This window comes from Myotis yumanensis, unplaced genomic scaffold (assembly GCF_028538775.1).
Source record: "Myotis yumanensis isolate MYYU_CA2020_CCGP unplaced genomic scaffold, mMyoYum1.0.hap1 SCAF_1, whole genome shotgun sequence".
Classification (NCBI taxonomy): Eukaryota; Metazoa; Chordata; class Mammalia; order Chiroptera; family Vespertilionidae; genus Myotis; species Myotis yumanensis.
This window is the reverse complement of record NW_027223752.1, coordinates 172,598,759-172,670,847: the sequence shown is the minus strand read 5'-3', so window position 1 is coordinate 172,670,847 and position 72,089 is coordinate 172,598,759. Positions and strand designations below refer to the sequence as shown.

The window sequence follows — 72,089 nt, the reverse complement described above, 5'->3', positions numbered from 1 at the left end:
CACCTTCGTGAATCCCTGTATGCTGCGGGCCGACTGTAGGTATATTTGAATTTTCTTTTGTGCAAAATGTCATCACTCCTCACCCCTGACACATTCAAGACATTTGCCCACTAGGTTCATCGCAGGATTATTTACCATAGCCAAGATATGGAAGCAACCTAAGTCTCCATCAATACATGAATGGACAAAGCAGGATCAACTCTATTTAGAGATAACAGGCTAATCCAAAAGTGACTCAGAATTGTTCTTAAAAGTATTCACTAACCGAGACAGCCGCGTCTCTTGGGACAGACACAGACCCTGACCAGGGTAAGGAGTTCCGCGGGTTTGCTGGCGCCAGGAGATTTGAGATTTGGATTTTGTGACTGCGGAGAACTGAGACTAAAGGGGGCATCCTGAGGAACTGATCAGACCATGCAGTGCCCATAAGAGAGGAGCGTTTCCCAGACCGCAGATCCAAGCAACAGCAGCCCCCTGAGCACCGCAGCCTCCTGATCACCACAGCCTCCTGATCACCACACCCTCTGTCTGTGGAACAGCAACTGTACGTGAAGCCTCCCCCCACCAGCCAGAAGAGCCAACACAGCTGTGAACAACACCCACCAGAGGAGCTGCTGCCAACTGGAAAGCAGCTGCTACCGCAATCATCTGAGCAGCAACCACAACCCAAGGAGCCCCTGCCACCCAGGGAGCAGCCACTGAACATCTCAACATCTACATATGTCAGCGAGATCAAACATGGGTAGGCAAAGAAACCCCCAAAGGAAAGAAAAGGAGGACTCGCCAGAAAAGCAGCTAAGTGAGACAGAGATATGCAACATGACGGAAAAAGAATTCAGAATAAGGTTCCTAGAATACATGCACCACATGTTCAAGAAGCAAGAAGAAACAGATGAAAAACTCAACTACTTATGCAAGAAGCTAGAAGAAACAGATGAAAAAATCAACAACTTAAGTAAGTCCCAAGAAGAAATGAAGAGTGACATAGCTTCAATAAAAAACTCCATTGAAAGTATCAACAGTAGACTGGGAGAAGCGGAGGACCGAATTAGTGAATTAGAAGACAAGGAAGCAAAACACACTCAAACTGTACGGCAAATGGAGAAAAAAATTAAAAGACAGGAGGAGAGCCTAAGGGAGCTTTGGGACAACATGAAACGAAACAACATACGAATAATAGGGGTGCCAGAACAACAGAAAGATGAACATGGATTAGAAAACCTATTCGAAGAAATAATATCAGAAAACTTCCCTGAGGTGGGGAAGAAAAAAGTCACACAAGCCCAGAGAGTTCCAAACAAGGTGAACCCGAAAAGACCCACACCAAGACACATCATAATTACCATGGCAAATGTTCAGGATAAAGAGAGAATCTTACAGGCTGCAAGAGAGAGACGGAAAGTAACATACAAGGGATCTCCCATTAGATTATCAAATGATTTCTCAACAGAAACACATCAGGCCAGAAAAGAATGGACGGAAATCTACAAAGTGATGCAAAGCAAAGGACTGAATCCAAGAATACTCTATCCAGCAAGGCTATCATTCAAAATTGAAGGGGAAATAAGAAGCTTCACAGACAAAAAAGGGCTAAGGGAGTTTATCACCACCAAGCCAGCCATGCAAGAAATGCTAAAGGAACTGGTCTAAACAGAAGAAATATCAAGCTCAGAAAGAAAACAGCCACATACACACACAAAAAAAAAGAAATGGCTACAAACAAATACCTTTCAATAATAACTTTAAATGTAAATGGACTAAATGCTCCAACCAAAAGACATCGAGTGGCTGAATGGATAAAAAAACATGACCCATACATCTGCTGTCTACAAGAGACCCACCTCATTAGAAGGGACTCACACAGACTGAAAGTGAAGGGATGGAAAAATATCTTTCACGCAAATGGAAAGGAAAAGAAAGCTGGGGTAGCAATACTTATATCTGACAAAATACATCTCAAAGTGAAGGCCATAACCAGAGATAAGGAAGGCCACTTCATAATACTAAAGGGATCAATACAACAAGAAGATATAACCCTGGTAAACATATATGCACCCAATGCAGGAGCACCCACATTCATAAGAAAACTTCTGGAAGATATCAGGGGAGAGATCGACAACAATACAATCATAGTAGGGGACTTTAATACACCACTGACATCACTGGATAAATCCGCTAGACAAAAACTCAGCAAAGAAACAGCAATCCTAAATGACTCACTAGATCAGATGGACTTAATTGACATCTTCAGAACACTTCACCCCACAGCTGCGGAATATACATTCCTCTCAGGTGCTCATGGGACATATTCAAAAATAGACCACATATTGGGTCACAAGCAAAGTCTCCACAAATTCAAGAAGATTGAAATCATAAAAAGCTTCTTCGCAGACCACGATGGCATAATGTTAGAAATAAACTACAATAAAAACAACCCAAAATACTCAAACACTTGGAAGCTGAATAGCATGTTATTAAATATTGATTGGGTTACCGATGACATCAAAGAAGAAATTAAAAACATCCTGGACACTAATGACAATGAAAACACAACAATCCAAAACCTCTGGGACACAATGAAAGCAGTCCTGAGAGGAAAGTTTATAGCTCTACAGGCCTATCTCAACAAACAAGAAAAAATGGTAGTCAATCATCTAACTCTACAACTCAAAGAATTAGAAAGAGAGCAACAAGAAAACCCCAGAGTGAGCAGAAGGAAGGAGATAATAAAGATTAGAGCAGAAATCAATGAAATAGAGACCAAAAAAACAATACAGAAAATCAATGAAACCAAGAGCTGGTTCTTTGAAAGGATAAACAAGATTGACAAACCCCTAGCCAGGCTCACCAAGAAGCAAAGAGAGAGGTCCCAAATAAACCAAATCAGAAATGATAGAGGCGAAATAACAACAGACCCCACAGAAATACAAATGATTGTTAAACAATACTACGAGCAACTCTACTCCAACAAACTAGACAACCTGGAGGAAATGGACAAATTCCTAGAAAAATACAACATTCCAAAACTCAATCAGGAAGAATCTAAAAACCTCAATAGGCCAATAACTATGGAAGAAATTGAAGCAGTCATCAGAAAGCTTCCAGCAAACAAAAGCCCAGGGCCAGACGGCTTCACAGGGGAGTTCTACCAAACATTCAAGGAAGAACTAAAACCCACCCTCCTCAGACTACTACAAAAAATTCAAGAGGAAGGAACGCTTCCAAGCTCATTCTATGAAGCCAGCATCACCCTAATACCAAAACCAGGTAAAGACATCACAATGAAAGAGAATTACAGGCCAATATCCCTCATGAACATAGATGCCAAAATCCTCAACAAAATCTTAGCAAATCGGATCCAGCAGTACATCAGAAGGATCATACACCATGACCAAGTAGGATTTATCCCAGAGATGCAAGGATGGTACAACATCCGTAAATCAATAAATGTGATACATCACATAAACAAATTGAAAGAAAAAAACCACATGGTCATATCAATTGATGCAGAAAAAGCATTCGACAAAATCCAACACCCATTTTTGATAAAAACTCTCAGAAAGGTGGGAATAGAAGGATCATACCTCAACATAATAAAAGCCATATATGACAGGCCCACAGCCAACATCATACTCAATGGACAAAAACTAACACCATTTCCCCTAAGAACAGGAACAAGACAGGGATGCCCACTCTCACCACTCCTGTTCAACATAGTCCTGGAAGTATTAGCCATTGCAATTAGGCAAGAAGAAGAAATAAAAGGCATCCAAATTGGAAAAGAGGAAGTAAAACTGTCCTTATTTGCAGATGACATGATATTATACATACAAAACCCTAGAGACTCCATCAAAAAGCTTCTAGACTTAATACATGAATTTGGCAATGTAGCAGGATACAAAATTAACGCCAAGAAATCTGAGGCATTTCTATACACCAATAGTGAACTTTCAGAAAGGGAGATCAGAAAAACAATCCCATTTACCATCGCACCAAAAAAATTAAGATACCTAGGAATAAACTTAACTAAAGAGGTTAAAGACCTCTACTCAGAAAACTACAGGACGTTGAAAAAAGAGATAGAGGAAGACATAAACAGATGGAAGAACATACCATGTTCTTGGATTGGTAGAATCAACATCATTAAAATGTCCATACTACCCAAAGCAATCTATACATTCAACGCACTTCCCATTAAAATACCAATGGCCTTCTTCACAGATCTAGAACGAACTCTCCAAAAATTCATCTGGAATAAAAAAAGACCCCGAATAGCTGCAACGATCCTGAGAAAGAACAAAGTAGGTGGGATCTCAATGCCAGATATCAAGCTGTATTACAAAGCCACTGTTCTCAAAACTGCCTGGTACTGGCACAAGAACAGGCATATAGATCAGTGGAATAGAATAGAGAGTCCAGAAATTAGCCCGAACCAATATGCTCAATTAATTTTTGACAAAGGAGGCATGAACATACAATGGAGCCAAGATAGTCTCTTCAATAAATGGTGTTGGGAAAATTGGACAGACATATGCAAGAAAATGAAACTAGACCACCAACTTACACCATACACAAGAATAAACTCAAAATGGATAAAGGACTTAAATGTACGACAGGAAACCATAAAAATTCTAGAAGAATACAAAGGCAACAAAATCTCAGACATATGCCAAAACAATTTCTTCACTGATACAGCTCCTAGGGCAGTTGAAACTAAAGAGAAACTGAACAAATGGGACTACATCAAAATAAAAAGCTTCTGCACAGCAAAAGAAACCATCAATAAAACAACAAGAAAACCCACCTCGTGGGAAAACATATTTGCCAACGTCATATCTGATAAGGGCTTAATCTCCAAAATTTATAGGGAACTCATACAACTTAACAAAAAGAAGATAAACAATCCAATCAAAAAATGGGCAAAGGATCTAAATAGACACCTTTCAAAAGAGGACATTCAGAAAGCCAAGAGACATATGAAAACATGCTCAAAGTCACTAATCATCCGAGAGATGCAAATCAAAACAACAATGAGGTACCATCTCACACCTGGCAGAATGGCCATCATCAACAAATCAACAAACGACAAGTGCTGGAGAGGATGTGGAGAAAAAGGAACACTTGTGCACTGCTGGTGGGAATGCAGACTGGTGCAGCCACTATGGAAGGCAGTATGGAGGTTCCTCAAAAAATTGGAAATGGAACTCCCATTTGACCCTGTGATCCCACTCCTAGGAATATATCCCAAGAAACCAGAAACACCAATCAGAAAGGATATATGCACCCAGATGTTCATAGCAGCACAATTCACCATAGCTAAGATCTGGAAACAGCCTAAGTGCCCATCAGTAGATGAATGGATTAGAAAACTGTGGTACATCTACACGATGGAATACTATGCTGCTGTTAAAAAGAAGGAACTCCTACCATTTGCAACATCATGGATGGAACTGGAGAGCATTATGCTAAGTGAAACAAGCCAGTCAATGAAGGAAAAATACCACATGATCTCACTCATTCATGGATAATAAAGACCATTACAAACTTTTGATCAATAATAGATACAGAGGCAGAGCTGCCTCAAACTGATTGTCAAACTGCAGTGGGAAGGCCAGAGAGAGTTGGGGGGCAGGAGGGAGGGGAGTAAGAGATCAACCGAAGGACTTGTATGCATGCATATAAGCATAACTAATGGACATAAGACACTGGGGGGTAAGGGAGGGTAGGGGTTTGTCAAGGGGGGGGGGGGAAAGGATACTTATGTAATACCCTTTGTAATACTTTAAGCGAAAAAAAAAAAAAAAAAAAAAAAAAAAAGTATTCACTAACCAAAGACTGGTCGACCATAAGTCTCCTTTTTATTACCTATGTATCTTTACCAATTCTCCTTTCATTATTACAACCCTGACATCGACTTCAGGTTTTGAGAAAATGTGTCTACCAAACATATTTTTAAATCAATTATTATTAATCAAATCCACACAATGCCACCCAGCTTCTGATGGCAGCATAAAATTCTGTGGTTACCACATGGAATTTGTGTACAGCCCAACCAAAAGAAAAAGTAATTTGACCATTTAACTCTCCTCTGCAGTCTTATCAAGAAAAAGACTCATGCTTGTTTGCTATCCAACTCTGTCTTTTTTCTTTGTTACTTACTTTTCAGAGCTTCAGGACCTCTATGATCAAGAACCAGTGGAGCAAGTCTTGAAATTTGATAGACTGGTATTCTGTAGCAGAGTTAAAACCAATATGAAACTTATAATTGACTTGTGACCACCAGGTCTCCTTTTATATGAATGTGTTATGTATTCACATATAAATTGATTTTTTTCAGATCTATAAAATAATGCACTGCTTCAAAGGAGATTGGTGTTTTGTCCTGGGACAAGAAGATCCATTTTCTCTATCATAGTGACCCACTAATTTCTGAAAACACATGGGTCTCTAAACATCTGGATACCCAACTTCTCAAGTCACCCCACTATTGGTTATATAGCTGGATCTGTCTTCTCGTTTCGTGCAACTTTTTCTCTCTGAGAGATGAGAAAGAAAAAACCTTGCTCCTTAAAAACAAAGGTTGGAATTTTATGTGTTCATGGCAATACTTGGTGTATCTGCTTCAGGATAACTCTTTTATGGAAGACACTTTTCAGATCCTGGGAAGATGTAAAAACCACATTCAGTTATCAGAGTGCTGCAGCTATTACAGGCTCAATGTTAGGTGACAAATTGAGTTTACAATCTATTTCAGATCTACTATTGGCTGGTTTTTCTGTTGAACTTTGCATCAACAATCCAGTTTTAGGGAGAATCAAGAACTAAGTATTTTCATTACTAGCCTCATACTATTAGTGGTCAATCTGTGTATAATGAGCTCAGCTTCCATTGACTCAAAGTTCAGGAATATGGTAGAAATCCTGAAGACACACGTTCAATTTTAACAAGCATTCCCCAAGTGAGGAACAAAGCCTGCCACTGGAGATCCTTTGGAAGAAAGGCCTTCCCTGAGGCTGAGTGTGGGCTGGGCAGTCATTTAAGAAAACCTTGTGCAGAACAGGAGTCATGCTGAATTTGGGGGGTAGTGAAAGGAGTATCCCAAAGTGGCACTGGTCTCAGGAGAGCCAGAGAGGTGCCTTTGTCTTGGTCACTGTGGGAAAGCAGTACCTGCTCATTGTACCTGGATGTAGGTGCCTCAGGCCCTTTCTGGCTTCAGCCCCGACCACATGGCAAAAAGGGGATGATAGAAATCTAAATGGGACCTTTTGGTTTTTCTTTTTTGTATGGACTTGTGTAAAATGAAAGAGCTGATCTCTTTTTCCTAGCTGGGAACATGGGCTTGGCTAAGTAAGGAGGAGTTTCTTGGGGATAAGGTGGCGATTGGGTGTGATTGTGGGTATGCCCTTCTGAAAACAGAGGGATGGGCATGCAATATGCATACAACTTCCTGTCAGGGAGAAGGACCCTTTCTACTGTCCTTTGAGTTTTTGGTGCTCTGACTTTGATGTCCTTGTGTAACAATGGGGAAAGAGGATGACTACCTACTGGTGTGTGTGCTGGAGAGTGTCTCAGTATTTCTGCAATGTCAAGTGAATGAAGTGAGTGTTGACCTATGCAGTCCTGGGAATTGATGCAGGGGAAGGTGGGAGAATATGGTGCTTTCAATCTCTAGGGAGTTAAATGAGAGTGATTCCTCATTTTAGTGCATGAGCCTGGTGCAATATATTCACCACTCCAGCTTATTTTACCCATTCACTGCCTACCAGATGTCCAATTGCACTAACAGTAATGGTAGGTCAAGTCCTAAAGGTCACATGGCTGTCTTGTTTATTTATATGCTTGGGATATAACCCATGCAGTACACAGCCATAAAGAAACCTTTTTGGGTGAATAAACATTTCAAAGTGTCTCTGCCCTAGTCATCTGTGAGTTATTCCTTGTCCCATTTCACACATCTTACTATATGGCTGGAGAATATACAGCAAGGGGAAAAGGTTTTTAGGTATGACAGGTCATCTCCTCCCACCCCCACAAGTTTCTCCCTGGAGTCATGAAGTAGAGGGATTTAGAATCTTCAAAATCATAGAAATTTATACAAGGAGTCCTCATAATACCTTGCTCTTGGCTGCCAGGCCCATGGGGTAACCCATTATCCCCCCACTTGCGGTCCTAGAGGCTACCTGACAAAAGGCCTGGGAACACCAGAATGAGAAGCTGCCCTGGCAGGTTAGTACAGTTCCCATTTCACCTCAGGATTTGCCTGGGGTTATTTCATAAGTGTGGTCTGGAGTGTAGTCTTGTCTGAAATTCCATCAGCCCAGATTTGAGCTTCTGTCATTAGCAACACTGAGGTTTCTGTGCACAGAATTTGGGGGATGGATGGGTCAGAAAGGACAGTAGAAACCCACTGGTGCCTACTCTTTGAAGGGTCCAAAAAGAAAAGAGGAAAGGTCCAAGTGATCATTTTCCTTAAGGGTGACAACAAGTGTCCTGTCTATAAAATGGGAATAACCCCATGTCCCATCTTTCTGCCAGGATGATGGTGGGACACAATAAAGTTAGAGAGGACAATCAGGCATCAGTGGACTCTGGATCCTATGGTCGGAATCAGACAGTGGTTCCATCAAGAGACTAAAGAGAACCACAGAGACATCATGAGGAACTCTGAGAAGGAGGAGGGTAGGATGGAGGTGTTAGACCAGTGGGGTCAGATTGCATCTTGGTTCAGCAACCTCAGTACTTGAGTTCTGGATAGGAAAGAATTCAGAGCCAAGACTCAAACTATAAAAGAAAGTTTATTTAGAAAGTCACTGAGGTAGAAAAAGTAAGTGGTAAAACACATGGGCTCAGAAAACAAGTTACAGAGGCAAAAGAAGGGCTCTTGGAGCTTAGGAGAGAGAATGGTAAAGGTAACAGGCCTAGGGTGGGAAGAAATGGGGGATGAGAAAATGCACAAACATAACTCCCCAAAGGGAGAGTATGCTGAGTCCTTCCTCCTCAGGGCTTTTAAGGGCAGGGATCTTAGGAGAAGTTCAAAGGGAGGATCTCAATAGAATAGTCATCAGATTTCCAGGTGTGTCCTTTCAGAGTCATGGCCTCCACTGGGCAGGGGGTCATTAGACAAGGCGGTTGGTTGGTCCTGATGTCAGCCATTGCATCGCTTGTCTGGTTTTGCTGCTTTTCTGGGACTAGAGTTGAAATGCAACTGAGGTCTAGATGTTATCCCTAAGGGTTAATGCTTAAGGGAGTGGTCGGGCAAAGGGCCCAAATAGAAGTCTCATGAGGCCACTCCTTGGCCCCTTGTTCCTCCGTGAAGGGTGTCTATCGCATGACTAGAGACATGCCAGGGGAGGAAAGGTCAGGGAAAGGTCTGAACCTCATGAGCAGTGATATGAAAGATCAGGGGCTCTGAGCCACAATATACTAGGAGAGAAAAGGTTACCTTGGGGGCAAGGTCCTTGTTTTCCCTGTTTTCGTTGCTAGGCACCCGGGGCCTTCACCCTGGTGACCTTCTGCACCTGGCCTATGGTCATTGCTCTGTTCATGTCTGTCTAGCTGTCAACCACAGAAGGTACTTTCATCTTTAGCTCTTCACCTACAGAGCCTGTGGTTTCATAGCCTCTTGAATAAAACTGTGGCCTGAACTCCAGGCTCGACTCCAGGTTGAGTCACCAGTAGTAAAATTGTTCTCATGCACATCCTGTGAGCTTAATCAAAGCCTTCCCAGGTGCTGTGTGAGAGGGGAAAAAGGAAATTAATGATCCTGACAGGACTGCTTGTCTGCACTGAGTCAGTTCTCACTATTGCTGTGTACATGAAAGTCTCTTTGTGAACTTGATTTATGTTAAAAGAAAATCTCTTTGTCATTCTTATTCTCTCATTTCTATGTCCCCTGACACCCCCAAATCACATCCCACTCATCCCACGCCTCCTCTGTGGCATCTTTTACATGCAAAACATGGAGCTCTTTGGTTTTTACATACAAAGGCTGAGGGATTACCCAACCAATAGACAATAAACCAAACCCAGCAGCACTGGAATGCACAGATTTTTATGAGAAGGAAAGCTGAAGTGATAATATGTAGTGAGTAGAAGGCAGCTACTTTAAAAAAAAAACATGAGAGAATGATAGGTTGTGAAAGCTAGAAATGGCCTTAAATTTCTTCAAATTGAACCTCCTGATTTTATAGGTGAGGAGTGTGGAGAATAAAGATGCACAGCTGGTTGATTCAAAAATAGGAACAGAGAGAGGAACCATGAGCTTTTTCTTCCTAGTGTTGTTTCTTCTGCTCCTTCCCAGCAGCTGGTGTGTGTTTCCATTATTAAGCTTTAGAACAGAAGGGTCTGTTCTCTGCTGCTTGCAGTGAAAAGGTCAGGGAACTATGTGCCTCCACCAACAGCCAGAAGTTTCTAAATGCCAGTTGGAAAAGCTGTAGAAGTCAACTCCTGGGACCACCCCTCCCATCTGGTGTTGAACTTCTCTCTTGACTGTGATTTAATTTCTGCTGGAATTATATAATCTGCAGCCCAAGGCTACCCAAGTGTTTCACTGCTCGACAGCCAGCCTAGGGAAGTTGGTCATCAGTCCGGCTGAACTGCCTCTCTCTCACTCCTGCCACATAGCCCCTAGAAAATGGGTCTGATCTTTTCTCCATGTGCCTGCCCTTCTTCAGAGAGTAAACTATCTCCTCACTTTCATCCCAATCTCTTCCTGTCCAGAGTAAATGGCCCAATTTCATCAACGACTTCTTCACTCTGAACAAGCCGAGAAGTTGCAAAGACAGCAAAACATCCCAGCACTGCCTTTGGGGTCTAGCAAAGACCATGTCCTGTGAGGCCTCCTGCTGTTTCAAATGAATATGCATCTAGAAATAAGCAAAATATTATGCAATTTTAATTTATTATAGGTTTAAATTTTTTTCATAAAGCATTGTAATGATTTCCTAGCTACAAGGGAACTGAATAGGTCCTTCTATTTTGTATTTTTTCCAATAACTAGCTAACCATACTGAGTCTGAATTCCCTCATTTTTGAAATGTTAATAATACCTTGTGGGCTATTAACGATTATAAGTGAAAAGTGCTGAGCAGAGGGCCTGTCACAAAGCAGGCACTTCTTGTGTGGCAGAGATTGTCACAACCTGTCGAAGTAGTACTTGTGCTGCCTTCCTCTCTGCTGGCTCCTCATCTCTCCTCCCTTTCCTTTCTACAGAGCTAGAGCTCCCTGTTTCTTCACAACCCCTCCAGCTGCTTCTCTTTGAAGATTCCAATTAACATTTGTTTCTCCTCTCTCAAAGTTTCCACAAAATTGGCATCAGAGTTGTCACAGTCTCCAACTCTCATGTGTTTTAAGTTTCCTAATTCATTTCTTACACCCCCATGTGCTCTCCATTCTCAACCAACAGACAGAAGGATCCTGTTAAAATATGTCAGATCATTTTTATGTCTTGGAAAAAGTGTCTGTTCCGGTCCTTTGCCCATTCTGAATTGCATTGTTTGTTTGGTGTTGAGTTGTATAAGTTCCTTATATATTGCAAATATCTTCCCCCATTCGGTTGGCTGCCTCTCTGTTTTGTTGGCGGTTTCTTTTGCTGTGCAGAAACTTTTTAGTTTGATGGATCTTGAGAATATCATGCTAAGTCAGGCAGAAAAAGTTAAGAATCATATGATTTCACTCATATGTGGGACACAAAACTAAAAGCACCAAATGAACAAACAAGCAAAAACTCATAAAGACAACGGTATGGTGGTTACCAAAGGGAAGGGGTTTAGGGATAGGTTATAGTAAAGGGTACAGGGGGTCAAATATATGGTGATGGAAGAAGATTTGATTTTGGATGATGGGCACACAATGTGCCAATATCATAGAATTGTATGCTTGAGACCTATATAATTTTATTAACCAATGTCACTGCCATAATTTAGTTTAAAAATAAAAATTTAAAAATAATAAAATATGTCAGATCAGGGCATGTCTCTGCTCAGAACCTTCCTGTGGCTTTCTATCTCAATTAGAACAGAAGCTGGAATCTTCTTAGAATGGCCTCAACTTTGCTACCCATTGCTTCTGACCTTCCCGCTTCATCGTCATATTCACTATGCCCTGTCTACACAATTCTCTCACTGACCCTGGAGCCATCCAGACAGACTCTCACTTTTACTGGGCCCTTTGTGTGGAATGATCTTCCCTCAGACAGCTTGTTTCTGTCTCCCTCAGCTCTGTCAAGTCCATGGGAAATGGAATACTCTAAAAGAGGCCTTCCCTACCCCACCCTCATCCTCCCTGGCCCTCAGTGCAACCAGTGATCTTGTTTCTGTCATGACAGATTTTCTTTCTGCCTGAAGAATTTTCTTTAATATTTTTTGTACTGTAGGTATGATGGTATTGAATTATTTCAGCCTTTGTATGCTAAAAAAAGTATTTTTTGAAAGATATTTTCATTGGGTATAGAATCCTTGATTGAAAAGTGTTTTTTTTAATTTAATGTTTTAAAGATGTAGTTTCACTTTCTTCTGTCTTATGTTGTTTCCAACAACAATTCTGCTTTCTTGCTTATCTTTGTTCTTCTGAACATGACCAGTCTATTCTTTAGCTGTTTTAAGAAATTTTTATCACTGGTATTGAGCAATGTGACTATGATTTTCCTTGGTGTAATTTTCTCCATGTTTCTTGTGCTTGGGTTTTATTGAACCTCTTGGATCTATGGATTTAGAATTTTCATCAAATATGGAAAATTGTCAGCCATTATGTCTTCAAATATCATATCTTCCCCCTCGCTTTCATTTCTCCTGGGACTACTAGTATAATTACACACATATTATATCTTTTTTAGCTGTCTCACCTCTCACTATTTTCTTTTCTGTATTTAGTTTAGGATAGTTTCTATTTTTTTGAATTTATACATCTTTTCTTCTGCAACATCTAACCTGTTGTTAATCCTATCAAGTGTATTTTTCATTTAAAAATATGATTTATATATATTTTTTAATGTGGTAAAAAACACGTCATGAAATTTACCACCTTAACTATTTTTAAATGTACAGTTCAGTAGTGTTAAGTATATTTACATTGTTGTAAACAGATCTCCAGAACTTTTTCATCTTGCTAATCTGAAACCCTATACCCACTAAATAACAACTTCTTTTCCCCTGTTGGTAACCACCTTTATACTTTCAATTGCTATAAATTTAACTATTTTAGATATCTCATGTAAGTAGAATCAAACAGTATTTGTCCTTTTCTGACTGGCTTATTTCACTTAGCATGGTATCCTCAAGATTCATCTATGTTGTTGTATCTGATAGAATGTCCTTCCTTTTGAAGGGGACATAGTATTCCATTTGTTGTAGTAATATATAGAAATGTTTAAAAATGCTTTGAAAATGTCTAAGAAATGTTTTAAAATGTTTAGTTAACTTTCCTTGAAACTTAAAGTGTGATATTAAGGACACATTCCCCACTGCCCTGAAGCGTGTGTCCTTCATAGATAAAGATTTGAACTTCAGTAATTGACTCAGAGTGACTTGTCAAGATAACCATTTGAGTGAGTGATGTACTCTCCACATGTAGCCCCTTGCCCTGTTTGAGATTAACATATGTGCACTGACATAATTCATTGATAGCCACTTGAACTGCTGCGAGTGCAGGACAGGCTTTAAAAATGGGGGTCCTGATCAGCCAAGTGCTAGCCTGTCGAGACAGCCACAAAGGCACGTCCCCTTGTCAGTCCAGCAAGCGATGCCACTCCATGCTCCTCTCTCTGCCACAAGAACGGCCAGTACCTCCCTATTGAGACACCACTGAGCTCTCTGGTGAGGAATGCCAGGCCCCTGCATCCAGACTGGACCAGCCCAGCTGCCGGACCCCAGAGGACAGCACCACCGGGATCCCCAATAAGCCTGCACCCACAGCATCAGAAACTTGTGTGAGTAATAAAGTGCTGTGTGATTTGTAAATGCATATGTTTCATGTGGTGTAATTCCTCCGGCAGTAAATTGAATTATTTTGCATACACTTAAAATTAAAATTAAAGCTTCTGGTCTTTTCAGTCCTAGGCCTGCCCTTGGTCCTGCTTGCGTAGAGTAGCCTCTTTGCTAGCAGCTACTTGAATGTCCCACACCTACACGGTTAAAGTTTATCTCAAGGGATGCCTTAGATAAACACCCCAGATCCTTTCCCAGGATCTACTTGGGACACCATTGTAAGACATATACCACATTTTGTGTATCCATTCTGTCAATTTACATTTGTGTTGCTTCCACTTTTTGGCTATTGCAAATAGGTGCAATGAACATGGCTGTGCTTTCAGTTCTTCTAGATGTAAAAGAAAAGAGATTGTTGGATCATATGGTAGTTCTACTTTTAATTTTTTTAAATTGCCACATTGTTTTTCATGGCTGTTGTGCCATTTTACGGTCCCACGAACAGTGTACAAAGCTTCCAACTTCTCCATCTCCACCAACACTTATTTTTTAAATAGTAGCCATCCTAATTGATGGGAAGTGATATTTATTTGTGATTTTGTTTTGTATTTTTAAATGATTAGTCATGTCTCCTCCAGAGAATAGAAAAGTGGAGAACATTTCCCAACTCATGTTATGAAGTCTAGATAGTGTAATAATACCAAAATATGATCAAAACATCACAGAAAAAAAAGATTACAGACTAATATTTCTCACAAAATAGATGAAAATATTTGCAAATATAAATTAAAATGAACTTCCTTATTCTGATGAAGTTGTCTGTATATCAAAATACAGTGAATATTATACTTAATAATCAATTACTGACATTGACAATGAGGCAAGAATACTCATATAAACACACCTATCTGGAGGCTCTGGTCAACACAGGGAGGCAGGATGAAGAAATAAAATGTTTAAGAATTGGAAAGGAAAAAAAATAAAGCTTTCATTATTCCCAGATGCTGCATAAGTAGAAAATCTTTTAAAATATTCAAATTTTCAAATAATAAGTGATTTTAGAAAGATCACTGATGTAGTCAATATAAAATTTATTTCTGTATACCAGTGACAATCAGAAATGAAATAAAAAATAAAACTTTTGGTAATAGAAATACCACCCAGCATAAAATAATTAAGAAGTCCACAAATAGACCCAAACATTTTAATCAATGAAAAAAGAGCAGATAATTCAATAATTTGTATTGATATACTTATTCATATTTCTACTAAATTCCATAGATCTAAATAAGTGCCAGGGACAGTAGAGTTTATAGATATGTACCCCATTAGTAGTAGAAAATGTATGTCAAAGATGAAAAATAAAAGACCTAGAAAATTCTTAACTGCCAAGGACAACTTGAAAATTTTTTCAAGTTAAACATAAGAATTTAATATATTTTTGCAATGATATTTTTGCATATCAGTAAAAGAAAGACAAAAATCTCAAAGAAAAATAGAAAAAGAAAATGAGTAACAATCCATGGAAGAAAAATGAGTGGTCAATAAATACATTAAAAAATTGTCAGTAATTAAGAAAATGAAAACTAAACCAACCAAATAAACAAATATTTTAAAGACTTAAAATACTCAGTTTTGGCTTGAATATGGGAAACAAAGATTCTTACATATTGCTTATAAGTTATGGTATAGCCATATAATAAAATACTCTTCAGCAATTTAAAATGTCGTAGATTAACATTTGCCAACATGAAAATATTTTCACAACTATTGTGACATGAATTTAAGAAGTACTGAAGAGTATAAATCACACAAAATTGTGTATACAAAATATTCTAGCAGGAAATACATCTCAATGTGATTTATATTAATCTCTGGATAGATTTTGTTCTTTTTATTATCAGTATTTTATAATATTTCTACAATAAACATGTATTACTTTTCAATAAATTTAATGTCATATTAATAAAGGAAACTTTAACCTGTGTTTATAATTTCTATTAAGGATAAACTTTCCTGAGGAAATTATCTTTTTTAAATATTCTCCTTAGCAACTGTAGTTCATTGACATTAACAAAGAATATTATCATTGATACTGGTTTCACTGGAAATCTTATGTAGTGTACACATTTGCTTTAGATGTTTGGTTTTATTGTAATTCCTCGTGATAAGACAATTCTCACAAACAAATGATAAACTGTCTTCTTTTCTTTAGGTGTATTTTCCCTTAAACCATGACTGTTTATTTGCTTTGCTAAATAATTAACTTAATAGATGAGTACTTTTTTTGAATTAGTAGATAGTGCTATGGGCTAGACTAGATCAGTGGTTTTCAACCTTGGCTGCACATTAGAATCACCTGGGAATCTTTTTAAAATCCTGATTTCTGGGGCTCATCCTCCGGAAATTCTGTTTTGTTGTTACTAATGTTGTGGCCTCACCCCATAACAAAGAAACAGAACTTCCGGAGGATGAGGCCCAGAAATCAGGATTTTAAAAAGATTCCCAGGTGATTCTAATGTGCAGCCAAGGTTGAGAACCACTGGGCTAGGTGGTGTCCCTCCTCTCCCTCTTCCCCCTGCCCTAATTCATGCTGAATCCCTCACCCCTAAGTGACTATATTTGAAGTCAGGAAGTAAGGTCAAGTGGGATCATAAGATGGAACCCTGATTGACACGATTAGTGTTCTTAAAAGAGGAAACACCAGAGAGTTCCCTCTCTCTCTCCAACATGTGAGAACACAGTGAGAAGGTGGCCATCGACAAGCCAGAAAAAGGGCTCTCACCAGGCACCGAATTAGTTGGCACGTTGATCTTGGACTTCCCAGACTCCAGAACTGTGAGAAAGAACAATCTGTGGTAATTTGTTTTGGCAGCCCGAGTGGACTACGATACCCAGTGCAATATTTGCTTAGATAAGTATTTGGCTGATTCAACAGCTCCTTCACATGAAACAGTTTACTACAATACTCTTTTTGCTTTCTCTGTTCTTTTAAAAAATATATATGTGTATTTTTATTGTTGATAGTATTACAGATGCCTCCCATCCTTCCCCCCTTTACACTCCTCCTCCCAGCCCCCACTACAATAGTCTTTTCAATGAATGTTGCCCACATAGAGAAGACTAACACTTATTTGATTATTGAGGAGAAAATTAGCGTTGCTTATAAACTAACACCCACAGGAAACTATTGTATGCTCAAAATTCATTACTCTTAAAATTCCCTGTTCTTTCTGGCCATCTCGTAAGCCTGTTGCTAAAATAAACAAACAAACAAACAAACAAATAAATCCCCCTTTTGGAGAGAACCTCATTATTTTTAGTATTATAGAAATAACCTTTCAGTGAGGCAGATTTAGGTTTGACTCTCAGCTTTCCTTCTTTACAGCTATGTGATTTCAGGAAAGTTATTTAATCTAGCTGAGCCCCAGTTTATCTGCAGAGACCATAACTACTTTATTTTATTTTTTATTTTTTATTTTTAAATTAAATCTTTATTGTTCAGATTATTACATTAGTTACTCTTTTTTCCCACCATAACTCCCCTCCACTCAGTTCCCACCCCACCCTCCGCCCTCACTCTCCACCCACTGTCCTCATCCATAAGTGCACGATTATTGTCTAATCTCTTCACTCACCCCCACACCCCTTTCCCCCATCCCAAGAATAGTCAGTCCATTCCCATTCTATGTCCCTGATTCTATTACAATCACCAGTTCATACTGTTCATCAGATTATTTATTCACTTGATTTTTAGATTCACTTGTTGATAGATGTGTATTTGTTGTTCATAATTTGTATCTTTACCTTTTTCTTCTTCTTCCTCTTCTTAAAGGATACCTTTCAGCATTTCATATAATACTGGTTTGGTGGTGATGAACTTCTTTAGCTTTTTCTTATCTGTGAAGCTCTTCATCTGGCCTTCACTTCTGAATGATAGCTTTGCTGGATAAAGTAATCTTGGTTCTAGGTTCTTGGTATTCATCACTTTGAATATTTCTTGCCACTCCCTTCTGGCCTGCAAAGTTTCTGTTGAGAAATTAGCTGACAGTCGTATGGGTACTCCCTTGTAGGTAACTGATTTTCTTTCTCTTGCTGCTTTTAGAATTCTCTCTTTGTCTTTTGCTCTTGGCATTTTAATTATGATGTGTCTTGGTGTGGTCCTCTTTGGATTCCTTTTGTTTGGGGTTCTCTGCACTTCCTGGACTTGGAAGTCTATTCCTTTCACCAGGTAGGGGAAGTTTTCTGTCATTATTTCTTCAAATAGGTTTTCAATATCTTGCTCTCTCTCATCTTCTGGCACCCCTATAATTCGGATGTTGGTACGCTTGAAGCTGTCCTAGAGGCTCCTTACACTATCTTTGTATTTTTGGGGAACAATAGATGGAAGAGACAGCAACAATGCTGCTAATAGAGCTTTGATGGCAAGCTCCAAGGAGAGTCACTAGGACAAAAGAACCCACAAATTCAGTCACTTCGTGGCTCCTGCATTATCCTTGGTGATCATTAACGTTTTTAGACTCATAGGAGGAAACTGCCAACTTTGCCACATGGGCTACTTCACTGTTGCCTCCAGAGTTGAAGGCACTGACCCTTGAGCCGGTAACATCCTGTTGCTTTCTGGTTCTGCAGGAAAATTTTGTTACTCCTTAGATGTCAATCTTATATTTGACCTAAGACTTGACCTGACTCTTCCCATTGTTGTATTTTGCCATTTAAAAAATTTCCCCCACTATATTAATTTTAAAATATTATTTTAATATTGTTCATGAATATCCTTCTATCATTATCCTCCTCCCCCCACCCCCGCCAAAGGTGCTTTTGTTCACTCCCTGGTTTTCAGTGCGATGTGCCAATGCCTCCCAAATCCACAGCTCTAAGCCCAGGCCTCTCTCAGGAGCATCAGACACTTGGGTGTATTTGTCTATTGGGCACTTCCATTTGGATGTACATCAACAGCTTCAAAATTCACATGTCCAAATTGGAGCCATCACCTCCTTCCTCAACCCATTCTTACATCGGTGATCCCTCTGTAAGTGTCAAAGACCAGAGAACCGATCTACATTGCTGTCTCCACCTCTAACATCCAGCCAATCTTTAACTCCTGCCAATTTTATATCCTAAACATCTTTTTATAGACTTTGCCCCTATTAATTTAGCTCACCATTTCATTCAGGCTGTTATGCTCGCTCCTCGTGCTGCTACAATGGGCACCTACCTCATCTTTCATTCTGCAGCTTCAATCTCGCCTAATCCAGTCTTCATCACACAGACATAACACTGATCATTCTAAAATGCCAACATGATCACAAGTCTCTCTTCCCCATTGAAAAGAATCCAAAGCTTCTTCGCCACTCTAAGAACAGTGTTCCAAATCCTTAAATGTTCTTCTTGGAATTGCTTAGAAAATCCACTAAATGGAGCCCAAGGCTTTCTGGTAAAACTATATAATAATTTCTCGCCATACGGGAATAGATGGAATTAATAGTTTTAATTGTTTATTGTTTTTAAGCAAATTATGCCAAGGCCTGGACACTTTTCTGACTGACATTAAATGTTTGCAGTAAGAGAGGTAAACAAGTAATGAGCACATGTCTCTTTAAAATTCTCTTTTTGTTTAGAAAATCACACATATTTGCCTTATTATTTATACACTAGAGGCCCAGTGCATGAAATTCATGCACAGTAGGGTCCCTAGGCCTGGCTGGCTATCAGGGCTGATCAGGTTCTCCCCGCCTCCTGGCCTCCTTGCTTCCTCCTTCCCTCACTCCTTCAGCCCCCACCCCCCCATTGCCCTCCATGTTCTGTGCTGCTCCCTGGTGGTCAGCGCACGTCATAGCAAGCAATTGAACTCTTGGTCTCCCAATCAAACTCCCAAGGGGACAATTTGCATATTAGCCTTTTATTATATAGGATAAAAATTAGCAAAAAGCTTTTCCTTTGTATCCTAAACCAGAGCAGAAAAATATAATGATTATATGTCTCAATAGACCCACATTATTTGCCTTGAAGAAGTGATAAAAAGGAACCAAAAAAGTTTCCTCTTCCCTCCTTCCTGGGAAGGTCACTAAGTTCTCCCAAAGGCTGCGGGCAACATCCTTCAGTGGCCCTCTGATTAACAAGTGCACAATCTAGCACTGGTCTCCGTTTTCTAGGCAATCGAAGATTCTTACTTTCAGGGAGAGGTCTGGTCACAGCTCGGTACTACCTGAGTAGTAATTGGCCCCCACACTAGTGGTGGGAGAATATAATTTAAAACTATATAAATAAAACCCAATTGAATCAGTTTTGCCAACAGGCATGTGTATCTTGGCCTGTTCTTTCCACAAAGCTGTTATAGTTTTTCTTAATTTAAATATCTATAGTGTTTCTATTCAATAACTGCAGCTTTTACCTATGAATATAGAGGAGAGCATCATCTATTTTGGTATGTAGCTCTCTAAAAAGTCCACCACTTTAATTTTTTTCTTTGAAGCAATAACTGACTAGAGTTTTGGTTTGTTGGTTGGTTGATTTTAGCTTAAATCTATGTGATTAAATTTAATCTAGTTTTCAGGCTATATGACTTGTACAAGCTAATAGTTTTGTCTATAGCTTATTCGTGTATTTTGTAAGTTTTCCATAAATGTTTAAGTAAGAGGACAGTCTCTGTAAGTAGAATAAGTAGAACATAAAATTTTCTCTTATTGTTTTTATTATTCAAAATCTTCTTTACATATCAAGTATGCATGTGCATATGAGTGAGTAATGTACATTTGAATGGAATCACCCAAGATTCTTGTTAGAATGTAGATTCTGATTTAGTAATTGTGGGGTGGGACCTGAGATTCTGTACAGCTAACAAGCTCCATGGTGATGCCCATACTGCTGGTCTGTGAACCTCAGTTTGAGTAGCAAGAGCCTACGCCATTTTTCATTATTAGTTTGTAACTAACTTGGAGCTCAGACATTTTCATGGATAAAGTGGCCCAATTTGATTAGATTAGATAAGCACTTTTAAGTCCCCATTAACTGTTTGCTTCTCTTATTTTCTCTGTAATTCAAACTTTTAAAATATTACATTATTTATTGTTAGACTATTTTTTGACAATGCAGCTTTCCTTTTATCAATACAAAATGATCTTCTTCCTGAGGCCTCATTCTTTGCCTCAAATTCTATTCTGTATGATGTTCATGACACCGTCTTGATTTCTTTTTGTTTGAATTTGCCCAATATATGTCTAAAACGTAATAGATGCTCAGTAAAAATTAACTGAATAAATAAAATCATCAGCTCTTGTTTTTAACCTTTATCATTCTGTTTTAAGAAGTATCTTTTTTTTTTTTTAACCCACTCTAGGGTTTCTTGATCAGCATCTCAAATTTGTTTTTCAGATTTCTGATTTGATGTCAAGAATGTCAATTCTACTCTTTACAACTTTCATCTTGAGAGGATTTTAAAACTATTGCACTTGTAGTTTATTGTATTTGTTTCCCATTCATTTGGATATCACTCGACCCCTAGTCTTCACCTTAGTCTGATGGCCAAAACACTTATTTCATGGAGGCTATACCATTCATACCCTTAATGAAGACCAATGAAGCAATTTCTTTCTAAAATTATGTTTCTCATATAACTTTTTAAAAATATTTTGAGCACTGTTCCCTTCCCTTATGCTGCAGTACCTTTTATAATCTCATTTAAAATTTTTCTTATTTACTTTTTTTAAGTGACTTCTATCCAGATACTACATTTGTCAGAAGATAAAATGAGTGGGACAGTCTTCAGTTTCTATTCTGTTTACTTGAGAGGTCATTTTGCAGCTAAAGCTAAATATTCTAAAGTATATACACAGCTCTTAGCTCATTTGTCTAGTGTGCAATTGAACAGTATAACACATGGAACTAGACCTGCTCATGAATTGTTCCTATACTCTAACTTTATTCTCATTTGCAACAATTATTCTTAGGATGCCATATACATTCTCCAGACCACATTCAAGTAATGTATTGCATTCTCTTGAATGGAGAAAGGGAGGCAGTGATGATATAGAATGGCTAGGGAGAGTAACATAATTCTAACAGGCTAAAACAACTCTTCATAGTTTAGGACTGGGCAAATTTCACAATAGTCTATACAGCCCTTAAGCCTGAAAAAAAGCACGGAGAAAAGAGAGAAAGCAAAATACTTCTCTATTCCCTCTTTTAAGTTCTAATCTGGCTCAAAGGCTGAAGTATGTGACATTCATAAAAGAACATATTTCTTAATACAAATGGAAGAATCTACTCTGACAGTGGTCTTTTGAATGTTGTACTCTGAATGCCATCTTTTTATAGTCATTGTTAGTTTTGTTGTATGGAGATATAGCAGGCATGGCTACTCTCTTATCATGTTAACCTAATAATTGCACCTGAGGATGATATACCTAGAGAACTATGTCTATTTAAAAAATGATTCTTAATGAAAAATCTTCCCACAAAGTAAACTCTATTTCTAGCTGTCTCCACTGGTAAATTCTATAAAATACTTAAGGAGGAAATAACAAGTTTACTCAAATAACTCTAGAAAGTAGAGGAAGATGAACACTTCCCAACTCGTTTTATCAAGTTGTATTGCCTTGGTATCTAAGGTAGACACTTTAGAAAAAAACTATAGACTTCGTGAACAAACACAAAAATCCTTAACAAAATATTAGTAGAACAAATTCAACAATATATAAAAGTGATAATACATTATAATCAAGTAGGATTTATCCTAGAAATACATAGCTGGTTTAGCATTTAAATATCAATGCAATTCACCACAGAATACTTGTAAAAAAAGGAGAAAGGTTATATGATCATCTCAATAGATGCAAAACAATATTTATTAAAATACAACATCCCACATGATTAAAAATCTCTTCACGAATTATGAAAAATGTAAAGTTAGCAGCGAACTTAATGTTAAGGACTGAATGCTGATATTTGAGAGCAAGGTAAGGAATTCCACTCTCACCATTCAACATTGTACTAAAAAACAATAAAAACAATTTTTAAAAATCAAAATAGTGATGAAAAAATTGGACAGATGCATGCATAAAATGAAGTTAGACCACCTTCTTACACCATACACGAGAATAAACTCCAAATGGATGAAATGCTTAAATGTTAGATTAGAAACCATAAAACTCCTAAAAGAAAACACAGGCAGTGAAATCTCAGACATTTCTTGTAGCAATATTTTTATGATATCTCTTTGGGCCAGGGAAACCAAAGAAAAAAATAAACAAATGGGACTGCATCAAACTAAAAGGTTTCAGGCTCGATCCCCAGAAGAGGGTGTGCAGTAGGCAGCCCATCAATGATTCTCTCATCATTAATGTTTCTATCTCCCTATTCATTCCTCTCTCAGAAATCAATTAAAAAAACATATTTAAAAAAAACTGGAAGACGGAAAAATGGCGACCAGCAGGAAGGTAGGGAGGGAGAGAGTGTGAGAGCGCAAGGAAGTGATAGAGGAGTGTGTGGACGTGTGTGGTGTGTGTGTATGAGCTAGGGACAGTTAGATTCTGCAGGTCCTCTGAAGGGCTGCTAAACCCGGCAGTCTTAGGCGGCGGAGTCCCGCTCCCAGCGCGGACACTCCTGGGCGGCCAGCACAGGCACAGCGACCACGCCATCTTGGGAAACAGAGCTGCTTGAGACTAGGATCCTGGCCTCAGCACCACCCAGTCTGATCTTTGACACATACCAGGACCCTGCAGCCACTGGGGACAGAGACCTGTGACCACAGCTACAGACCTGCGGACACCAAAAGTTCAGAGATCCCCGAGGCAGATCCGTGAGTAACAGAGCCCATCCTCCCTTCCCGCAGGCTCGCTGGCAGTGCCAGAGTAACTAACTGATAGACTAACCCCTTGCCTCAGCGCTGCAGGAACTTTGGCCTAGAAGTGCGCGAGCACCTTGGAACTGATCCTTCGTGCACTGCCGGCTTCGGAGCCCTGGGCTGGGAGCAAACGTGCAAACGGGAATTTGTCCGCCTAGCACAGGCCCAGGGACCCCGTTTCTTGGGGCAGGAGGCAGCACCAAGCACCAGTGACTTGACTGTGTTTCTTATCACCTGCGCCTGAGATCCTGATTCCCTGTGCATTCATACTAAGAGCCAGTGAATCCAATTCCTGGTGCAAGGGCACACAGGGACCCTGATTCTCAAGGCGAGGTTGCGCGATCTTGGGGAACTCTGACTCCTGGCGCATGCTAGGGGGCTCTGGTTTTCAACACGGTGCAGGCAGGGTCCCTGATTCTAAGGGCACGTACGAGGCCACATTGAGCGCTGGCAACACTGACTCAGAGCGAGCCTGGTTCCCACCAACCAACAACAACCACTCATCTTAGTGTCAGAGCTCTTCAGCGACACTAGGGTGGTGGGAGGCTCCCACTGCACACAGCCCAGGCCCACGCAACTCGACGTTTGAACCATCAGGAGATAATCAGAATGAAGAGACGACACAACACTCAGAGGAAAGACAATGAGGAATCACCAAGAAAGGAAATTAATGAAGTTGAAGCGTGCAACACGACAGAAAAAGAATTCAGAATAATGGTTGTACAATTCATTCACCGGATGGATGAGAAAATCAACAACCTTTGCAAGAATCAGGAAGAAATGAAAAGTGATATAGCTACAATCAAAAACACCATGGAAAGTTTCAATAGCAGACTAGAAGAAGCAGAGGACCGAATTAGTGAGTTAGACGATAAGGCAGAGAAACAAGCTCAATCTGAACAGCAACTGGAGAAAAAAATTAAAAAACAGGAGGAGAGCCTAAGGGAGCTTTAGGACAACATGAAACAAAGTAACATACGCATAATAGGGCTGCAAGAAGGACAAGAAGAGCAGCAAGGATTAGAAAATCTATTTGAAGAAATAATGACAGAAAACTTCCCAGATATGGGGAAGAAAAAAGTTACACAAGTACAGAGAGTCCCAGGCAAGATGAACCCCAAAAGACCCACACCAAGACACATCATAATTACCATGGCAAATGTACAAGACAAAGAGAGAATCTTAAAGGCTGCAAGAGAGAAACAGAGAGTTACCTACAAAGGATCCCCCATCAGATTATCAAACGATTTCTCAACAGAAACACATCAGGCCAGAAAAGAATGGACAGAAATTTACAAAGTGATGCAAAGCAAAGGACTGAATCCAAGAATACTCTACCCAGCAAGGCTATCATTCAAAATTGAAGGGGAAATAAGAAGCTTCACAGACAAAAAAAGGGTAAGGGAGTTTATCACCACCAATCCAGCAATGCAAGAAATGCTAAAGGGACTGGTGTAAAAGAAGAAATAAAAAACCCAGAAAGAAAACAGCCACAAAAAAATAGAAATGGCTACAAACAAGTACCTTTCAATAATAACTTTAAACGTAAATGGACTAAATGGCCCAATCAAAAGACATCAAGTGGCTGAATGGATAAAAAAACATGACCCATACATTTGCTGTCTACCTCATTAGAAGGGACTCACAGACTGAAAGTGAAGGGATGGAAAAATATCTTTCAGGCAAATGAAAATGAAAAAAAAGCTGGGGTAGCAATACTTATATCGGACAAAATAGACCTCAAAGTGAAGGCCATAACAAGAGATAAGGAAGGCCACTTCATAATACTAAAGGGATCAATACAACAAGAGGATATAACCCTGATAAACATATATGCACCCAATGCAGGAGCACCCACATACATAAGAAAACTCCTGGAAGATATCAGGGGAGAGATCGACAACAATACAATCATAGTAGGGGACTTTAATACACCACTGACATCACTGGATAAATCCGCTAGACAAAAACTCAGCAAAGAAACAGCAATCCTAAATGACTCACTAGATCAGATGGACTTAATTGACATCTTCAGAACACTTCACCCCAAAGCCACAAAATATACGTTCTTCTCAAGTGCTCATGGGACATATTCAAAAATAGACCACATATTGGGTCACAAACAAAGTCTCCCCAAATTCAAGAAGATTGAAATCATACCAAGCATCTTCTCAGACCACAAAGGCATAATATTAGAAATAAACCACAATAAAAACAACTCAAAATACTCAAACACTTGGAAGCTGAACAGCATGTTATTAAATATTGATTGGGTTACCAATGAGATCAAAGAAGAAATTAAAAACATCCTGGAATCTAATGACAATGAAAACACAACGATCCAAAACCTCTGGGACACAATGAAAGCAGTCCTGAGAGGGAAGTTTATAGCTCTACAGGCCTACCTCAACAAACAAGAAAAAATGGTAGTAAATCATCTAAATCTACAGCTCAAAGAATTAGAAAGAGAGCAACAAGAAAACCCCAGAGTGAGCAGAAGGAAGGAGATAATAAAGATTAGAGCAGAAATAAATGACATAGAGACCAAAAAACAATACAGAAAATCAATGAAACCAAGAGCTGATTCTTTGAAAGGATAAACAAGATTGACAAACCCCTAGCCAGGCTCACCAAGAAGCAAAGAGAGAGGACCCAAATAAACCAAATCAGAAACGATAGAGGCGAAATAACAACAGACCACACAGAAATACAAATGACTGTGAAAAAATACTATGAACAACTTTATTCCAACAAACTAGACAACCTGGAGGAAATGGACATATTTCTAGAAAAATACAACATTCCAAAACTTAATCAGGAAGAATCAGAAATCTCAACAGACCAATAACTATGGAAGAAATTGAAGCAGTCATCAAAAAGCTTCCAGCAAACAAAAGCCCAGAACCAGATGGCTTCACAGGGGAGTTTTACCAAACATTCAAGGAAGAACTAAAACCTATCCTCCTCAGACTACTACAAAAAATTCAAGATGAAGGAATACTTCCATGCTCATTATATGAAGCCAGCATCACCCTAATACCAAAACCAGGTAAAGACAACACAATGAAAGAGAATTACAGGCCAATATCCCTCATGAACATAGATGCCAAAATCCTCAACAAAATCTTAGCAAATCGGATCCAGCAGTACATCAGAAAGATCATACACCATGACCAAGTAGGATTTATCCCAGTGATGCAAGGATGGTACAATATCCGCAAATCAATAAACATGATACATTACATAAACAAATTGAAGGAAAAAAACCACATGGTCATATCAATTGATGCAGAAAAAGCGTTTGACAAAATTCAACACCCATTTTTGATAAAAACTCTCAGCAAGGTGGGAATAGAAGGATCATACCTCAACATAATAAAAGCCACATATGACAAACCCACAGCCAACATCATACTCAATGGACATAAACTAACACCATTTCCCCTAAGAACAGGAACAAGACAGGGATGCCCACTCTCACCACTCCTGTTCGACATAGTACTGGAAGTATTAGCCATTGCAATTAGAGAAGAAGAAGAAATAAAAGGCATCCAAATTGGAAAAGAAGAATAAAACTGTCCTTATTTGCAGATGACATGATATTATACTTAAAAAACCCTAAAGACTCCATCAAAAAACTATTAGACTTAATAAAAGAATTCGGCAATGTAGCAGGATACAGAATTAATGCCAAGAAATCTATGGCATTTCTATACACCAATAGTGAACTTGCAGAAAGAGAGATTATAAAAACAATCCCATTTACCATCGCACCAAAAAAATTAAGCTCCCTAAGAATAAACTTAACTAAAGAGGTAAAAGATCTCTACTCAGAAAACTATAGGACGTTGAAAAAAGAGATAGAGGGAGACATAAAGAGATGGAAGAACATGCCATGTTCTTGGATTGGTAGAATCAACATCATTAAAATGTCCATACTGCCCAAAGCAATCTATAAATTCAACGCACTTCCCATTAAAATACCAACGGCATATTTCACAGACCTAGAACGAACTCTCCAAAAATTCATCTGGAATAAAAAACGACCCCGAATAGCTGCAGCGATCCTGAGAAAGAACAAAGTAGGTGGGATCTCAATACCAGATATCAAGCTGTATTACAAAGCCACTGTTCTCAAAACTGCCTGGTACTGGCACAAGAACAGACATATAGATCAATGGAATAGAATAGAGAGCCCAGAAATCAGCCCCAACCAATACACTCAATTAATATTTGACAAAGTAGGCAAGAACATACAATGGAGTCAAGATAGTCTCTTCAATAAATGGTGTTGGGAAAATTGGACAGATAAATGCAAGAACATGAAACTAGACCACCAACTTACACCATACACAAAAATAAACTCAAAATGGATAAAGGACTTAAATATATGACGGGAAACCATAAAAATACTAGAAGAATCCAAAGGCAACAAAATCTCAGACATATGCCGAAGCAATTTCTTCACCGATACTGATCCTAGGGCATTGGAAACTAAAGAGAAAATAAACAAATGGGACTTCATCAAAATAAAGAGTTTCTGCACAGCAAAAGAAACCTTCAACAAAACAACAAGAAAGCCCACTACATGGGAGAACATATTTGCCAACATTATATCTGATAAGGGCCTAATCTCCAACATTTATAGGGAACTCATACAACTTAACAAAAGGAAGATAAACAATCCAATCAAAAAATGGGCAAAGGACCTAAATAGACACCTTTTAAAAGAGGACATTCAGAAAGCCAAGAAACATATGAAAACATGCTCAAAGTCGCTAATCATCCGAGAGATGCAAATCAAAACAACAATGAGGTACCATCTCACACCTGTCAGAATGGCTATCATCAATAAATCAGAAGCAACAAGTGTTGGCCAGAATGTGGAAAAAGGGGAACCCCTTGTGCACTGTTGGAATACAGATTGGTGCAGCCACTATGGAAAACAGTATGGAGGTTCCTCAAAAAATTAAAAATGAAACTGCCTTATGACTCAGCTATTTCACTTCTGTGTATTTATCAGAGGAAACCCAAACACTAATTGGAAAGAATATGTACACGCCTGTGTTAATTGTAGCATTATTTACAATAGCCAAGCTATGGAAGCTGCCAAAGTGCCCATCAGTAGATGAGTGGATACTAAAAGTCGAGGTGGCCCTAGCTGGTTTTGTTCAGTGAATAGTGTTGCCCTGGGGACTGAAGGGTCCCAGGTTCGATTCTGGTCAAGGGCACATGCCAAGGCCTAAATTTAGATTCAAGAAAAATACTTATTCCTGAAATGATTCTTCTTATCCTTTGCTTTTCCTATCTGAAACTCAGATCCCAGGCAAGGCAACCCAGGAGGATTATGACTTTGGACATTAAACTAAATAAAATAAACATTAATCTCTTTTAAGACTATAGTGGTTTGCCTTAAGGCAACTGGGTATAACCAAGCTTACTGCAATTTCTGGAGTTCCGGGTGAATAGTAGGGCAGAAACATAATGATTACGTAAGAATGATCTTGCTTTTCCCCTGATTTGTTTTCATTGAAAAGAAAATTTCTTAACATTTGTTAGCATGATAAATACCTTAAATAACTTGCCTGGCATTCTTTCACACAACTGTGCAAACAAGGATTTGAAAATTTTCCACTTAGCATACAGTTCAAACTAATAAACAAGTTCTGGTTTTGTTTGATGTTTGTGCTAGCAGCACACAGAATGTCTTCTGGATTATAAATAAAAAATATTGAAGTCCATATATATGACTATTAATCTCTTCTAATACTAATTTTATTAAAGTTATAGTGTAACTATTGTACTCTTCACTCATTCTCATTCCGATAATTTTATCTGTTCTTATGCAATAGCTCATTTCCAGTTTACTGCAAGTTTTATACAAATAAAATTTGACCTACTTCAATACAATTACCACTTTCAAATCTTTAGTGAACATTTAACTGAGGTTTTATAATAATAATTTCCTAAAAGAATTAGATATTTAAATACTACGTAGTTATAGAACATAAACTTTGATCCATTCTAACGTAGCTTCTAATTTTCTTGAGTCTATCAAAATGTTTAAGTTACATTAGACTTTGCTCTTTCTAATCTTAGACTAACTTGTATGATTCATAAAGAAGTAAAGGTTAGTTAAGTGTTATTCTGTTAATTAATACAGAATTTTGTATATTTAATTATTACAATAATGCCGAAATAGGTCACTACCACAAGAGCTATTGGTTAAATAATTAACATGAAGTTGTAACTCTCAAAACTTTAAAGTTTTCTTTATTCCAAGGGGGCCTTTTGCTGCTGACTAACTCTAAGTTTCATCCAGGTGTCCTCATGCCCAGGCCTAGTTCACATGCAGGTACAGTAGGGTGATCACATAATTAATCATCTGAACTAGAACACTTTGAAAGTAAAAAGTGAGCTAATAATAATTCCTTTGGGACAACAGCTATTGTATCTGGCAAGCCCAGATGTGTTTTATCCATCTGTAACTGTTTGCACAGGTCTTAAGTGAACCATGAACTTATCAATCATCATATGAATAGAAGAGGCCCGGTGCACGACATTCATACACTGGGCGGGGGTGGGGTTCCCTCAGCTGGCCTGCATCTTCTCCCAGTCCCGGACCCTTTGGGGGACATCCCCCGAGGGGTCCTTTGTGCTGCTGCCACCACCGCTGCCAGCTGTGAGCCTGGCTTCTGGCTGAGTGGCACTCCCTCTGTGGGAGCACACTAACCACAAGGGAGCAGCTCCTGCGTTGAGCGTCTGACCGCTGGTGGTCAGTGCGCATCATAGCAACCAGCTGTTCTGCCTTTCGGTCGATTTGCATATTAGGGTTTTATTATGTAGGATCATTCATAATAGGTCAGGGGACTAGCATGGTAAACAAAATATCAGGGCCTGGTTCTCATGAATATAAGATATGTGAATTCACAGGGTGACAGTTTAAAGGGACACTAATAAAAATTAGAAGTTCTTAGCATTAGAAATATTAATTGGTAGAAATATTTTGTTGATAGAAGCCAGCCGGGCACTCTGAGCTGGTGCACTATTGCATGACATATAGGCTTTAATTCCAACCCACCTCCTTCCCCGTCACTGAACTAAAGAGGAAGTGCCAGTGCTAGCCCTGGAGGTCCCTGTAGACTCTAGATCAGCTGTGGGCAAACTACAGCCCGCGGGCCGGATCCGGCCTGTTTGAAATGAATAAAACTAAAAAAAAAAAAAAAAAAAAAAGACCGTACCCTTTTATGTAATGATGTTTACTTTGAATTTATATTAGTTCACACAAACACTCCATCCATGCTTTTGTTCCAGCCCTCCGGTCCAGTTTAAGAACCCATTGTGGCCCTCAAGTCAAAAAGTTTGCCCACCCCTGCTCTAGAGGATTGTACCATGCTTGCAAACCTTGACTATGCCACCTGTGTCTTCATTTATCAAAGGGATTTGAAGCTGGAGGGAGTGAAAACACAATGAGGGAAATAAAGGAGAAAGGGACAGGAGGAGAGAAAATGAGAGTACCAAATCAAGAAACTCAATATCTGAGTAGTAGGAGTTCTAGAATGAAAGACCAGATAAAGCAGGGTGGGAGGGTTGGAGAGGGGAGAGCATTAATGCAACAATTTCAGTAAGTTTTCTAGAACTGAAGGAAGCAGATCTTCACATTTTTAGAAAAGCCACAGGCTACCATAGATAAAAATAGACCCACCAGAACAAATCATTGTAAAATTCCAGACTACTAGGGATAAGCAGAACATTCTACAAGCTTCCAAACACAATATAAAGAAGGAGGAGGAAGAAAAGAAGCAGAGAGGAAGGAGGAGGTTGGAGTGTGTGGCCACCAGCCAGGGGATGCAACAACACCAGAGCCTAGAAAAGGCAAGGACAGATTCTCTCCTAGAACTTCTGGTAGGAGCATGGCTCAGCCAACACCTGGATCTCAGCCCAGCGATACTGACTTGAGACCATTGACCTCTAAAACTGGGAGAAATAAACCTCTTGTTTAAGCCACCCAGTTTTGGGTAATTTGTTACAGCAGCCACAGGAAACCAACACAGTGAATAGGGCCAGATGTTGAGCATACCCAGGCCATTTGGAGCAAGTCAGACTCCCGGAAATATTTCTTTGCAAAGCAAAATTGATGGTACACAATACATCTCTAAGTCTTGAGTGAGGAATTAGACAACTGGCAATTGAATTATGGGAATTGAATTTATTGTAAGTATAAAGACAACACCAAGGTAAAGAGAAATAAAAGCATTGCAAACTACATGGCTCATTTGTAAGTAGCACTTATATAGTCATCCTATATAATAAAAGCCTAACGGTCCAGTCGGCTGTTCAACCAATCAAAGCATAATATGCTAATAATATGCTAAGGCCGCTCAACCACTCACTATGACTTGCACTGACCACCAGGGGCAGACGCTCCAACTGGTATGGTTAGCTTGCTGTTTCTGTCTGGCCAATCAGGACTAAGCAAGACGGGCCTGGAGTCCTCCCGCAGTCCCTCCCTGGCTGGCCAACCTTCCGAGTCCTTCCCTGGCCCCGATCGTGCACTGGGGGACCGGATGGGCGGGGGTCCCTTGTCCTAGCCTGCGCCCTCTCCCAATCTGAGACCCCTTGGAGGATGTTGGAGAGCCGGTTTCGACCTGATCCCGCAGGCCAGGCCAAGGGACCCCATTGGTGCACGAATCTGTGCACCGGGCCTCTAGTAATAATATAAATTATTCTATTATTCTATTGGGAAACAGGGGAGAAGTAGGGTCTTTTTGTGGTAATGGCCACTCCAATTTTTCATCTTCCCAAATGGGAAGTCAACAAAAATGCCCAAAGAAAAACCAGGTTAGGAACATATGCATCCTACATAGAGATGTGGAGATTAAGCAAAATAAGTTGCAGAATTTGAAAGCAGTGGCTTCTAGAGAGGAATACGTGAAGGAGAAGGGAGAAAGCACAGACTGCTGTTTTTCTTAAGAGACTTTATAGGAAGAAATCTGCACATGTATATATGCATGTCTAATTTTGGAAAACATGAAAATTAAAAATCAAACCTGGAAAAATGTGAAGACAACAAAAGAGTTGATTACATTCTAGGATTCAAAAATTAAAACTGAATGAAATTTTAAAAACAAATTTTATAGCATTGTGAAAAAGGTACATATGTGGCTGAGCAGGACATTTTCAGTGACTAAATCATGTAAGGAGTAAGAAAAACCTCTATTTCAAACTGGTGGAGGTGCTCTGGAAAACTTGTACTAAGGAAGGGCACAGGGAGGGTATGATAAACCTAGCAGGTGTCCTGTGTCAAATCTATGATGGAAAAGATCAACTAGTCTCTCTATTTGCTCCTTCTTTGTTGACCATTCTGAATCTTTTTCTTTCTTCGTAAGTCCCTTCAACATTTTCATTTCAGTGCTTTCTATTTCAGCAAATTATGATCACTAAAAATACATTAATGAGGAAACCAAGATGGCGGCATAGGTTAACACCGGAGTTTGCTGCCTCGAACAACCACTTCAAAAATACAACTAAAAGATGGAACGGACATCATTCAGAACCACAGGAAGGCTGGCTGAGTGGAAGTTCTACAGCTAGGAGGAACCGAGAATCAGAGGAGGCGCAGTGCTGAAGTAAAATACTAAGGTGCAGAGTGCACGCAGCGAGGGCTGGTGGCTGAGGGCGCGGTTGTCTGTTTCAATCCGGAGGAAGCCTCAGACTCTGAGCTCCAGATCCGGGTGAGTCTCTAGGGACCCAGACTCAAACGGGAGAAGCAGGACTGTCTGGCTTCGGTCCCTCCGAGGTTTGCAGCAGTTGCTGGGACAGAGAGGCAGAGCCCCTGGGGAAAGACTGAGAGCAGCCATAACTGCTCCCTCCTCCGCCCTGTTGATCCCGTGGGACCCACCCCGCCCAAGCCCTGCACAGAGGCATTTGCCGGATAGCCTCAGGCAAAGGCTAGATTAGCACCTCCCTAGAGGACACAAGTTCTTCCACTGCAGACACAGCTGATTATCACAGCCAGTCTGCCTGGAGGTCAAATCCCTCTAGTATTAACTACAACAATCAAGGCTTAACTACAACAAGACTGTGCACAAAGACCACTAGGGGGTGTACCAAGAAAGCGTAAAAAATGCGGAGACAAAGAAACAGGACAAAACTATCAAGGGAGGATATTGAGTTCAGAACCACACTTTTGAGGTCTCTCAAGAGGCTTCTAGAGTCTGTCGATAAACTTGATGAGATGTACAGGAAATCTAATGAGACCCTCGATGGTGTGATAAAGGACCAACTAGAAAGTAAGCATACACCGACTGAAATAAAGAATATTATACAGACTCCCAACAGCAGACCAGAGGAGCGCAAGAATCAAGTCAAAGATTTGAAATGCGAAGAAGTGAGAAACACCCAACCAGAAAAGCAAAATGAAAAAAGAATCCGAAAGTATGAAGATAGTGTAAGGAGCCTCTGGGACAGCTACAAGCGTACCAACTTCAGAATAATAGGGGTGCCAGAAGATGAGAGAGAGCAAGATATTAAAAACCTATTTGAAGAAATAATGACAGAAAACTTCCCCCACCTGGTGAAAGAAATAGACTTACAGGTCCAGGAAGCACAGAGAACCCCAAACAAAAGGAATCCAAAGAGGACCACACCAAGACACATCATAATTAAAATGCCAAGAGCAAAAGACAAAGAGAGAATTCTAAAAGCAGCAAGAGAAAGAGACTCAATTACCTACAAGGGAATACCCATACGACTGTCAGCTGATTTCTCAACAGAAACTTTGCAGGCCAGAAGGGAGTGGCAAGAAATATTCAAAGTGATGAATACCAAGAACCTACAACCAAGACTACTTTATCCAGCAAAGCTATCATTCAGAAGTGAAGGCCAGATAAAGAGCTTCACTGATAAGGAAAAGCTAAAGGAGTGGAATGGACTGACTATTCTTGGGGGGAAAAGGGGTGTGGGAGATGCGGGAAGAGACTGGACAAAAATCGTGTACCTATGGATGAGGACAGTGGGTGGGGAGTGAGGGCGGAGGGTGGGGTGAGAGCTGGAAGGAGGGGAGTTATGGGGGGAAAAGAAGAGGAACAAATGTAATAATCTGAACAATAAAGATTTAATTAAAAAAAAATACATTAACTCAATCTTTTGTTTACTTGAAGGTCTACTTTCGGTACCACTCCTGGTTCCAAGAACTATATCAATATGTCCAGTTAGGAAAATGGAAAACTCTGTGTTTCAAAGTGGATTTAATACAGAAAATTGGTTATAGAATTGCTTGAAGGCTGAAAGTTTACAAAGGGCATGTTGAGGACACTCAAAAGATCAAGAACGTTAATCCCCAGAGGGCTAGGAAAACAGAAAGAAAGTAAATGGTAGGGTTGCCAGACTGAAACCACAGCAGAGAGGAGTAGGAATTTGGGCTTAGACTTAAGAGAGAAGAAATAACCCAGTGTTTGCTCAGCAGACAAAGTTCATCCAAGGACAATGAAAACTAAGAAGAAAGTAAACAGGTGGGACTACATCTAAATGAAAAGCTTCTGCACAGCAAAAGAAACCATCAACAAAACAAAAAGAAAGCCCACTGCATGGGAGAACTTATCTGCCAATGTTATCTCCGGTAAGGGTTTAATCTCCAAAATTTATGGGGAACTCATACAACTTAACAAAAAGAAGATAAACAGGAGGAACCAAGATGGCGGCATAGAAAAACACTGGAAATTGCTGCCTCCGACAACAACTTCAAAAATACAACTAAAAGACAGAACGGTCATCATCCAGAACCACAGGAAGGCTGGCTGAGTGGAAATTCTACAACTAGAAGGAAAGAGAAGAGCACACAGACCCAGAGGAGCTACGAAAGTGAAGTGCAGAGGTACGGAGGCTCCGGCGCGAGGGGAAAGGGGTGGGCACCTGAGGATGCGGCGGTCTTCTTGAATCGGGAGGGAGTCACAAGCTCCTGACTGCTCTGAACTCCGGTTCCGGGAAATCTCTGGGGTCCCAGGGCTCATACGGGGAGAAACTGGATGGTCTGGCAGCAGGCAGAACTCGGAACTTGAGGGCAGCTTTCCCTCACAGGTGCTGGCAGCAATTACCAGGACACTGAGACGTGGGGCCCCTTAGGGCAGGGCTGAGAATCAGCCATAGCTGCTTACTCCGCCCTGTTGATTCTGAGAACCTGCCCCTTCCAGGCTGCTGCAAAGCCTTTTGCATATGAATGCCCGGATCCTTTGCAAACTGACAATTACCTAACAAATTGCAGCTGGGCCAGACAGACCCAGAACTTCCAAGAGAAGGCCCAAGGCCCCACAGCAGCTTGCATTGCTTCTCAGCTGCGCCTCATCTGGGCACCCCCAAACCCCCAAAAAAGGAAGGGGAATCTGCATATCTCTTCGTAGCTCCTGCTAGGCAACCTCAGGAAGAGGCTTAATTAGCACCTCCTTAGATCCAAGAGCCAGTGTACCCAGTGGTCAGAGTGGGACCACCCAGATTATAACTCATCAGATTCATAAGGAACACACTCAGGGGGCAGAATCAGTGAGCACCAAAGCCCCACTGAAGCAAGTCTTGCCCCAGAAAGGTATCTTCAGCACAGAAGTTCTCCCACTGCAGACACAGCTGATTCTCACTGCCAATTGGCCTGGAGGTCAATTCCTCCCAGTGACACCTAAAACAACCAAGGCATAACTACAACAAGACTGTGCACAAAGCCCACAAGGGGGTGCACCAAGAGTGTCCACCTCAGGTAACTGGGGAGGCTGAGCCACTGGGCCATGTAGGACACCTAGCACACAAAATCACTCTACCAACACAGGGAAGCAGACAAAATGCGAAGACAAAGAAACAGGTCACAAATGACAGAAATGGAGGACAGCAAATGACTGGATATAGAGTTCAAAACCACGGTTCTAAGATTTTTCAAGAATTTTATGGAAACCACCGATAAATGTAGTGAGATCCTCAAGAAATCTAATGAGACCCTCGATGTTGTGATAAAGGACCAACTAGAAATTAAGCATACACTGACTGAAATAAAGAATATTATACAGACTCCCAACAGCAGACCAGAGGATTGCAAGAATCAAGTCAAAGATTTGAAATACAAAGAAGCAAAAAACACCCAACCGGAAAAGCAAAATGAAAAAAGAATCCAAAAATACCAAGATAGTGTAAGGAGCCTCTGGGACAACTTCAAGCATACCAACACCAGAATTATAGGGGTACCAGAAGAAGAGAGAGGGCAAGATATTGAAAAGCTATTTGAAGAAATAATGACAGAAAACTTCCCCTACCTGGTGAAAGAAATAGACTTACAAGTCCAGGAAGCGCAGAGAACCCCAAACAGAAGGAATCCAAAGAGGACCACACCAAGACACATCAGAATTAAAATGCCAAGAGCAAAAGACAAAGAGAGAATCTTAAAAGCAGCAAGAGAAAAAAAGTCAGTTACCTACAAGGGAGTACCCACACGACTGTCAGGCCAGAAGAGAGTGGCAAGAAATATTCAAAGTGATGAATAGCAAGAACCTACAACCAAGATTACTTTATCCAGCAAAGCTATCATTCAGAATTGAAGGTCAGATGAAGAGCTTCACAGATAAGAAAAAGCTAAAGGAGTTCATCACCACCAAACCAGCATTATATGAAATGCTGAAAGGTATTCTTTAAGAAGAGGAAGAAGAAAAAGGAACTCTTACCATTTGCCACACCATGGATGGAACTAGAGAGCATTATGCTAAGTGAAATAAGCCAGTCAGAGAAGGATAAATACCACATGATCTCACTCATTTTTGGAATATAATGAATATCATAAACTGATGAACAAGGACTGATCCAGAGACGGAGAGGCATTGATTGGACTGTCGGGCCTTGGAGGGAAGGTAGGGGAGGGTGGGGGTAAGGGGGAAAGATCAACCAAAGGACTTACATGCAAGCATGTAGGTCTAGCCAATGGACACGGACAGTGGGGGGGGTGGGGGCATGACCGGGGGGGGGGGTAGGGGGTAATGTGGGTATAAGGACACATATGTAATATCTTAATCAATAAAAAAATATATTAAAAAAAGAAAAAAATATTAATTTTTATTAAAATGTTCTTTTATGTTAAAGATTACTCATTTATTTCAGCTCTTTATATTCAACATGTCTCTAAAATAAACCTATGTTTCTATGAAAAAAAAAAAGAAGATAAACAATCCAATCAAAAAATGGGCAAAGGACCTAAGCAGACACTTTTTAAGAGGACATACAGAAAGCCAAGAGACATATGAAAACATGCTCAAAGTCACTAATCATCTGAGAGATGCAAGTCAAAACAACAATGAGGTACCATCTCACACCTGTCAGAATGGCTATCATCAACAAATCAACAAACGACAAGTGCAGGAGAGGATGCGGAGAAAAGGGAATCCTCGTGCACTGCTGGTGGGAATGCAGACTGGTGCAGCCACTATGGAAGACAGTATGGAGTTTCCTCAAAAAACTAAAAATGGAACTCCCATTTGACCCAGTGATCCTACTTCTAGGAATATATCCCAAGAAATCAGAAACACCAATCAGAAAGGATATTTGCACCCCTATGTTTATAGCAGCACAATTTACAATAGCTAAGATTTGGAAACAGCCAAAGTGCCCATCAGCAGATGAGTGAATTAGAAAACTGTGGTAAATCTACACAATGGAATACTATGCTGCTGTAAAAAAGAAGAAGCTCTTACCATTAGCAACGGCATGTATGGAACTGGAGAGCATTATGCTAAGTGAAATAAGCCAGTCGGAGAAAGATAAATATCACATTATCTCACTCATTTGTGGAATATAATGAACAACATAAACTGATGAACAAAAATAGAGTCAGAGAAAAAAATATTTTACAATATAATATATGTAATCCTGTTATTTGCAGATTTTTAGTATTTACTACAACGTTTGTGATATTATAGTATGTTAGTACAGTTTTGGTAATATTATTATATTTAAAATCTTTTTTCTTGAAATATTAATGTTTATTGCATGTAATATTATTATATTTAAAATCATTTTTCTTGAAATACTAATGTTTATTGTGTGTAAATGGCTAATTATTTTGTATCTAAATAAATAAATAAATAAATAGGAAAAATATAAAAGAAGACAAAGTTCATACTCACACTGCCTAGAGCTGAGCCCAGCCATCACAGCTCCCTCTGGGGGTAAAAGTAAGGCTGGTGCCAGGAGGGCAGAAAGCAGCTGGAGGATGAAAACAACTGTGTGACATGAAAGGTCACTAATGGGGAGAATATATATTCTTTTCAATGCACTGCTTTTGCTGTATTGCACAAATTTTCTAAGTTGTGTTTTCATATTTATGTTTCTCAAAATATTTTTAAATCTCCCTTGAGATTTCTTCTAGGACCCATATGTTATATAGAAGTGTGTTGTTTAATTTCCATTTATTTGGGGATTTTTCCAGTTACCTTTCTTTTATTAATGCACCAGAGGCCCGGTGCATGAAATTCATGCACAGGGGGAGGGGTCCTTCAGCCTGACCTGCACCCTCTCCAATCCAGGATGTCCAACTGGCAGTTGGACACCCCTCTTGCAATCCGGGACCTCTGGCTCCTAACAGCTCACCTGCCTGCCTGCCCTAACCACTCTGCCTGCCTGATCTCTCTAACTTCCCTCCCCTGCCAGCTTGCTCACCCCTAACTGCCCTCCCCTGCTGGCCTGGTTGCCCGTATTAACTTTTAAAAAAAAAATCTTATCCCCTTCACACACAATTGTATTTGACTTCCTTATTGGCTTCTCCCTCTCACACAATTTTTCTCTCCTTTATGTAACACTTTTTCCTACTGACTCATCATTTATAAACTTTTCTTTCCTCATTATTTTCTACTTCTGTTCCATCATTCTTATTCCCATCTTTCTCCTACCCTCCCTCCCTCCCCACATTCCTTCTTTCCTTTATCTTTACCCCTGCCCTCCCTCCCCTTTCCTTCCTTCCCACCTTAATTTTTTTCTTTACTTCCTCCCTCAGACCTGTTTTGCTCCCTCCCCCATTTCTTCCTTCTTCCCATTCTCCTTTTAAGCTCTACCAGCTCCCCTTTAAAACTTTTCTTCCCTCCCTCTTTCTCTCTCATCCTACCTTTCCCATACATTATTCTCTACTTCCATTGTTTTAATATCTGTCTACCTGCCTAATCATTCACTACCATTTATCTTTTTTCCTTTCTGACTCCTACTTTTAAAATCTGTCCCCAGTACACAACTATACTTGATTTTCATTATAGCTCCTACAGTTCACTCATGCATCCTTTTTCCTTCTTTAACTCTGCTGTCTACTGACTCTTTTATAAAGTTCTTCCCTCCCTCCTCCCCTCCTTCCCCATCTTCCCCCCTGTGGGAAGAGCTCAGGAGATTTATCTCAGTGCTGTGGCAGATGCAATGGCGTGAGCACACTCCGCCTGCACAAGCTTCCTTGGCACACCAGGAAGTGGCATCGCCTGCCTGAGCTGACCCCCTAGAGCCCCTACATAGTACCCTGATCTTTCCTACTATTGGTTGCCCTATGGATGTTGTAAACTTCTGATTGGTCTGGAATGTTATATATGTTGCTGCACTCACACAATAAACTTAGATCTGCGTCACTGAACCTGGTCTCCGGAGTCGGGCATGCTTCGTTAGGACTCCGTTGGCCTCACCCCCACGGGACCCCCTGCTTCACCCCCCTCCTCCCTCACTCTTTTACTCTTTTTACAGGCTAATTAAAAATTCTATGCTTTTGGTCCTGTCTTAGTACTGACTTCTTTCCTCTCTGGGATCTGTAGGCACCTCTGTTTGGCAGCTGTGTCTTGCCTACCATGGCCCATGCTTCCCCCCTCCGAGTTGGGGGAGGGTCCCGCCAGGCCAGGGCCAGCATCCATTGCGGGGACCGCTGCGTTATGTGTGCACACGTGTGCATTCATGCGCGTGTGAGGCTTTTCTCCCGTTGCATGCTGAAGGGGGCAGGATGCAGAGGCCTTTCCCGTCCCCTGGCGTGCCCGCTCCCATGCCTCGAGCAGCTCTCCGTCCCCTCCCGTCCTAAATTCACAGGCGATGGGTGTGCTTGCGCAGGCAGGGTAGGGGCCCAGCTTGTCCGCCGGGGGCATTGTGCCCAGGATGCGAGCCCCCACCCAGGTCAGACTGGATGGCTAGAGAAAGCCGCGGCGGCTTCCCTATGGTGTGAGGGTCACCTGTGGTCTCCATGGTGGTGGGGCTGGAGGAAGCTTTGAGGTTGTGCGCTTGGGAGGATCGACCAGCTTCCCAGGCATCGTGGGGCCTCCCTGTGTGTCTGTGGCGGTGGGATCCCCGCATTGTTTACCTGGTGGCCTGTCCAGGTCTGGTGCCTTACCTCGATGTCCACTCTCTGTCGTCGCGCCTGAGCCCTTCCTTCATGTTGGGTCCGCACTCTCTCAATTTGTATGCGCAACCCCTCCCGGAGGTCACCGCCAATGCTCGCACCCCCCGGTTGGTGTCTGCTCACTGCACCCCGAGAACCTGCCTTTTGCCATGCAGGTGTTGCCCCCGCCCCCCTCCTCCCCACCTCAGGGGTGGGGTTAGTGACATTCCCGGGCAGAGTGCTCCCCGACCGGGCGTGGTGTCGTGAGGGTGTTTGTCCTGTGCATGCACCCAGGAGAAAAAGAGGACTCCAGCATGGGGTGGGGGACGCAGCCTCACTTCCCCTGCCGGGCACCAGGGGCAGGGAAGCAAGCCTCACGCAAGTCCCCCTGCTGCGTGCGTAGCCTGTTGAATGGTTATTACTGGGATGCTGTAACAGACAATTTGCATATTACCTCTTTATTATATAGATAGTTTAATTCCACTGTGATCTGAGATCAGATGCTATATGTTTTCTATTTTTTTTTAAATTTGTTAAATTGTGTTTTATGGCCCAGAATGTGATCCACCTTGGTGAAAGTTCCATGTCAGCTTGAAAAGAATGTGTTCTGCTTCTGTTAGATGAAATAGTCCATAAATGTCATATATACAGTTAATTGATAGTATTGTTTAGTTCAACTGTGTCTTCACTGATCTTCTGCCTAATGGAATTGTTCTTTTCTGCTAGAAAGATGTTGACCTCTCCAGCTATAATAATGGGTTCATTGATTTCTCCTTGTAGTTCTATCAGTTTTTGCTTCAGCAGTCTTTTTATAGGCACATATATGTTTAGGATTATTATGTCTTCTTGTCTTTTAACCTTTGTACTAACTTTTGTGTTGGTTGATCTATTGCTTTTATTATATGTTTGCCTTTGTCAGTGAGAAATATTTTCTTTCCTCTATTTTCTTAGTCATTTAAAAACAAGTTTTCTTCTTCTTAAAGAGGTCTCCTAAATATCCATATATGTAAGTAGCTAAGAGACTGGCCCTTAGGTATGACACATACTGACCACCAGGGGGCAGATGCTCAACGCAGGAGCTGCTGAGCAACAGGAACTTTGCAGAGTGCCCTCTCGCACAAAGGGACCCCTTGGGGGATTTTGGACTGCCAGTTTAGGCCTGATCCCCACAGGCCAGGTCGAGGGACCCCACCTGCTGGATGGACCCCCCTCACTCTGCAGATACCCTTCGAACCCCAGTGCTGCCCCAGGTGCGGCCGGCTGGGGAAGGACTGCGAGAGGTTGGCTCCAGGGTGTGTCCGGCCCATCTTGCCCAGTCCCGCTCCACCTGCCACCTTCTAATTAATTTCCTTTCAGTGTGCATGAATCTGTCCACCAGGCCTCTACATTCTTATAATATTGGTTTGATAGTGGTGAACTCCTTCAGCCTTTTCTTGCCTGTGAAACATTTCATCTCTCTTTTAATTCTAAATGACAGCTTTCCTGGGTAGAGTAATTTTAGTTGTAGGTCCTTGCTTTCCTTTTTTTCCAAAATTACGGTTTGTATCCAATATTATTTTTCTTTCATGTATGCCAATCTCTTTTTGCCTGCAAAGTTTCTCTTCAGAAATCAGTTGATAGTCTTATAGGAGCTACCTTCTATATAACTCCTTTTCTCTTGCTGCTTTTAAGATTAACCTTTGGCATTTTTGTGTTGTTTTTATCTCCCCTATATACTCCACCAACCCCCACAAATCTCCCTCCAGCAATCAACACACTATTGTCCATGTCCATGAGTTTTTTTTGTTTTGTTTTGTTTTGTTTTTTGCTGATGTGTGTTTTGGTGTGGGTCTCTGATTTCATCTTATTTGGAACTCTGCACTTTCTGGACTTTTATGTCTATTTTATGCCTATTTTCCCAGATTAGGGAACTTTTTAGTAATTATATCTTCAAATCTTTTGCTCACTCTCTCTTTTCTTTCTAGTACTCCTATGATGCAAATGTTGTTAAACTTCATATTGTCCCAGAGATCCCTTAATCTATCCTCATATTTTTTTTCTTTTTGCTACTCTACTTGGGTGTTTTCTGCTACCTGTCTTCCAAATTACTGATTCTATTATCTGCTTTATCCATTTTGCTGTTGATTCCCTCTAATGTATTCTTCATTTCAGTTCTTGTATTTTTCATTTCTGACTGGTTCTTTTTTATGGTTTCTATCTCCCTTTTTGTGTGTGTGTTTTTTATGTTAATTCTTTTTTTAAATATGTTTTTATTGATTTCAGAGAGAGAAAAGGAGAGGGAGAGAGAGATGGAAATATGATGAGAGGGAATCATCAACTGGCTGCCTCCTGCACACCCCTACTAGAGAGTGAGCCCAAATCCTGGGCATGTGCCATGACTGGCAAATAAACTTGACCTCCTGGCTCATAGGCCCATGCTCAACCAATGAGGCACACTGGCTGGGCTCTATCTCCTTTTTTATGTTTCCTATCTCTTTGTTGAAGTTCTCACTGACATCATCTATTCTTCTCCTAAACTCATCATCTATTCTCACTCTTTTTTTTTTTTTTTTTTTTTTTTTCATGCAAAAAGCAAAGGGTTTATTGATACCAGCATGCTGGGACTCACAGCTTACTCTGAGCACAGAGCAGTGGCTGTGAGCCCCGATCAAGAGTTTAAACACACATTATATACTTTACAGACAAAGAGGGGAGGAGAATGGACTGTGCTCTGCCGATTGGCCAGGCGCAAGCCGGGTCGGGTTACACAGGATGTGGTCATATCTATGGCGCGCACTTCCCTTGATTGTCATTGGTTAGTTTAAAATCCCGGGCGTGGCCTGCAGAGGCCTGGGCTTCCGGGAAGAAGGCCGCACGTGGCCCCAACATGGAGAATACAGGCAAGATGGAGGGCATAGCCCTTGCCCTTTCATTCCCCCCTTTGTCTTGGAACTTCCGGCTCAATCATGAGACGGACTGCTTTTCCATTCCACCGTTGCTAGAGGCTCATATTGGACATATCTTAACAAATGGTCTGGTGGAGGGGAAAGAAACTATTTTAGCTTTAGCAACTTCTATTGAAATAGGATTTTTCTTCTTAAAATTCCTCCATGGCTATCAAAAAGCCAAATTAAGATTAATTTATCTACTGTCCTGATGTTTGCATAAACACAACAAGAATGGTAACTGACTACCTTTGCTAGAATCTCATGGTTGAATCTTAATGTGCCCCGTAGGGCCAGGAAGCCACGCCACCCAGCTGCCATCAGGCCCGCCTGCAGTATCTGCTGAGTTAGGTGAATTCTTCACCTGTAGCAATTCCACCTGAGCCCACGCTCCAGGCTTTAAGCCCATCTCAGTAGCCCTCCTACTTGTTGCGGCCCAGAGCGTGTGGGGGCTCCGCAGGAATGCAGAGGCATCCCTACTGCTCCCCTTTTACTCTTACCAACCGCCAGTGATGGTAGGGCATCGGCCTGACACTCCAGCGCCAGCCATCTTCAGGGCTTCCAAGCAGAATACCAGGCTTTCTTCGTGGCATTTTTACTGGCTTCAAGTCTTTAGAGCTCAGACAGGGCTCTTTAAAACATGATACTCTAGTCAAAGTTTTCCGTTAATAAAACCACTATTAGGAACCGGTCTTATTGAATCTATGCAAAGAAACGTATTGCCATGTTAGCATTGCCAAATTTCGGAGGAATTACATAAGAAGAAAGACATACTGCTCTATTCTAAGATTTTTTGACTTTCCTTGCCAATTCCTTTTAATTGTTGGCATTAAACTTTCTTTCTATGTATAACCATGCCTCAGACTTTCCACTCTAAACAGGTTTTTTCAGACTACCCCTGACATGGGCATGGTCACAAAGGCCTGCAAGCAGTACACAGGCTGCCAACTGTTAGCTATCTCTCAACAGAGACCAAAACCTGATGGGCACTGTTCCCTGCCCAGGTGGGCACCTGCCCTCTTGGCAGCTAGGCACCCTTTACTTTTTGGGGTTCACCCCACATAGTACCCTTCCAGGACAGCCAACATACATTCAAACCTGCAAGAGAATTAAAGGTTAATGTGACATATCAACACAATGAAACATAATATAGGCATCATGGCCGCTTTAGGCAGCCACATCTTCTGCTACTAAACATGTGATCCTATAAATTGTCCTTGTCTCTTTGGAGCCATGTCCATGAAGATGCAGGCATTATCTAAGTCTATTCAATGTTACCAGCATCAGGCAGGTCGATCACGCCATAGCTTGCTGCTGACCAGACGTGGATGTGATGGACCCAGGTCGCGACGCCGTCTATCTTGAGAGCGGTGGGGGTCGTCAGCACCACGGAGTCGGGTGTAGGGACCTTTCCATCGAGGCTCCAGGTGGTGCCTTTTGATGTAGACCCAATCTCCTGGTCTGTGCTGATGAGGAGTTGGGGTTGGGCCAGTCTCCTGGGTGGCGCCGAGGCGCAGCCAAATGTCCTTGTGCGCCCTCTGGAGCCCTCTCAAGGAAAGAGACAATTCTTGCAGCAAGAAAGTCAGGAATGATAGGGGGTGGGGCCTGACCAGCTTTATTCTCGCCTATCTTTACAGATTTCAAGGCCCATTGTCTTCCTTTACAGGCAGGGGGAAAGGCCCATTAAGTCTCTGCCTTGAGGAACTGTGAGCCCCATCCTTAAATGTTCCAATCAGACTAGAATTCCAAAATCCCAACCCAGCACAGAATATTACATAGAAAATCAAAGTTCCCAGTAAACAAACAGACAGAGGTGTTTACAAATATACTTACACCTTTTCAGTGAACAAGTATCTTTACAGTCTTGGGCTCTTGAGCAGATAACAGGAACACCGCCCCCAAGTCCCCTGATGGGGACCTGACAGGAACAGATGTGGGGCTCTTCCCTTTCCCACATCCCAGGACAGGATTCTTGACCTATGTCTTATTTAGATAGAAATGGTTTTTATCACAAACAAACAAACAAATCCAAAACCAAGAAAATCAAGGCCAGAAGTACCCTCTGATGTTTTAGGGGTACCAAGGAAGGAGAAGTGAGGCAGTGTCCAGCCCTTCTTACAATCCACCACCGGTGACCAGTTCCAGCTTACTGGCCTATTATTCATTTAACATTTCTTTCCTCCCATCACACCAAAGCCATGCTTTCCAGTTAAAATTTTTAGCCTTAATTTTTAGGTGACATGTAAATAATTAACATTCCTCAGATTAACAATACATTCAAATTTAACAACAAAGATACATATTTAAGCAATAAGGACAGATCAATTTACAGAAACCAGTTTCTACCTGAAATAATTGTGCTTTAGAAATTAGATTACTGCTATCAGTCCCTCTTAAAGACTTTGACATAACCTTTGATTGTCCTTAGTTTAAGGAAAGCAGGGTTTTCTAGATTTAAGAGATTAGTTTAAAAATAAATCCTCGAAGCAAGCACGCTTGCAGCCCCATAAAACTCTGCCTTAAAGCTCCACCCCTGAGTAAATCAGAGGGCGGGGCCTTTGCTGTTTCAAGATGGCGGCCCCCAGGGGAGCGACAAACCATGCGGCCAACATGGCAGATGCCAAGGCTTGGAGCCCAAAATGGTGGCTGTACCAATAAGCAAAGGCATTTAGTTATCACAATAACACAATTTTTCCCAATTCAATCTGAACATTTCTTTGTCAGGTTCATCTGCAATTTTTAAGGCCAAAACAGTCTCGGGTTTTTATTCTGTACACAGCAAATGGTCAGGTTTAGGCGCACTCGTTTTTAAACTGGTCTTTTCCCTTTACACGTGCACAGAAATCCCGGATGCATTTTAAAACTTTTCAATTACAAGAAGGACTTTTTATCATCTAGCTGGCGCAATCTCCATGGGAAGAGCCCTGCTCCCGTCCAGAGTAGCCGCGCCGCCCCCAGGTGTCCGGCCCGTGGGCTCCGCGCGGGACCTTTCCCAGACCTTCCCCCGGACCCGACGCTGCCGGGGGCCTCGCTGCTCCGGCCTCCCTCAAGCGACTTGCTGGCCTTGCTCCCCTGTGCTCCGCCCAGCTCCACTCGCTCGACACAAGCCCAGGGGTTAACACCCTGCCGCCGCCACCGCGGCCAGGCTCCGCGAACGAGCTTGTCCGAGCCCGGCCCGAGCTGCCGCCGCTTCTCCCGGCCTCCGGCCTCTCCCAGGCTGCGCCGCTCGGGCTCTGGCTCCGGCCCAGCGCCTGCTGCCGACCTGGCCGGAGGCCGAGCCCCCAGGGCCGCCGCCGCAGCCGAGCCGCCCGGGCCTGCGGATGCAATGGCAGGGGCTGAGGCGAAGCATAAGGCGGTGGAGAGTCTAGGAGGATGAGGTCAGGTTGTGAGTCCGGAAGGACCGGAGGGGCAGAGGGTGGAGGAGAGGGGAGAGCCGGCTTCACAGGGAGGCTTGCCGGCTCAGAAGCAGAGACCGAGGACCTAGGGAGAGAACCAGGGGGTAAATAGGGCTTGACCCACGCCGGGGGGTTCTCACATAAGTCTTGCCAGACTAAAATGTAAGACTCCTGGTCCGGGTGTCCGTGTCGGCCAGGCTGAAAAACCAGATTCCTTACTTCCCTCACAAGAGGCAGGTGGAAAGATCCCTCCGGGGGCCATCCAACGTTGAAGGAGGGCCACTCGGATGAGCAAAAAGTCTGCCATTTACCCTTTTTGATGATAAGAGAAAGGTTTTGAGCTCGTCCCTTGACCTCCGACCAATGGTCCAGGGTCAGGGACAAAGGAGTAGAAGTACTCTGGCCCATGACAAACAGAAAACACAGACTAATGACAGACAACAAAGAACAAATAACCAGAACAGACACAACGCGTTGAGATAAAAACCGGAGGATCCAAAAGGAAGGTTTTTCAAAGCCAATTGACCTAGCTGGCAACAGAGTTTCAGAGTCAGTATTTAGCAGACGAGAGGAACCCAGGCGTCCCTGGTCCTCTCCAGATTCCACCAGGGCGTCCCCCGGGGATGTGGCCTGCGACCTCCCGACACGTCTGTCAGCCGCAGTCGGGGGAGGCTCACGCCCCTCCCCGACAGCCACCAGACCGAACAGATTTGCCAGCTCCGACAAGATTTGTGTTTCCAATTTCTAAGCGATCGCTATTCAAAAAGGCGCCGTCACTTACCCCGAGAAGTGTCTGTTGGAACCCGAAGGCGGCCGCAGCAATCTCGGTGGAACCTCCAAATGTTACGCCCGGAACGCCAGCCGCACTCACAGAGCACCAAGAGACGATCTCATGCAAAAAGCAAAGGGTTTATTGATACCAGCATGCTGGGACTCACAGCTTACTCTGAGCACAGAGCAGTGGCTGTGAGCCATCTATTCTCACTCTTAAACCAGTGTTTTGAACTCTTCATCTGGTAGATTTCTTGCCCCCATTGCATTTAGTTTTATTTCTGGAGCTTTATCCTGTTCTTTCATTCGGGACATGTGTCTTTGTGTCCTCATTTTGGCTACCTCCATGTGTTTGCTTTTATGTATTAGGTAGATCTACTGCATCTCTAGTCATGGCACCTTATATTGAATGCATCCTGTGAGGTCGAGTGGCAGTCTCCCTGTTCAACTGAGCCAGGTGTTCCAGGGTGCCCCTTGTGTGACTGTGTGTACTCTCTTCTTGCAGTTGAGCCTTGATTGCTATTGGCACATTAGTTGTTGGGATTGACTCTTGGGCTGACTGGCTGTGAGGACTGGCCATGACTACAGTGGACAAGCTGTTGTGTGGGGACTGACCCCACAGAGTGGAATTCACTTTGGTGGGGCTGTGGTGCCTGCCAAGTCCACCCTTTGGGTATGTCATTAGTAGCATTAATTGGGTGGTGCTCTGGTGTGGTCTGAAGCTGGCCACCAGGTGTGTTGGTTCTGGGGATTCTTGAGAGAGGCTCTGGTTCAGGCAAAGATAAGCTGCTACCTTTGTCTGACCTAGGACTGCATGATAGGAACTACAAAGTGATCTGTGGTTGGTAGCTGCCTGTGCTGGACCTAGGGACAACTGGAAATGTTATGCTGTGAACTATGGCCAGCTGCCACAAGTGCTGAACTTTGGACCACTTAGCAAGAAGTACAGGGCATCCAAAGGCATTTTTGGATTTGTGGACCTTTGAGAAACTAAGAAAGCCCATAGCATGGACCAAGGCCAGCTGCTTGTGTGGATTATCCTCTGAAATAGGTTTTGGGCTAGGTGTGTGAATTAGATGATACTGGCTCTCAGAACATCACCAGGGTCGGGTAAGAGCAGTGTTAGCCAAGTTGATGAAGACTCAGATTTGGCACCTGCCTGCAGACTATGGGGGTAAAGGAGTCAACAAAGGAACTATGGCACCTGCCATCACTTTAGTCTCTAAGATTGCTGCCCCTCCAGCCCTCACCTTGAAGTCAGAAAATCATTTTCTCCCCATATGTCTCTGAGACTCTGAGTTGCTGTCCCTTCTCTGGAGCTTAGAGTAAGTGTTGTGAGCAAGCGAGGCTTTGATGGGCCCTTTAAGAGGATGCCTGGGTTTAAGCAGCCCTCCATTTCACCAAGAGTGAGTCCCTGCTGATTTTCACAACCAGCTGCAGTGGGGATTTCTCTTCTCAGCACAGGAGCTGCAGGTTTTGGAGCTGAAACTCCTCACTCTTCAGTGGGGATCTCCGTGGCCAACGTGTTCCTCCCTATTCTTAACCACCACATGTGGATGTGTGACCAGTCTGTCCCACATTTCTGCCCGCTCAGAATATTTTAAGGTTACCTAAAATCTGTTGTTGTGTGAATGCCCAAACCTGTAGGCAATTTTTATAATAATTTATTTAAGTCAAACAGGATATACCTGGAAGTAAGATCTCAACAGACTGAGAAAAATGCGTCTGAAAAATGGCAGTTGGCAGCTTCCTTTATGCATTTGGAATGAAGAGAATGCGAGGCTCAGCCTGTGTGGCTCAGTGGCTGAGCACCGACCCATGAAGCAGGAGGTCACATGCCCACATTGTGGGCCCGATCCCCAGTGGCGGTTGTGGGGGGTTGTGCAGGAGGCATCCGATCGATTATTCTCTCTCATCATTGATGCTTCTCTCTCTCTTTCTGTCTCTCTGTCTCTCTTCCTTCCTATCTGAATCAATAAAAACATATTTTTTAAAAAGAGAAGAAAATGTAAGGAACGTCACATTCATCAAGGAATGGACTGAAGGACAAGATAGTAAATAAGATTATATGTTCTCTTGAGGGTGTCACGCTTTAGAAAGAGGTGCCTTAAAAGACGCATTTCAAAGGTGTGTTAACTCAGATGCACGGAAACAATGGACAAGGCTTGCTTAAGGCAAAGATAGTTCTTTTACTAAAGGAGTTATATGCCTGGGCATAACTGTTCACCACCGCCTGCCCAGATATGAATGTCTGATCAGATCAGCCTGTGAGAACCACTTTTCTGTCCATTCATCCTTCCCTGGTACATATTTCTATATTACTAACACAGTGGAGTTCATGTCATTTGCATTTCTTTACAATCATTATACAATATTTTTATTTCTGCAGATTCACAAAAATGATCATTTGCATACCTCTTCATCAAGCTGACCCATAATATTTCACTTAAGCATTCAGATTATTTCAGTTTGGTGCTCAGAAAAAAAAACCTGCCAAGAACAATTTATGGTGTTGGATTTGGGTAGATCAAACATATTGACTTAGCAACTTAAATATTTGGCTACTATTAACCTCTCTCCTTACCCTGCCTCAACCCCATGATATTCAAAAGCTATTAGATTATTTATGCACCCATGAGAAGAGTTACATCTTTTTCTTTTCCAAGTATCTTTTATTTTATTTATTTTTAAAAAATATATTTCATTTATTTTTTACAGAGAGGAAGGGAGAGGGATAGTTAGAAACATTGATGAGAGAGAAACATCGATCAGCTGCCTCCTGCACATCCCCCACTGGGGATGTGCCCACAACCCAGGTACATGCCCTTGACTGGAATCGAACCTGGGACCTTTCAGTCTGCAGGCCGATGCTCTATCCACTGCGCCAAACCGGTTTTGGCTCCAAGTATCTTTTAAGTAAATCTTAGCCACATTGCTTTGCCATGACATTTGGCCTATAAAACAAGAAATTTGGAATGGATAATTTTGGAGTTCCTTGCCAGGAGTGTTCTTTCTGATGCTTCTAAAATGGTGGGGGCTTTTTGGATAGATAGCAGAATAAGTCTTACTCCAACTCTGTTATGCCTTGTTCTATATTTGTAGAGTAGTGGAAATATATGGGTTACTGATTAGACAGATGTGGGTAAGGATTCTGCCACTGTCACTTATCAGCTTCGTGATACCATTGGAAATTGTGGAGCTCTCTACAGCTGCATGATCTCAACTGTATGGTTTTAATTGATTGTTTCATGGCTGGACACCTGAACCAGTTGGACACCTGCTATAGATTGAGTGTTGTGTCCTCCCCCAAATTCATATGTTGAAACCTAATCCCTAATGTCATGGTATTTGGAGGTGGAGCCTTTGGGAGGCGATTAGATCACAGGCTGGAGCCCTCATAAATTGGAGTAATGCCTTTATACAAAGAGACTCCAGAGAACTCCCTTGCCCTTCCTACCATGTGACAATACAGGGGATGGTTGTCCATACACCAGGAGTTGGGCTCTCACGAGACACCAAATCCACCTTTACCTAGATGTTAGACTTCCCAGCCTCCAAAACTACCAGAAATAAACTGTTTAAACTAGTTTGCTGTTAAACTGATCTTTTAACAGCAGCCTAAATGGACTAACATAAATTGAATTCAAATTATTCCTAATACTTATCCCACCATCACTCTATAAACTCATGTTAAGTCCAATGAATCTTTCTAAATTGATTGGGGTATATGAGCTCCTTGATGCCTCCCAGAAACTCTGAAAAGTGGTCAGACTCCTTTTCTTCATTCTGCTCTGCACAAGTGAAGGCGAGCAGCAGGGAGAACAAGGTGGAGACCATTCTGTACAAGCAGTGTCTTCTCTTCCGGGTGGATGTAGTATAGCCCAATATGACTGACTACACTTACATATGTAAAGTTGAAAACAGATAATAGTGTCATTCCCTTGACAATTTTAGAGAAATGTACCCTTTATGCTAATGCATACATGTTGACAGACTATATCTAATTAAGTAGTTGAATGCAGTATGCTCCCCAAGTGTTGGTATAAGACTTGAGATTTATTAAAAATAAAACTCATATTCTTTCTCTTATTCATGGCACTAACCAAAGGATAATAGAATTTGCACAAGGGTGAGTGTTTTTTTTTTGATTCTGTGAAAAAGATCATTATTTAGTTTTTAACTAAAATGTTCTCTCTACAAAGCCTCCTTTGGGTCTTTCAGTCAGATGCCCTCCTTTGAAATAGCACATTCCGATGGTCTGACTTGTTTGCCTGTCTCTTTTTTGCCATAGATTGTGAGTTTCTTTTATGGGTAATCATTGTAGCTAATATTTATTGAAGATTGTCCTATCTGCCAGGTTTCCTGGTAAGTGTTTTAAAGGGCTTGTCTCATTTGTTCAACAAACAATGCTTTGAGGTGGTACTATTATTCTATTATTTTACAAATAAAGAAACTAAGGGCAAATTCACGCAGCTAGTAAAGATAGGGTCTGCCTGGAATCCAAGGCCATGTCATCAGCATGACCCCATACTGCCTCTAGGCAGAGGTAGAGGCCATCTCTTATCCCTCCTTGCCACCCCAGTGCACCCAACTGAATGCCTGGAACAGGGAGGTGCTCAGGCAGTGCTGCTAGGTATTGAGTAGAGCAGAAACGCCAGGGTCATGAGCACCCTTTCTGTGACTGACTGGTGTCTGACCTCTCTGCTATGAAGAGGAGAAGGGTGCTGGGGCAAGCACATTCCTCTGGCTTGTACTTCTCTCTGTCCTGTCATTTGTGCTGCTTCCTTACTGCTCCTTCTTTCTAACTGCAGCATGTGGATTAGAAGTTGCAGCTTAGTGCACACAAATGGGAAATAGGGCACTGAGAGATAATAAAAGTGGAATGCAGAAAATAAGTGGGAGAGAGATTAAATTTACGTGGAGACAAATATTTAACTAAAGAAATCAAGCTGTGACCTGTAATTGGCATATTACAAAGTCCAGGTCTGAGGGCTGGCCCGTTTCTCTCTGATTTGGTATGGTTTGAGAATAAACTTGTGGGTGTGGCTTAAAGACAGCAGATCACATGCTTGGAACTGGATGTTGCTCAAGCAAATAAAATATCTGTGCAACATATCTGTTTCATGTAATTGAGCAGGAAAAGGCCTGCCAGAATTCATCCGCCTCCTGGCCTGCAGAAAGAACAGAAACATGAGCACAGCAGGAAAAGTAAGCATTTTCTTTTTTTACTTTTGAAAATATATTCTCATATAATTCACAAAGAGAAACAATATTTAATGAATAATTTAAAATTTATATCTAAATTAAAAACCATATAAACTGAAATATAACATAGAATATATGCTTTGTTATGCAATGTATATTGAACCAGAATTTAAATAGATTGTTGCTAAAATATCTTTAAAAGAATATATAGCTTCTGTACCTATTAAAGTCTTTATTTTGTATATTAAATAAGTGGGCAGTAGTTACAGGCAATCATGCATAACTTGAAAATCTGAAGTTAGAAATATTTTTTTTTAAATATATTTTTATTGATTTTTTACAGAGAGGAAGGGAGAGAGATAGAGAGTCAGAAACTTCTATGAGAGAGAAACATCGATCAGCTGCCTCCTGCACATCTCCAACTGGGGATGTGCCCGCAACCCTGGTACATGCCCTTGACCGGAATCGAACCTGGGACCTTTCAGTCCACAGGCCGACGCTCTATCCACTGAGCCAAACCAGTATCGGCAGAAATATTTTTAATCAATAATTTAACTTTGTATTAAGAAGCCATAATTTAAACGTTATTGTTTTGTAATCATATTTTTGTTTTTATGAACACAGGAGGAAAGTTAAGTCTGACATAAGTTTTATTGATCTCAAAGTATTAGAATCATCAAGGATAAGCAAGCCAACATCAACATGCAAATTCTAATTTTAAAGGGTCCTATGACGGCTCAATGCAGGAAATTTCCACAGAAATCTTATAGAAAAATATCTTCTCCATACAAAAATCAACATGATTTTATCAAAAATTAATACTGATATAGTTTGAGTCACTTATTAGTAGTAGGAACAGGGATATTTGGTTCTAGGTCTTCCACAGATCTCTCTACCTCTTCAATGTGCTTACAAGTGCAGAGAAATGCACTTGATTATATTGAATGTGATCATTCAGTATAATCAATTCACATTGTTTAACTGCTCAGTCCCAAAAAGTGTCCAGTACTTTTGTTGTGTTAGGAGTGGAACACACACTCTAATATTTTGCTATGATAACACAATTGAAAGTTTCTGAGATTTATACACACCCTGTGTTATACAAAAGGCCTATATATCAATACAATTTGCTGGAAATCTCAAGGGAGCCAATTGTCAGTTTTTTCATTTTAACTCTCTTTATTTTCATTTGTTACTGATTAGCCATTATGATGGCCAATTACATTCCAAATGAAGTTAGGAAAAATTAAATATAAATTTGTCAAAACCCAGCTTGCAAGAAATAATGAGTTCAGAGAGCAAATGGGTAAACCGAATGTATTCATGAAAACAGTAAATGCTAAGCAATTAGTTCTTTCCCCTCTGGGGCAACATCCATAGCTTTCAGCTTTGTGGTAACACTTCACCTGTTTATTCTTCTTGCATTGTATTTTTCTCAAATGCAAAACAGCAATCATAATAACACCTACTTCATAAGATAGTTGTGAGAATGTAATAAATTAATACTCCTTAGCACTTAGGATAGGGCCTGGTACATAGAAATAATTCAATAAATGTTAGTAACTGCTACTGATGTTGTTGTTATTTGTTGAAATTTTCAATTGTGGTTAATCTTTTACTACCATAGGTTGGTGAAAAGATAAAGTTGGATTGATCTTAATTTTCTGGACAGCAAACTTTGTGACTTTGCAAAAATTACTCAGTCAGATACTGAGTAATTCTTTTTGCAAATCAGAAGTTGCCATCTGAAAATAGACCAATAACTTAATAATACTGCCCTGTAGGCTTTAAAGATAAGTATGTAACTCATTCAGCATTGGCCACAATGTGCCTGCCCATTAAATGAACACTTGATAATCAGAAGCTATGTACTATTAGTGTATTATTTCTAAGTACTCTCATATTTATTGTGATATTGATCATGACAAACACTCAGCAAAGTGGGAGAATTTGACATATAAATAATGAAAATTAATTTGCAAAAGCATACATTTTAATTGACCTTTCAGAATTATATTTACAATTGTGAATTTAAAATTCATAATCAAAATTATTACATAATTTTCTATCTAGAAAAAATATCTCAAATTTATAAGCTTGTAACAATAAAGACAGGCTTTATACTGTATTACATTCTCAAGTACTAAAAGTATGTGTTCAACTTTAATTTTGAAGAACATCTATGGATAAACTATGCTGCATTAAAAAGCCAAACACAGTTAACCCATTTAAAAATATATATATGTGTGTATGTCGGTAAGAGTATGTGTGTTTGTGTGTGAGTGTGTGTGTGTGTTTGTGTGTGTAAGTGTGTGTGTGTGTGTGTGTGTGTGTGTACAGCTGTAACCTCTGTGATTTTTGGCTCGCCTCTAACACATAAATTAGAGAAGAAAACCGAGCTGCCAAAGTTCACTTTCAAATGAGTCATGCAAACTAGTAGCACACGGAAGTAGTGGGGAGAGAAATCGGAGGAAGAGGACAGGCAAGGAGAAAGAGAAGTCACCTACATAGGGAGGCAAGTATGCACTGGAATCATAAAGTCCCGTTGTTTGGGGCTTAAGCACAGACTCGAGCAAGAGAGCAATAGATTTTATGTGACCAGACAGTGATTCTATCAGTGAAATATTTGTGATTTAAAACTTCATTGCACGCCAACAGTTGTAGGCAAACAACCAATTTCAGGACTGCATTAGGAAATATCACAAATAAACAGCCCTTGGAAAAAGAAACAATATAAGGATGACCTAAAAGAACATATTCCATTTTATCTCAATGCCTCATTATAGTTAGTTCTATTTATGTTTCCTTATGTTATTACTGTACATATTTTAAAAAGGTATTTCCATTCTTTTTGCAAATCAGAAGTTGTCCTTTTCTATATAACATTTATCAGATTTCAGACAGGGGGCTAGATGTTGCACATAAAAAGATGAAAGTCACAATCCCCGACTTCAAGAGTGGGTAAGCACTTGTGTCATCTTTCTGTTCAATTTCCAGGTAATAAAATGCAAAGCGGCTGTGCTATGGGAGATAAAGAAACCCTTTTCCATTGAGGAGGTGGAGGTAGCACCCCCTAAGGCTCATGAAGTCCGTATAAAGGTGAAACACTTTTTTCACTTCTTTTAAATTTTAGGTATAAGAAAATTCAGAGAATAGTACAAATGGAAATAACAAAAAGTTTATTAAGAAGCACTTATTTTTAATCCTCATGCAAGGATATGTTTGTTTGTTCATTGATTTGAGAGAGAGGAAAAGGGGGGGGGGGGAGAAAGAGAGAAAGAGAGAGAGAGAGAGAGAGAGAGAGAGAGAGATCTCAATCGGTTGCCTTGCCTCCTGTACATGCCTCAACCATGGATAGAACCAGGAGACCTAGGTAAGTGCCCTAGGTAATCCAAACAGTGGAATTACATTTCTTGTCAAGGAAAGATAAAAATACAAATTGCTAAACTTTTAAAAATAGAACAGACAGTATGTACAGTATAATCCTAATGTCAACCTCAATAAAGAGGTAAACCAAGTCAAGTTCAAAATGGTCAAAAAGATGAATTTATTCAAGAATAAAAGAGTAGTTGCTATTTGGAACATGCAAATTGTAGCAGTCCTTGGAGGGTTGGGGCTAGGCTGTACTTATGGGCAGGAAATTTAAAGAGGGGAGAATTTAGTTATAGTCTGTTAAAATGTATGTGTGTGTATATATATATATATATATATATATATATATATATATATATATATATATATATATAAAAAATGGTATTTTTTATTATTATATAACTAGAGGCCTGGTGCATGAAATTCATGCACAGGGAGTGGTCCCTCAGCTCGACCTGCACCCTTTCCAATCCGGTAGCCCTCAGGGGATGTCCTACTGACAGCTTGGGCCCGCTCCCCATGGTTCTCTGCTCTCTGCAGGGCCTGCCTGCTCCACACCATGGTGACGGGCAAGCAGGCCCTGCTGGGTGCTGCCTGCAGGCCACGCTTGCCTGCTCGTGGGTCGCCGTGATGATGCCTGCTGGGCTCACATTGCCAGGGTGACTCTGGCAGCGTCCTGCCCCGGCCGCTATGGGCGCCACCATGGGCACCACCATCTTTGTCGCAGAGTGATGGTTAATTTGCATATTACTCTTTTATTAGATAGGATACTATTTTTTGGTCTCATTTAATTAGTTTGGGCCTTGAATTTTTCTTAATCTGATTATAATATTGCAGCCATATGTTCTTCTTTTTTATTTCATTAAACACTTTTTTCATCTTTGAAACAAAAACAAATGGACGCAAGTGTTGAAAATTTCCCGTGGAGAAAAAAAACAATCCAGTCATACAAACAAAGCTCAATTCAGCTTATTTTGTGAGATGAATCCTACCAGAGTCATTTTAGTTAAAAATTTCCCAAAGGTTGATATGAGGCAACTCCTGACCAACTTTTTATCATATAGGAAAATTCCAATATTATCAGTTTTCTGTAAATCTGACATTTACAGAAAATTGATTTCTCAGTCCTTGTGTTTTGCTTTCCTGATGGCAAATACATGAGATTTCTGTCTTTATATCCCTCAGTTCCATTTTAGATTAAAATTCTTTCACAAGAATAAAATAAAAAAGAATTGATATATTTATACAGGAAAAAGTGCAAAAGAATACACACACACACACACACACACACACATATATATATATATATATATATATACACATCTACACTAATAAAAGAGAAACATGGTAATTAGCATACGACCACTATCCTTCTCATTGGCTAATCAGCATATCCTTATGCAAATTAACTGTCAGCCAAGATGGCGGCCGGCAGCCAGGCAGCTGGAAGCAAACATGAGGCTTGCTTGCTCCAGTAACTGCAGACTCCAACGTTCCCCGCCTGCTGCTGCCGGCCTCTGAGCTGGCAGTTTGAAACATTCTAACAAATATAGAAGGCCAGGATCTCAGAGCTGGAGTTATACATTGTTTCGATTATAGAACGCTCAGCAGCGGAAGCCTCAGAGCTAGAGCCAGAGCTAAAGCTGGCCCAGAATAAAATTAAAAAAAGAGAAAAAAAAGGAGCAGTTGGGAGCTTCAGTCAACAACCACCAGCCTGAAAGCAGCCCTCAGCCCCTCACCCAGACTGGCCAGGCACCCCAGTGGGGACCCCAACCCTGAAGGGTGTGTGACCAGCTGAAAACAGCCATCATCCCCTCATCCAGGCTGGCCAGGCACCACAGTGGGGACCCCCACCCTGATCCAGGACACCATTCAGGGCAAACCAGCCAGCCCCCAGGCCTCTATCCTATATAGTAAAAGGGTAATATGCCTCCCAGCACCGGGATCAGCGGAGCTGCGAGGCCTCCTGGCACCGGATCAGCGTGACAGGGGGCAGCGCCCAAACCCCCTGATCACCCTGCGGCTCTGTGTGTGACAGGGGGTGGGGCCACAACCTCCCTATCTGCCCTGCTCTGTTCGTGACAAGGGGCGGTGCCCCAACCCCCTGATCAGCCCTGCTCTGTGCCTGATATCGGGGAGCTCCCCAATCCCCTGATCGCCCTGCTGCTCTGTGTGTGACAGGGGAAGGTGCCTCAACCTCCTGATCGGCCCTGCTCTGTGTGTGACAGGGGAAGGCCCCCCAACCCCAACCCCTCCCCCCCCCAGGCCCTGCTCTGTGTGTGACAGGGTAGAGCCATAACCTCCCCATCGGCCCTGCCCTGAGTGTGACAGTGGCGGTGCCCCAACCCCCTGATCGGCCCTGCTCTGTGGGTGATAGAGGGCGGCGCCCCAACCCCCTGATCAGCCCTGCTCTGTGCCTGATATCGGGAGCTCCCCAATCCCCTGATCGCCCTGCGGCTCTGTGTGTGACAGGGGAAGGCACCTCAACCTCCTGATTGGCCCTGCTCTGTGTGTGACAGGGGAAGGCGCCCCAACCCCCTGATTGGCCCTGCGCTGTGCATGACAGGAGGTGGCGCCGCAACCTCCCCATCGACCCTGCCTTGAGTGTGACAGGGGGCGGTGCCCCAACCCCCCAATCGACCCCACCCTGAGCGTGACTGAGGGTGGCATCGCAACCTCTCAATCCGCCCTGCTCTGTGCATGACAGGGGGCGGCACCCCAACTCCCCAATCAGCCCTGCTCTGAGCCTGACCAGGGGCTGCACCTAGGGATTGGGCCTGCCCTCTGCCACCCAGGAACAGGCCTAAGCCAGCAGGTTGTTATCTCCTGAGGGGTCCCAGACTGCAAGAGGGCACAGGCCGGGCTGAGGGACCCGTCCCCCCGAGTGCACAAATTTTTGTGCACCGGGCCTCTAGTATATATAATAATCAAGATTTCAAAATCAATTAGCATTACTCGGTGGAACTTAACTGACTTAATTCTTAATTTTCTTGGTGCTAATCTGTAGTTTCTACTTCTATAAAAAAGAATGCATTCTTGTTTATTACATAAGACTTAAATATTTGAAAAATAATTATTTCATAGATTACCCTGGTTTGCCTAAGGCAAGGGAGGAAAGTATAGGAGGGTTTTAATCTGAGTCATCTTGAGAAGCAGGAACTTGTGTATTTGGTTAGAGTAGAGATTATTAGAAAAAATCCTTGAAAACTCTTCAAAAGCCCAACTTCAGGAAATTGGGCATGTGAAGTCCATCTGAGGGCCACAATTTTTCTGAACCTAATTATCTTCCCTTTACCCTGTAGATGGTGGCCACAGGAGTCTGTCGGTCAGATGACCACGTGGTTAGTGGAAACTTAGTCACACCTGTTCCTGTGATCGCAGGCCATGAGGCAGCCGGCATTGTGGAGAGCATTGGAGAAGGGGTGACTACAGTAAAGCCAGGTATAGAACTCCTACTTGGAGAAGGTACTGTTCAGGACTCCAAGATCACCCAGGCTGGGTGATGAAACTGAAGCAATGCGAGATGCAAGACCTTGCCGAGGGCAGCAGCACAGCTAGGGCTTGAACAGAGGTCTCCTCCTTTTCTGCCCCCTTCCTGCCTCAGACATGTATGCATTCATGCACTCCTGTGTTCTCTCCTTCAGCAGGAATTTGTTGAGCGCCTGCTATCTGTCAGTCACCAGGTTAGCTCCTTGGGATACACGAGGGTAAAAAGGGACCCACTCCCTGAGGTCATAATCAAATAACTTCCATTTCAGTGTCACTGAGCACTGTTTTCTCTCAGGTCCAAAAAAAAAAAAAAAAACCCCTACAAATGGGACACAGGAAAAACATCTAAGTCTGTGTCCTGAGCCTATAGGCAAGTGCATGGGAACTGTTCAGTGCTGACTTCCCAGGATGGGGACCCTGATGAAGCATAGTAAGTCCTCCTTTGGAAAACTGCTGTGGAAACTGCTGTTTGAACTACTCTGTTATTCTTAGACAGTCTCTTATTCTGTAGGTCAACTCTGTTATTTTTAGATAGTCCTTTATTCTGTAAAATAATTGTTTTAGTTTGAATAATAGAAAAAGATTAAAAAAACAATAACAACTTAGCTGTCTGACCTTGCCAGCTAGCCATCTGACTTAACAGGCTAATACTGATACTGATGATAATTCCCATATTCTTATGTCAAGTGTTAGTTCATTATGTATTCAAGGTTACAAACTGTTTGTAACAATAACCTACACAGAGCTTTTTGTGAAATCTGTAGACAAAGGGCTCAAAAAGGTATAAATAGAAAAAACTTCCTCTATGTGTTTGCTCAGAGATTTGGGAAACACCTCCCTCTGGGCCTGCGCGAATAAAGACTACTAATTAATTGGCTCATTAAGGTGTCTCGTATCTATCTCGCTGATTTAAGATACAACACTGAGGCTCTAAATGAATCAACATGATCTCCTCTAGGTGGGAAGTAGAACCCATTCACTGGTTTTCCCTTCCACTATGGCCTCCCTTCTTGAGCACAGAATGAATGAAACAGGCTATTTAGAAGAAAAGGAGAGACCTGGCAGAAGGCCCCTGCAATAAACAGTATCTGTTTTACTACATTAAACCATGGCTAACTGTGACTGGTTACAGGGTACTAGTTTATCTTTAACATTTATTTTGTCTTAATTTTATTGTGCATTAATATAGATAAATATTTTTAGAGGTAAAGATTGAGTAAATATAAAATGTTCATGCGATAATCTCCATATAAAGATTATCTATTAAATGTTATGGCCTAAACCTTTTTATGGGTTTTGTGGATATGGAGTATAGCTAGTTGAAAACAAAAATAATGTTTAATTCTAAAAAAAAATAACTTTAGCCAGTAGATTTGACCTCCCCCATTGCCAAATACTTACTTATATTGTTGAGAGAAAATATTAAAATATATGATCTGGTTTGAGTTTCAGCTCTTAGTATTTCCTTTACTTAGAAATAAATGAACAATAAATGACACTTTTATTTTCACCCTGGCTTCCTCCCCCATAGCAGGCAAAATAAATAATTCACAAATTAAGTTATCAGCTAAAAACACTTAAAAATAAGTTCTCATCATAAAAGGAAGTACCTCATTGCTGAGGGTTGGAATTTTCTTTTCTTTTTTTTTAAAATATATTTTATTGATTTTCTACAGAGAAGAAGGGAGAGGGATAGAGAGTTAGAAACATTGATGAGAGAGATCGATCAGCTGCCTCCTGCACGCCCCCCACTGGGGATGTGCCCGCAACCAGGGTACATGGCCTTGACCGGAATCGAACCCGGGACCCCTGAGTCTGCAGGCCGACGCTCTATCCACTGAGCCAAACCGGTTCAGCAAGGGTTGAAATTTTCAAAGGAATTTCTTTAATTCTTTTTTATCACATTCTTATTATTTTTTCTTTTAAGAAAACTAAAATTAAAAAAATAGAAACTCGTTTTATAATAAAAATAAACAGTCACTTTGTGTCTTCTTAATTTTTTAAAATATATTTTTATTAATTTCGGAGAGGAAGGAAGAGGGGGAGAGAGATAGAAACATCAATGATGAGAGAGAATCATTGATTGCCTGCCTCCTGTGCACTCCCCACTGGGGATCAAGTCAGCAACCTGGGCATGTGCCCTTGACCGGAATCGAACCTGGGACTCTTTAGTCCACAGGTTGACGCTCTATCCATTGAGCCAAACCAGCTAGAGCATACTCAGTCACTTTGAAAAGCCATGAATGGTTGTCAAAATTCTCATTTTTTACTGTATCCCAAACTATTACAAAATACTGGCTGTCCCCAACATCTAGTGATCCCATGGCAGCCTCTCATAACTAAAATTTATATATATACTTACAGTGAGTACATTTGAGATTTAATTATTAAGAGTTAAGTGAGATGCAAAATCACCAAGAGAAAGGGCATGGAATAAAAGATAACTATTAATGCAATGGAAATACTTTAAAATCCATGTTTGTCCCCAGTCACATGTCCTCTTTGGCAATCTTCAGGCACATACAAACCCAAACCAATAACAATGCTGCCAGGCAATGTCTAATGACATCATGGTGACTGTATCCTGTTTCTGTGAGACAGCTGCCTCTAATACATACCCATAAGCTTTGAGTGCTTGCTCTATTAATTCCTGGGTAGAAATTTAATAAGAATTTGCTTTTCCCCCCTCCAGGTGATAAAGTCATCCCACTCTTTACTCCCCAGTGTGGAAAATGCAATGTTTGTAAACATCCAGAAGGCAACTACTGTGTGAAAAATGAGTAAGTTTCCATTACTCTCCTGACACAGCCAATGAATTTGCACACTGTTATGCACGTGTCTCATGCCCTTGTCTGTCTGTGTGTTGCACTGGCCAGTCTGAGCATGCCTCGCGGGACCATGCAGGATGGTACCACCAGATTCACCTGCAGAGGGAAGCCCATCAACCACTTCCTTAGCACCAGCACCTTCACCCAGTACACAGTGGTGGACGAGATCTCAGTGGCCAAAATTGATGAAGCCTCACCTCTAGAGAAAGTCTGTCTGATTGGCTGTGGATTCACAACTGGCTATGGGTCTGCAGTCAAAGTTGCCAAGGTAAGAATGACAACAGATGACAAAGCAGTTGCACTCGGGCTGTCAGAAACAAAAAGGAAAGTGATTTCTCACAAGACTCAGAGGTCATTCTTCATAGATTTACTGGTAGATTTTCCCCCTTCCCACTACCACAATAACATTGATATACTCCATAGAATTTAGTGTTGATTATGAGTAGAAAATGCCCTCAGAAAAAATTAAGAGCATAAGCTAGAAATTTAATCTGTTTATAAAAAGTGAAAAAGCTGTTGATAACTAGTGAAGAAAAAGTAAAGGTGCCATTTTCAATCATTATTTTTCTATATTTGTTCTTTATGGGATTACTAAATTTTAAAGCTAGGACCTTACATAGTCATTCATTCTACGGTGAGTCAGCACAAACATGTACCAGGTACAGTATGACCCTCTAGGTCCTGAGGCAGCAAAAGTAAATGAAATGAAAGAGTTGCCTTTGAGGAGCATCTATTCTAGACCATGACCTGCTACTCCCAGAATTAGGACCAGCAGTAGATTCCAAAGCCTTACCTGATACACCTCCAGACCAAGTATCACCAACCTACCTGCCCTGTGGAACCCTATGGGGAAAGCAAGGAAGATAAGGTGATGTATTATGCATTTTTTCCACTCATTAGGGGATCTCACTGCTTCATCTCCTCCTCTGCCATGAACATACACGCACACACACACACACACTCTCTCTGTCTCTCTTCAGAGGTGGTAGATTTGAAGGAGAAATTCTTTAAAGGCCTCTCTTCACAAAAGGTTGGAAATCTAGTAGGCCCAGATCCATAATGCTACTTGCCCAAAATGGCTGTAATTAGCATGTCTTTCTCCTACTGCATCTTAAACCATCCTATATAATAAAAGGGTAATATGCCAATCAACTGAACAGCAGAATGACTGGACTGCTCACTATGATACACACTGACCACCAGGGGGCAGGAGACGCAGGAGCTGCTGAGTGACAGCAACTTTGCAGAGTGCCTTCTCCCACACTCCAGGGCCCTTAGGGGGAGGTCAGACTGCCAGTTTCGGCCAATCCCTGCAGGCCAGGCTGAGGGACCCCACCTGCCGGAGGACCCTGCTCACTTCGCAGATGCCCTTCGAGCCCCAGCACTGCCCCACATGTGGCTAGTGGGGAGGAACCGAGCGAGGTTGGCTCCAAGGTATGTCCCATTCTTCTCGCCCAGTCCCGCCCCACCAGCCACCTTCTAATTAATTTCCTTTCAATGTGCACGAATTCATGCACTGGGCCTCTAGTAATATATAATTGCCTGCATTTTAAAATCACAGTCACAAGTCTCATATTTCTTTAAGTAATGTAAAAATTAATGTTGTACCCCCAGAGAATACTTGATTACTTGGGACAGAAGGAATATTTTACCCACACTGAAGGCTGACTCTTATCACTGACTAGGTGTATTAAACAGTCCCTAGCCAATTTCAACAACTGAGAGCACATGTTTTTCAAATTTCTGTGACTCTAGCACTAAGTCCCTTGTGCAATTGCCTTGTCTGTTTGAGCAGGTGGTCTAACTGAGCCTGCACACAGAGCAGAGGGCAAGGGCACTCATAAAAATGAATTCCATCCATTATTAAAATGTAGGCCAACTTTTATTGCATTATTGTTCATTAGTGTATTTTAAAAAGCAAAGATAAAGACCCACTAAGATCACATTGGTCTCAAGCTGTTTAAAGTTTCCAGTTCCATTTCCCCTGTTGTTAGGTTTGACTTGAAGCTGAGAATAACTCTTCTCTGCCCTACAGCTAATTTCTGTTCCCATTGTGCTGGTCATGACTTCTAAAGCTAATGAAACAAGGAGTTAATCATTGAGCATTTGATTAGATTCTCTTTGGTCTCATGGATTAACCTTTCCCACTTATTTCATTTCCCAAAAATTGCTTCTGTGTATGTACAATTTACCGAAGCCTGTCAATGGATTTCAGCCACTAGAGATTCTCTTAAAGATGAGAGTCATTGGCATTTAGAGCTGAGAGATCATTCAACCCACTGGCTCCAGCCTGGGCTTTCTTTCCATTGGAATCACCTGAGAACCAGGCCCCACCTGCACAGGTTCTGATGTAATTGGCTATGGGCTGTGACCTGGCCATTGAGAGGTTTTAAAGCTCCCCAGGGGGGTCTAATGTCTGGCAAAGTTCAGAACCACAGATTTAAACTCCTCAATTTAAATACGAAACAACTGAAGCCAAAACAGGTTTTGACAGCAGGTTGGACATAGGAGTCTGATAGTCCTGATAATGGATAAGACAGGACACTTTATACAACAATCATCACCTAATCCATTTTTGCATTTTCTGAAACACAGGTGACCCCAGGCTCCACCTGTGCGGTGTTTGGCCTTGGAGGAGTCGGCCTGTCGGTTGTCATGGGCTGTAAAGCGGCTGGAGCAGCCAGGATCATTGGGGTGGACATCAACAAAGACAAATATGCGAAGGCAAAGCAACTGGGCGCCACCGAGTGCATCAGCCCACAGGATTTCAAGAAACCCATCCACGAGGTGCTGAAGGAAATGAGCGGTGGAGGTGTGGATTTTTCATTTGAGGTCATTGGTCGGCTTGACACCATGGTATGTATGTGCCATGGGATGCCATGAAATGCGTGTTTCTGCATTCTGGAGAGTGATTTTAGGCAGCAGAATATGAATATTATATGTACAGAATATTTTTCAAACTATGAATAGTGATGTTTCATCTCCTATTTAATGCCTGGATTATTTATTATTATAAGAAATGTTTTATTCCATCAGTTATGCCATCCTAGTTCAAGTAATATTTCCCTTTTAGAGTATTAGGCCATTTAAAATTTACTTTGTTAACTTTTAGTTATAATATTCAAATTAAGTAAACATAAATAATACTAATGCTGTTCTCAAATTGAAAAATCTTATTTTTCAATTTCTCCTCACATTTTTAAACAAAATGGTTTAATAATTTTTATGTTTTAATGACTTCCGATTTTTTTCATAAATCACAATTTGCTCAAAAGAAATAGTGAGCAATTTAAGACAAGTATCATTTTATTAACATAAAACAGGCCCCATTTACCACAGCATACAGCCCAGTGCCTGGCACACATATTAAGCGCCAAATCTATGTGTTAGACTGAATACTTTTAAAAGTCAACAGATTTTTTCACCAAAAAGTATAAGAAATACATATCTATGGATTACATGAGACAATGCATATAAAATACTTAGCACAGTGCCACTCGTCCAGTGGAAAGCTCTTACTAAATATTATCTGGTGCTACTGATAGGAAGTAATGTTTTCAGTGATGCAGTGCTTCCATCATCTCTACAACATACATAACATTACTGTCAAATAATTACAAACATGGTCAATTACCATGAGGAAGCCATCTCCAGCTAAATTCCTTCCAATTCCTCACGTGGGATTGGATTGTTACTTTATTTGAAGACACCAAAAGTCTGATAACCACATGTCCCACGGTCATCTGGTTTTCCAGATGTCATACTCCAAAATCAAAGGACTAATTAGTATATATTGCTGGGAGATCCTGAAAAAGTGTCCTACTACAACATGTTTAAAGCCCTGACTGGAAGAGGAAGGCTTTCTTTTGGAGTTCCAGAATTATAGGTATAGTTTAAAGTAAAACCAATGCACTGTATACATTTTTGGGAGGTAAGAGCCCATTTAAAACATGTTCATTTCAGTCCAGCAGGTATGTTACAAAGTGCCCACCATGATTAATCATCAGGGCAGTGCAAATCAAAATTACAGAGACAATACCTCACCACTCCTGTTAGGATGGCTGCTATCAAAGGGTCAAGAAATGGTGTTGGCAGGGGTGTGGAGAGAAGGTAACCCTTGTGCACTGTTAGTGGGAACGTAAAGTGGTTTAAAGTACTGACCTTATATCTTGTTCACCATCAAAACACCTGGTTTAAAGTACTGAGTTCTAAATATCTATTTGATAAACAAATAAATATGAGTAAACCAACTCATTATTTTTGCCTGAGAGTCATGTGATGACAAAGCACTACTTGTATTTGAGGCATCAGACTTTAAGTAGATGTATTTGCAATAACATTTGCCTCTTCATTGCTTTATTAAGGAAGAATTAAGTGTACACAAATTCATTCACCCATTGTCTCATTCAAAAAGTGTTTTCTGGGCATTTTCTAAAGCCACAGCACTATTCTGGGTGTAATGGGATTGAAGAAGCCATAAACATAATCTCTTCCCTCCACATGTTTGCAATCTAGCTAAATCAATATTATGTGATACCATGTATCATGAATGAGGACTATCAGAAAGTCCTCTTTAATGATGCCAAATATTAATTTTATTCCAGGAGGCTGCCTTGGCAAGCTGTCATGAGGCATATGGTGTAAGCGTCGTTGTAGGAGTACCTCCTGATTCCCAAAATCTCTCCATGAACCCCATGCTGCTATTGAGTGGGCGTACCTGGAAAGGAGCAATTTTTGGTGGTATGTATTTAGGCTTGAGGGATGAATTTTTATTAATCTTTATCATCTGACTGGAGGCCCAGTGCACGAATTCGTGTATGGGTGGGGTCCCTCTGGGTGGCCTGCGAGGATCGGCTGAAACCCGCAGTCCAACGCTGCCTGCAGCTCCTACCTGCCGCTCCTGCTCATGCCGGCCCCACTGTGCCTGCTCGGGCTCGCGCCCAATCAGTCCCAATCGGGAGAGGCTTGTGCCGCTGCAGCAGCAGTGCTCACCACCCATGAGCCCTGTGTCTGGCGCCCTCCCAAGGGGAGTGGCCTGCGGGATTGGGCTGAAACTGGCTCTCTGACATCCCCAACATCCCCTGGGGGGTCCCAGATTGCAAGAGGGTGCAGGCCAGGCTGAGGGACCCCATCAGTGCAAGATCAGGGCCGGAGAGAGACCATCCACAGTAGAGCTCCAGGTCATGTCTGGCCCCAACTTGCCCAGTCCCGATGATCACCAGCTGTGGAGGGACAAGGGAGGTTGGCCAGCCGGGATGGACTGTGGGAGGGCTCCAGGGCATGTCTGGCTAGTCTGGCTCAGTCCAGATCGGCAGACCCCAGCAGCAAGCTAACCATACCAGGCAGAGCGTCTACTCCCTGGTGGTCAGTGCTTGTCATAGCGAGCATTGAGGGGCTTTAGCATATCATTAGCATATTAGGCTTTGATTGGTTGAACAGTTGACCAGTCACCAGACAACCAGACACTTGCATATTGGGCTTTTATTATGTAGGATTTCTTCCCTTTATCAAGTGCCAAGGTGAGTTTTTAAGAAGCAACGTGGTTTAAATAAAGTCATTTGTATCTATTGGCTTCAAATTAACGAGAAGTAGAACTAATACACACATTCCCAAGATAGACATTTCTGGTGTCCCCATAAACTAGGGTCTTTCAGCACCACTTCTCTTTATACATGTGACTGCACAAGGCATGAAATATACCTAGGAGGACACAGGAAGTCCATAGCAATAATTCATGGTTACTCTCATTGCCCAAATCTAGACAGTTGCACATTTTGCTCCTTGCCTTTGGGAATAACCATGCATACAATAATTTCTCTGTGAGAGAGCTAATAACTAAGGACCCTAGCTTAGCTCGTCAGATTTTTTTTAAAGTAACAACAACAACAAAAAGTCTAACCACTGCAAGAGGATATTGGAGCACTCGGTCTCTCACTGACCTCAGTAATAGTAGTCTTCGTACAAGTAAGTAGCAGTAGAACTTCCACATGAATTCTATTCAGAAAGTTTCCTCTCCAGTTCTCTTACCCCTGGCTGCCCCTAACAATGATGTCATGTTCTTTTCAGGCTTTAAGAGTAAAGATTCCGTCCCCAAACTTGTGACTGACTTTATGGCTAAGAAGTTTTCATTGGATCCATTAATAACCCATGTTTTACCTTTTGAGAAAATAAATGAAGCATTTGACCTGCTTCGTTCTGGAAAGAGGTAATTTTTAAGTTTCCTTTTATGGTGGGGGTTTGATTAACAGAGAAAAGAGGTGAAAGTATGAGAAAAACATTGGAGTGCCTTGGTTTTAGATTACTAGTTCAGTCTTTGCATGTAGAACATTTAAGATCATATTGTGAGAAGCTAGGAACAGTTGTTTTGCATTTCCTGCTGAAACATTGTTCTGCTGAAATGAAATTACATAAGTTGGTTACAGTGAATCTAAATGATCAAAGTCACTCATCTTTATATACAAAAGAAGACTCACCCTTGCTAAGAAAAAGAATCAGAGTCCCACCGTCATAAGCATAACATGGAATCACTGCAGCTTCTGCTTGGCCAGCTAAAAAGTTGACCATTAATGGCTGTAAATGCAAATTATATATCGGAGTAGGTGGAGCTACATTGGGATTGTTTTAATATAATGTAACATTTAATATAATATGATATATCATATAAATAATTTTTAAAGGCATGAACACATTTTTCTAAAAGTATCCAACAGAAGATGATTTTAAGAAAGGACATGAGTTGCAGTGTAAATATTATATATCTGATCTTACCAAGAATGGAGTCTCTCTAGCTTTATCTTCTAACTAAGGCTCCTTAAGCACCACTTTATCAGAGCTCTATTAAATCTTCATCATTTACTATTACATCATTGCTCCCTTCAGGCAAGTTACTTGTCATCTTGTAATTTGTGCAATTTTGTATTCAGGTTTAAATCCCAGCACCTTACACTAGATGTGTGACCTAGAGCAAGTTACAAATATCTCTAAGCCTCAGAATTTTTTAAATAATATATTTTATTGATTTTTTACAGAGAGGAAGGGAGAGGGATAGAGAGTTAGAAACATCAATGAGAGAGAAGCATCAATCAGCTGCCTCCTGCACACTCCCTATTGGGGATGTGCCCGCAACCAAGGTACATGCCCTTGGCCAGGATTGAACCTGGGACCCTTTAGTCTGCAGGCCTACGCTCTATCCATTGAGCCAAACTGGTTAGGGCTAAGCCTCAGAATTTTTAATCTCTAATCTTTAAAGCCTACCTCATAGCATTGTTGACTTTAAGTGATAAAATGCACAAGAAACATCTATGGAGTATGTGACAAACAGCAAGAACTTATTACGCATTGTCATTTTCAATTCATTATTATGCCAGGCATGCAGGATCTCAAAAATGTTTTTTGAGAATCCTAATCTATATATATAAAAGCCTAAGTGACTGAAAGACCTAACGGCTGGAATGACCAGAACGACCAGTCACTATGATGCACACTGACCACCAGGGGGCAGACACTCAATGCAGAAGCTGCCCCCTGGTGGTCAGTATGCTCTCACAGCGGGAACACCTCTCTGCTGACAGACCCATCCCGGCATCCCACCAGCCTGGCAGCAGCCACTCCCTCAATAGTCCTGCAGGTCCAATCTCTGGAGAACGGGCCAGGCACCGATGGACCAGCACCACCAGCACAATCCTGACAGTGCCGCCGGCTCCCTGGAAGTCCATTTCAGGCACTGTGGTCGCTTCCCCTCCCTAGATGGTTTGCAGGGAAGAAAGGCTATGAAAATGGCTGCCAGGTGGCTCCTGACAACCAGCACGAACATCGGCAGGACGGATCCAGATCCCAGGCCGGCAAGGGCATCTCCCTGCCTGCCTGGAGGGCTGATCCTGTCCTGGGGCCCCCACCCTTCTTGGGACCCTACCCATGCACAAATTTGTGCACTGTGCCTCTAGATCATTATAAAGTCTAAATGACAGCCATGTTCAGGTTTGAGTTTAAGGTTGGAGAAAACACAAGACCAAACCCGGAAAAGGTGAACTATCTTTGACTTCAATACATAGGGAGAGAAGGGAGTGGCAGGAAATACAGACACCTGTTCAGTGAGACACATCAAATGCCCCTGGACTCTTACATGGAAGAATGTGAACTACATAATATGAAAATAATTAATATCTTTAATTTTGTGTTTCAGTATCCGCACTGTCCTGACATTTTGAGATCATACAAAGGCCTTCACTTGTAGCTGTCTTCTGGCTCCATCATCTGGCACATCAGACAAACAACATCAATAATTCTGTACTTCAGAGATGTTGTCAATAAATTACACATTGGAGGTTTCCATGGGAAAACAAGAAAGAAAAAATTATGTGAAAACCTTTTTCAGGCATATTTTTAAAATCCAAGTGAAAGTTAGATGAGCCATCAGCTGAGTAATTGAATCCAATAAACATTTCTTCTTAATCACTCCACTCACGTTGCATGGTGTCGTCTTTCCCATTAAGGAAAAGGATTTCTTTGACTTCTTGCACGTTTTGTACCGTTGCCACCCTTAGCCACTGAAGCCCAGTGGGAGAGGTCCTCATTTTACTTGTCCCCAGCAAACATTTGATGGGCTCTTGTGCTCGAAGTCTTCTACTTCTGCCTCTACTTCCACTGCCTGTATTTTCCTTTCTATGAAATGTACCAAAGCCCAAAGGTAAAAACTGCTGGGTAAAGCGTACATTCAGACTTTCAGGTGAATATGGACCAGGATGTCTAAATGCAGGAAATTTCTTAGGGAAATGTGGCACACACATTTTATATGATACAGGGGAGTATATTTATTGATTTTATACTCTTTGCTCTTAATATATAACTGTTCTTTAAAATAAAAACAATTTCATGCTACCTGTGATAAATGTGAGGTTCAAATATTGAATGTGAAAACTGAGCTATTCCTAGAAACTTATTATAAAAATCTGGATTTTTTACTCATAAAAGTGCTTCATTGGTT

General features: G+C 41.4%; 1 protein-coding gene across 1 annotated transcript; it reads left to right on the top strand.

The window, feature by feature from the left end:
* The first annotated feature begins 53,317 nt into the window (after window positions 1-53,317).
* On the top strand, window positions 53,318-71,565 carry LOC138993201 (alcohol dehydrogenase E chain). Its single transcript, XM_070392326.1, has 9 exons — window positions 53,318-53,420; window positions 56,415-56,516; window positions 60,092-60,230; window positions 62,971-63,058; window positions 63,155-63,374; window positions 65,702-65,962; window positions 67,711-67,846; window positions 69,173-69,311; window positions 71,289-71,565. Exons 1-9 carry the CDS (start codon window positions 53,403-53,405, stop codon window positions 71,311-71,313), a joined length of 1,128 nt encoding a protein of 375 aa, XP_070248427.1. The 5' UTR covers window positions 53,318-53,402; the 3' UTR covers window positions 71,314-71,565.
* The last annotated feature ends 524 nt before the right edge of the window (window positions 71,566-72,089 follow it).

What these genes read in the sequence shown, in the direction of transcription:
- LOC138993201 (XM_070392326.1), top strand. An exon ending in GGTGACTACAGTAAAGCCAG is followed by an intron (nt 60,231 to 62,970) that starts GTATAGAACTCC and finishes TCCCCCCTCCAG; the next exon opens with GTGATAAAGTCATCCCACTC. An exon ending in CTGCTTCGTTCTGGAAAGAG is followed by an intron (nt 69,312 to 71,288) that starts GTAATTTTTAAG and finishes TTTGTGTTTCAG; the next exon opens with TATCCGCACTGTCCTGACAT.